At 37.1% G+C, this 60,948-nt stretch overlaps 6 protein-coding genes and 1 non-coding gene across 12 annotated transcripts; 5 read left to right on the top strand and 2 right to left on the bottom strand.

The window, feature by feature from the left end:
* Window positions 1-7,673: 7,673 nt before the first annotated feature.
* Window positions 7,674-12,381, top strand: aldh3b1 (aldehyde dehydrogenase 3 family, member B1). Of its 2 annotated transcripts, none has more exons than XM_065276278.2 (10): window positions 7,674-7,911; window positions 9,130-9,312; window positions 9,398-9,508; window positions 9,654-9,774; window positions 9,852-9,937; window positions 10,038-10,119; window positions 10,208-10,600; window positions 10,705-10,871; window positions 10,956-11,055; window positions 11,184-12,381. In XM_065276278.2, the coding sequence occupies exons 2-10, from the start codon at window positions 9,151-9,153 to the stop codon at window positions 11,381-11,383; spliced, it is 1,422 nt and encodes a 473-aa protein (XP_065132350.1). In that variant the 5' UTR covers window positions 7,674-7,911; window positions 9,130-9,150; the 3' UTR covers window positions 11,384-12,381. The 2 variants fall into 2 exon arrangements, with proteins under 2 accessions (XP_065132350.1, XP_065132341.1); XM_065276269.2 differs by having other exon boundaries at window positions 7,675-7,934.
* A 145-nt stretch (window positions 12,382-12,526) lies between these two features.
* clpp (caseinolytic mitochondrial matrix peptidase proteolytic subunit) lies at window positions 12,527-14,982 on the bottom strand. The gene is made up of 7 exons (XM_065255681.2): window positions 14,897-14,982; window positions 14,442-14,543; window positions 14,221-14,292; window positions 14,029-14,125; window positions 13,627-13,814; window positions 13,439-13,544; window positions 12,527-13,191 (listed from the first exon to the last, which is right to left on the bottom strand). Exons 1-7 carry the CDS (start codon window positions 14,906-14,908, stop codon window positions 12,965-12,967), a joined length of 804 nt encoding a protein of 267 aa, XP_065111753.1. The 5' UTR covers window positions 14,909-14,982; the 3' UTR covers window positions 12,527-12,964.
* A 5,950-nt stretch (window positions 14,983-20,932) lies between these two features.
* LOC135766799 (guanine nucleotide-binding protein G(I)/G(S)/G(O) subunit gamma-5) lies at window positions 20,933-24,263 on the top strand. The gene is made up of 3 exons (XM_065276256.2): window positions 20,933-21,114; window positions 22,850-22,976; window positions 23,054-24,263. The coding sequence occupies exons 1-2, from the start codon at window positions 21,025-21,027 to the stop codon at window positions 22,973-22,975; spliced, it is 216 nt and encodes a 71-aa protein (XP_065132328.2). The 5' UTR covers window positions 20,933-21,024; the 3' UTR covers window position 22,976; window positions 23,054-24,263.
* Window positions 24,264-24,709: 446 nt separating this feature from the next.
* On the top strand, window positions 24,710-40,760 carry carm1 (coactivator-associated arginine methyltransferase 1). Of its 4 annotated transcripts, none has more exons than XM_065276200.2 (16): window positions 24,710-24,953; window positions 27,046-27,171; window positions 27,334-27,440; window positions 27,712-27,816; window positions 28,097-28,207; window positions 29,702-29,879; window positions 29,966-30,056; window positions 31,556-31,637; window positions 32,759-32,844; window positions 32,956-33,045; window positions 35,434-35,571; window positions 35,658-35,747; window positions 36,608-36,720; window positions 36,938-37,036; window positions 38,082-38,150; window positions 38,848-40,760. In XM_065276200.2, exons 1-16 carry the CDS (start codon window positions 24,812-24,814, stop codon window positions 38,985-38,987), a joined length of 1,767 nt encoding a protein of 588 aa, XP_065132272.1. In that variant the 5' UTR covers window positions 24,710-24,811; the 3' UTR covers window positions 38,988-40,760. The 4 variants fall into 4 exon arrangements, with proteins under 4 accessions (XP_065132272.1, XP_065132289.1, XP_065132280.1 ...); XM_065276217.2 differs by having other exon boundaries at window positions 36,938-37,018; XM_065276208.2 differs by having other exon boundaries at window positions 36,608-36,705.
* Window positions 32,490-32,685, top strand: LOC135771190 (small nucleolar RNA SNORA74). Its single transcript, XR_010542857.1, has one exon. It is a non-coding gene; the product is annotated as a small nucleolar RNA SNORA74 (small nucleolar RNA).
* Window positions 40,761-41,098: 338 nt separating the features above from the next.
* On the bottom strand, window positions 41,099-44,638 carry yipf2 (Yip1 domain family, member 2). 2 transcript variants are annotated; one of them, XM_065276244.1, is made up of 9 exons: window positions 44,395-44,638; window positions 43,983-44,058; window positions 43,461-43,603; window positions 43,289-43,369; window positions 43,067-43,154; window positions 42,800-42,916; window positions 42,408-42,574; window positions 42,140-42,322; window positions 41,099-41,720 (listed from the first exon to the last, which is right to left on the bottom strand). In XM_065276244.1, exons 2-9 carry the CDS (start codon window positions 44,011-44,013, stop codon window positions 41,616-41,618), a joined length of 915 nt encoding a protein of 304 aa, XP_065132316.1. In that variant the 5' UTR covers window positions 44,014-44,058; window positions 44,395-44,638; the 3' UTR covers window positions 41,099-41,615. The 2 variants fall into 2 exon arrangements, with proteins under 2 accessions (XP_065132316.1, XP_065132308.1); XM_065276236.2 differs by having other exon boundaries at window positions 43,983-44,062; window positions 44,395-44,637.
* Window positions 44,639-45,152: 514 nt separating this feature from the next.
* On the top strand, window positions 45,153-47,804 carry timm29 (translocase of inner mitochondrial membrane 29). Its single transcript, XM_065276195.2, has 2 exons — window positions 45,153-45,280; window positions 45,777-47,804. Exons 1-2 carry the CDS (start codon window positions 45,184-45,186, stop codon window positions 46,433-46,435), a joined length of 756 nt encoding a protein of 251 aa, XP_065132267.1. The 5' UTR covers window positions 45,153-45,183; the 3' UTR covers window positions 46,436-47,804.
* Window positions 47,805-60,948: the final 13,144 nt, after the last annotated feature.

Consider the following 60,948-nt stretch of genomic DNA (forward strand, 5'->3'; position numbering starts at 1 on the left):
GTGTATTCAGTTGTGATACACTGAGACAGGAATAAAATAACAAATATTCAAGGTTAAATATGAACCAAACTTTTTTTAGAAACCAACAGCATGCATGAGTTGGTTTGCATGCATGAGTTTGCAGAATATGTCTTTAAAGTTATATGTAAGTTCCAGTTAAAGATTTAATAAAAGGGGAACTGACAAACCATATGAAAATGGGATGACAAACATGAATAAATTAAACTCTAATGTGCATGAAATTTTGGAAACTAATCATGGTTATTGGAAAAATAAGCAACTCTTTCCACAACACTTTTAGCAAAAGCATAAGCTGTTTAACTAGGGTCATATCAGAGATCTCTCATCCCATTCATTTTTCCCTGTTGGTTATTTGATTAAGCATGTGTTAGAATCAAACCCAGTTTAAAAACTACTTAATATGTAGTTATATGTAAAACAACAGGGTTTATTGTTGCAGTTAACCTAGCGGTTAGTGTCGGGCTTGTAACCCGAAAGTTTTCGATTCAAGACTCAGACTGGTGGGTTGTGACTGTAGCTCCTTAACCCTATGCTCCCTGGGCGCTGCAGGAATAGCTTCCCACTGCTCCGAGTGTTTGTGTGTTCACGACTTGCAGTTTGTGTGTTCACTATTCACTGGATGGGTTAAATGCAGAGGTCACAATCCAAGTATGGGTTCTATATATTGGCAAATATGTCACTTTCACTTATTGGAAGATACACATTACATCGATCTCCATTCAGACATTTTCTATACCATTTATACAGAGTTAATGGTGCACTGGAACTTATCCCATCTCTCAGGCTTACACTCTTCGGGCAATTGAGTATTTCTGATTTAACTTGATCGATCTTTGGATGGTGCTGGAAACAACAGAAGAAGAATTTCCAGACCCATGGCAACTAAGTGAGAACATGCACCACTGTCATCCATCTTGAGAGCCTGAAGAGCCATAATACTTGCGAATAAAAATGTATAAAGTGCCTAATCACTCTGGATTCTCATGAAATGACGCCCTGTCAATGCTGATCTATTTATCATCCTCTGCTGCCCCCTGTTGACTTCTAGTAGCATGGGATCAAATGCGTCAGTCTTTTTGTTCAGCCTTAAGTGATTTGTGTTGCTGTGCTTGTTTTGCACAATACTGTGTACACGTCTGTGTCCTCTTTTGTCAGACCTTACAGTTTCATGTACAACATGCTTTTTGAATCATCTCTAGATATTTCAAGTCTTCTTTTAATGGATTCTGGTGCAGTTATCACAAGAATGGTCAAACAAACAACAATGCAAATTGTTTTCTTCATTTACTGATACTAATATTGAATCTGTTAATGGGATACAAAACATAAGATCTTTTTAATTGTTGTTAGTGTATGTATTTTACATATTCCCATGCAGTTTATTGAGTCCGCTAGTAATTATAATAGAAAATGAATATTAAAGTATGCATGAATGCTGCTTCATTACTAAGTCAAAACTGAAACAGATGTGATCTCATATGTTAGAGCAGGTGCATCCTGTGTCTGTTTTGTAATAGTAACATTGTATTTCAGTTTGCCCTTGTAAAAATATATAGCATATATATGTAAATGTAAATATGGTACACTGCTGTAGGTTAATTTTAGTAAATTAACAATAAAACACAATACATTTGTGTAATCCTGTCAATTCGGTTTTACGTGTAATAATCAAATAAAATATTATTTTTATGGTGTTTTTGTATAGGGAGGCTGTTGGTTTCAGTCACTGTGTTGTCTGGCACAATAATACACAGCTTTTTCTTGAGCTTGCATATTATCTCCTTTTAATGTTATTGTATTACTGGATGTGTCTCTGCTGATGCTGAACTTGTTTTTTAGTGAATCCTTATAATATAAGCTTCCACCATAAGTGATCACCCCAATTCACTCCAGAGGTTTTCCTGCAGGCTGATGGATCCAGGCTGTAACATAGCTAGTAACTGAATAAGAGACTTTACAGTCGATATTAAGAGTGCCATCAGGCCGAACGGTCAGGAACTCAGGCTGGGAGTGTTCACACTGGGTTGTCCTGTACCACAGATGATAGTTTTAAAATTGTTAACCTATTACATTTACTTAATTATTTAAAATACTTTTTAATTAAGTTGAAATATACTCTAAGTAACTTTTTTTGTTTGCTCTTGTATGTAGAGACAAAACCACCATGTGTGGGTTTCCTGCCCATTTCGGCCCTATCTAGGACATGGCTAAAAAAAGCATTAAGTGTTTTGTGATATTTATAAGGTGTAAAACTTTTATACTGACTTTTCTGATGTCATTAAGTGTTACATTTCTAAACATACATTATTCATATGTTCCTAATTTAAATCCTGATGTTTACAATTTTACAGACTGTCTTTACTAGGTTTGATGGGTTGTGAAACATAAATTATACTTTTTCCACTAGAATGAATCTTGACAATTATGTAAAAATGCAATAAATGGGACAAGAAGTATATGTCTTTCAATAAGAAATATAAGATATTATATCAGACTGAGATGTTTTTGAACAGAAGTGCTTGTGGTTTACATCAGTGTGCTTTGTCGTGCACAGTAATACACAGCTGTGTCCTCAGTCCTCATATTCTGTCCTTGTAGAGTCAATGTGTTGCTGGAAGTGTCTCTTGTAACTTGAAATCTACTTTTCAGTTTATCACTGATTTTTGTGCTACCATCATAACAAATCCATCCAATCCATTCCAGTGGTTTTTCAGCAGTCTGTCGTATCCAGTGAGTGCAGTATGTGCTAGTTACTGAATATCCAGACACTTTACAGGACAGAGTCAAAGTCTGATCAGACCTCAGATCAATGTATGCAGGCTGTGTCAGTTCAACACAGTGAAGACCTGGGGAAAAAAGTGACTTGGAAAGTAAAGCAATAAAAACATTTCCAATATGATCATTTTCAAAGCTATAAAGACTTACATGGTATAGCTACTAGTAGCAGCACAAAGAGATATGAGCCAAACATGACTAGAGATGACCTGAGCTAGAGTGATCTGTTTATATTTCCTTCACCCTTTAACACAAAAGAAGGAAATGGAATATTTGCATAGAGCACTGCATTACGTCTAAAGATAAACTGCTTAATTTACCATATTGTAAAATAAATGTGTTTTAATGCCATTAGGCACTAATGGTTCTTAACTGTGTTAAAAGACATTTAATTATTAGAAAAATAGGTAAAAGAACACATCACAGGTTTCAGAGACCACAGAACTTGGGTTTCCTGCCAATGTGCCCTATAAATCAGGTATAAAAACAATAAGAACTTTCTGGGACGTATATTTTCACAGGGTTCAGTCTATCAGTCAGTAAATCTAAGATATAATTTTACGGACAATGGAAGGCTTTGAGATCGGAATTCCAGAAATTGAAATTCCAGAAATTGAAATTCCAGAAATTGAAATGACAGAATATGAAATTCCAGAAATTGAAATGACAGAATATGAAATGACAGAATATGAAATGCCAGAAATTGAAAGTCCAGAGACAAATCGGAAACGCCGAGCCGTGCAACAGAAAAGAGGTCATCGGGTAGTCCAGGTGAAGGTGAAGGACTACATATGCTTGTCTGTTATAACTGTCACCTTCTGCAACTTCATGTTTCTGGGTACAGCTGCATTGATATGCTCCTTAAAGGTAAAACATTAGTAACCTTAATTAATACAATAAAGACATTGGTTTATTTAATATAAAGACATTATTTTTTTATAGGCAAAAGGTGAAATATTTGTTGTATTTCTAGTCAGTTGCTATAGTTATAATATACAAAATTTCCAAGTGAAAATGTATCTGCTTCCACTATATATTCACTTACATTTTCCTTCATAATGTCTTTCAGCTGAATAGTAATTGTAAACATTTTAATTTGCATTTCTATATTCACAGGCAATAGGTAGAAAGATTAGGAGGGATGTTGCTGGTGCCAAGTGTTGTGCCTGCTGTGCTCTGACTGTCAATATTTTTGCCATCATTGGGACAATCGCTTGCATCATTCTTATTGTAGTTTTTAAATAAATCCTCGAAAAATATGTTATTCTGATTGTAGAGGTGGAAATATTTAGATTTATCCATCACAGAAAAGCACAACAGTAACCCCTGCAGCACCAGATAATTTTGATTTTGTTGTGAAAATGATTCAGCATATCATTCTTCTGCATTTGTATTTTTACTGGATATTAGTTAATATAGTCTGTTCTAAAAAAGCACCAAGATTTACTTTTTAACTAATAATTATTAGTTAAATTAGTTAAAGTAACTGATCTGAACAAAATATGAAGGCCCTTCAAGGCAAATCTTCCATGCATTGCAATGCAGCTGCAAGTATTTAAAATGTTAAGTGTTGTACATCACAGCTGGCATATAAATATTCAATAACTATATCCTTTTCTAAAGAGTAATGTTTGCAACGAGATACTACACTCTCAGAAAGAAAGGTAGCCTTAGAAATGTCACTGGGATAGTACGCAGTAGGCTACACATTTTTACCTAGAGTACATTTTGATACAGGTACTAATATGACTTTTTTGAAGGGTACTCTCCCAGTGACAGCTTTGGTACTTTTCTTTCTAGTATATATGGGTGTGTCTGACAGTTTTATCTACCATGTTTTTTGAATCTCTGGTGAGTTCTTAACAATTCTGCCTTATGGCGACTATTACTTTTAAGTCTGTATCATAGAACTGCAGGCACCAAAATTAAATTTAAAACAGAAGCTGTCATTTCTCAGTAAGTCATAGGAAGATTTGAAAGCAGCAGCTCCAAGTTATTTAAGTATAATAAAACATATAAAAAAACACAACACAATTAACAAAACCACAATAGTGTAGCATATTGTGATAATGAAGATAAAACGATATCCTACTGTGACATTAACAGAAAAGTAACATCATAGATGAAAGTTAGAATTGTAAGATAGGGTGAATGACATTGCATTTTTCTTTAAATAACAACTAAAAAAAAGATTAAATTGTTATGTGTATTTTTCCTATACGCATAACAGAATAAATCTAAATAAAAGATATACTGCACAATGTTAAATCATGAAACAGCTTGCTTCAGTTAAAATGCAATTCAACATTTCCTAAAAATACCATAAAAACACTAGATTATTTCCTGTTCCCACTATAATATGTAGAGACAAAACCATCTGCATAACCACATAAACCAATGAAATGTGGGTTTCTTGGTCATTATGCTCTATGTAGGACACACCTAAAAACAAAACAGGAAGAGTTTAATGAGACTAGAGTGATGTTTTCTGGTAAAGAATTGCAAACTCCATTTCTACATTAAACATTAGACACGTGTTCCTAATCATGATGTTTAAAATTTTACAGAATTTTCTTACAGAATTTGAAGAGAATGTTTATAGTCTTGGGTGGTTTTAACTGGTTTAAAAGATAACTAATTATTAGGTAAAGAGGTAAAAGAACATATTGCAGGTTTCAGAGACCACAGAGCTATAGGTTTCCTGCCAAGTAGTGCTTATAAGTCAGGTATAAAAACAAAAAGGACTTTCTGGGAGAAATACTTTCACAGGTTTAAGGCTATAAGTCAGTTAACCTAGTCCATACTGAAATCTAATAATCTAATTATGTGGAAAAATGGTGCTAAATAGCACAAAAAGCTCAAAATCCATTTTTTAGTGCTATATAGCACCTAAATGGCAAATAATAAGAACCATACGTGATGATGGGTATAGCACTAAAAATGGTTCCCATATGATTACAAGTGAACCCATTTTAGTGTTATAGAACCGTTTTTTGCAGGTGGGGGTTGGCCATGAATCCCTAAACATTGATTTTAGATTGACTTTGGCATGGGTAAATACTCAAGTCAAGATATCAAGGTTATATTTTCTTTACATTATGTAAGATGTTTTAAGTGAAAACTATAAATAAATAAATGACTTCAGCTGGGTTTTCACAGACTAGCCAAGTTACCTGCAAAATATCTGTAAAGGTTCAACAACCGCTGGCATTTAAAATCCCAAATGTTATAAACCACAGCTGGCGTACAAACATTCATCATATTGTAAGTCACTCCAAACAGTCTTGTGTTGAAACAACCGGCTCTATTGTACAAGAATAGTGAATTTCTTTTCTGTGATGCATGAATGTAAAAATAAAACTTATCTTGTAAGCGTCAATCTGGCATCATTCAGCATTGCTACACATAAAAATGATCTTGTGTAGAAGAATTTTGTGTTACATTCTACTGCAACAAACACTTACAAACCTGAGGAAACATTTTGTGTCTATTTTGTATTATTCCTATTACTAACTAACAATACACAGTTGATTCTTGATATATAGACAGTTTTTGTAGCCCATTCCATAACCTCTAGCAAAATTCTGCAAAAGAATGAATAACAACAGTCCTTCTAGAGAAGATTACTTCCCTCATCTATAAGAAACAGATTTTTTTCAACAAGGTATTTGTTCAAGAAGTCAGTTTAGCCATTAGCCAGACCTATAAACAAACACAGACCAGAAGTTAACCTTACAACACGTGTGCATCTGATGAAACCATCTATATACAACAGGCTGTTGCATCTAGTATTTTGCCACAGTGATGACCATTATTGCCAGACATAATGCATCCACATCAGTTGGATATCTTGGAGAAAATAGGATGACATATGCATTAAATTATTATGGAGGGAATGGTCATAGGACATTTGGAGGGTGGTGCATACAGATACAAAAAGCTGTTGCAAAGACTAACAGATTTTTAATTTGTACCTACTGTATTTCACAAGGCGTGTTTTTATATTTATTAATTATTATTATCTTTAGCATGCCTGATGAGAAATATCTGTGCACTTTAAGATCCGTAAATTGTTGCTAAGTTGAACTCCATTGTAGTCATTTTTTATGGTCAATTTATAAAGTTCAATAACAATTTATTAAAGGCAAAATGGAAAGAAAGAAACCAAAATATTTGGGCCTGTGAGTGAGAGATCAGGTGCATCCTGTGTCATTTAATAGAAACAATGAAGCAGCATTTCAAATATAAGTTGTTATGATAATGTTCAAACCGCACATCATTGAAATAAAGCACTCATACAAACAACACCAAAATATGCCTACTCGATGGAGAACACTTCAACCAGAAACTCCCTGGGGGAAATACCCGAAACTAAGAAATACAAATATAAGCCTAAAAGCCTATTACAGGCCAGTGAAAGGACCATATGAAACTACTGAACCTTTCAAGCATTAAACTGACTAGTTTTGTTAACCAAAACATTAACAGCTGCAACATGCACCTGTGCTTAACAGATGTACAGTATTACTGGAAAATATCTCAGTCATATCATGCGTAAGAATACAATAATCTTTCTAAATCTAATTTAAATATACAAGGTAACAAATGTAACATAGGCCTACTCCAGTTAGTTATTTTACACCACTAACCTATCCATCACTGTCATAAAAAATCGTTGTATTTTGTTATTATTGCACATAATATATTTTAATTTGATACCAGCTGTCTACACAATAAATTCATGTTTTAATAATAGCCAGCTGTCTGCATAGCCTGACGTAAGAAACGAGTTTTCTTTAGGTTTTAGATTTTTTCACGTTAACCCTTCTATTTTATTTTTTATAAATCCCTGCAAAGGTTGTGGTGAACTTTTGTTCTGAGAAGCTGCAGGCTCCTCACTTCATCTTGTATTCTGATGCTGTTCCTACATGCATTTTTATTTATTTATCGCGCTGCCTTTAAGTGTTTTGTTATTAAGTTAATGCAATATCAGGTTTTTCGAGCTGCAGCAGTCTGAGCTAATGACAAACCAGACAAACTTGAATTTGCTGAATAAAAAAGAAAAACCCGGAACTACTTTTTCTCTTCACGTGCTACAGTGAAATACACAGAGCTGTAAGTTGCTTTATTCTCTCAAGGTAAGTTAAAAGATTATTTTGGCTGTGTAAAATCTCTATTACTCGTATCAGTAGCACTTGGATAAACAGCCGATCTTTGGTAAACAAATGTTTTGAAAGCATGCACGTTGTGTTTGTTTCGCGAAGCTGTTCTTCGATTCCCGTTTCATAGTGCCCGGTTAAGAGATTTGCTTATAAGCGAAAAGTAAACAAAAACTCTGTAACTCTGTTAACTGATATGCGTAGTTGAGATATTTATTATGCGTCATACCAAGCTCCCCACTTCCTTGTGCTCGTGAAAATAAACTGTTTTATTCAAGGAAAAGCTGGACGTTTTTGATAGTCACGTTTAACTCTTCGAAAACATTCTGTGAATACGTGTTGATTTGTACTACGGTATATTATAAATGTCAATCACAGAGATGGGCGAGGCTTCGCACCCCGGAAGTTGTATCACCCCGAAATTTTTTTTCGTGTAAATAATATAATTTTGAAATGTTAACTATTTACTGGGTGTTTAAAATGTAAATCCTTTTAAAGTTTCAAGGTATAAGATAAATTTAAATAAAAATTATTTTCCAGAGCACAACTGCAAATGGACCGTAACAAAGATTACTTTAAAATACTGAACTGCCAATTCTGGACATTAACATGTTTAAACGATTACACTTTTTTTACAAATTTTTATTAAGGCAACAAAAATACTGATATTTAAATGTCCAATAGACATTTTGACAATATGATTTATGGGCTGCTCGCGCCCCCTTGAGGAATACTCAAATTTTATTGTCAGCCGAATCCCTTTGACCTAAATCATTACTTGAAGTACCCAAAGAGATTTTAAGTAAATATTTTAATAATTTAATAGCACATTTGAATGTTTAATTTCAAAAATATTTATTTTTAATGCGTTTTAATCAGTAGTATTTTACATAGTTATTGTTTTTTTAGTACTTTAAAAATAAATGTTTTGGGCCCTCATCTGGTTATTTTCTTTTTTCTTTATTGTAATATTTTTTTTATCACAAATTGGCAATTCCCCTGCGAACCACCGGTTTGGTAAACACTGGTCTAACAATCCCTATTTTATATGAAAGGACTAACTACATCCTGTAATATAAGCATAAATATATGTATCTCAATGATTTCTTAACATCTTAAAAGTGAATCTGTACAGAAATTATGAAATGTACTTGTTCTCAATGTACCCCCACAGGCAAACACAGGTGTTTTCACAATGGAGAGCCATAAAGAAGTGGTGGAGAGGCTGCGTGGTGCTTTCCGCTCCGGAGTGACTCTCCCAGTCCATTTCCGGTTAACTCAGCTAAAGGCCATGCTGTTGATGCTTGAAGACAATGAAGCACAGATCTTAGAAGCACTACATCAAGATCTTGCCAAGGTATTAACATGCACACAAATAACTTACTCTTCTTAAATCTGACACACAAGTTTAAAACAATGCAATATTATTATCTTTCTGACAGCCGAAGTTTGAGGCATTCTTGTCGGAGATTGAAATTGTTGTAAATGACCTTTGCCTCACAATCAATAACTTGCACACCTGGATGCAGCCTTCTTATGTGGACACAAACTTGGTAAGATTCACACAACAGATCATATTTATATATTCACTATATTTTTTGTCGCATCATTAACATATGCACCCATTAAGCAATGCCCCGTTACTTGCAAATCTATTATGACTGCAGATGAGCTATAAAGGATGTATTTGTATTTCAGGCAACAAAGCTAGATCACTGTTTTGTACGCAGGGAGCCATTTGGTGTTGTTTTGATTATTGGAGCGTGGAACTATCCACTACACCTTATTTTGTTACCTCTGATAGGTGCCATTGCTGCAGGTACCATAAACATTTCTATAGCCATTCAACCCTTGTGACAAATCTACTGTACGTTTAACCCAATGTCTTTTTGTCAGGTAACTGTGCGGTACTGAAACCGTCCGAAATAAGTAAATCAACGGAAAAACTTATTTCTGAACTCATTCCTAAGTATCTCTCCAAGGTAATCCTTTGGAAAATTCTAATGATCTCATGTTTTATTACTGTATATGGGCTGCATGGGAATTCTTATCTTGCGAATATGCTTGTGTTTTGTCTTGTAGGACTGTTATGCTGTCGTTTGTGGAGGACCAGAGGAGACCAAGTCATTGCTGGAGAATAGATATGATCATATCTTCTACACAGGTAGGAGGTTTTATTGTTATCAGTGACCAAAAATAAAAGTTGCCACGTTTCATTTTTTTATTATTATTACTCCTCCTCGCTTCTTCAGGCTCTCAGAATGTGGCCCGTTGCATACTCCAAGCAGCTGCAGTGCACCTCACTCCAGTAACTCTGGAGCTTGGTGGCAAGTGCCCTTGTTTGATACATGGGCGGATAGACATGAAAGCTGCTGCTAAAAGGCTGGTGTGGGCCAAGTTTTTCAACCTAGGGCAGAGCTGTGTGGCTCCAGACTATGTATTATGCACTGCTGAGACGAAGGAAGCATTGCTACCTTTTATCAAAGAGGCTCTGGAGGTCTTCTATGGATCTGACCCCCAAAAAAGCGAAGATCTGGGCCGTATTGTGACAGACAGACACTGGAACCGATTGGTTGAGATGCTAAATAAGTCTAAGGGAAAGGTGGCGATTGGAGGAGAGAGTGTTAGAGATAAGAAGTACATTGGTGAGTAAACCGGGTGTGATTCTGTGATTACTACACAGTGCCTTAGACTGATGGATAAAAGCAGCGATTACATTTTGTCAACCTCTCTTTGTTTTTGGCTTTAGCCCCCACTGTTGTCGTGGATGTGCAGGAGTCTGATGCTTTAATGCAAGAGGAGATTTTTGGCCCCATCCTTCCTATACTGACCATAAAGTCTCTCGATGAAGGGATCAATTTCATCAATGAAAGAGAAAAGCCGCTTGCACTTTATGTGTTCTCTGATGATTCTCAGGTATAAAGGGTAAAACAAAAGCTATTCAGAGTAACAGTGTAGTGTAAGTGAAAGTTTTATGGATTCGTATTTCTTCCTTTTAAGATTGTGAACACTGTTCTGGAGAGAACCAGCAGTGGAGGCTTCTGTTCCAATGATGGAATAGTTCACATGTCACTTCCTAGTTTACCATTTGGAGGAGTGGGTAAGTGTGCAAATGCATAAAAAATAGCATTTCTTTAATGTTTTAACTAACTACATCCTATAGACAAGTATAGGGCTACAATTGAATTAAATCCGGGAAACGTTTCTAACAAGTGCTTGTTGATGCAGGTGCCAGCGGGATGGGCAGCTACCACGGGCACTGGGGTTTTGAGACGTTCAGTCACAAGCGCGGCTGCATGCTGAGGGGCTGGGGACTGGAGCGCATCAACGTGCTGCGCTATCCCCCCTACAAAGATAACAATCTTAGCTGGTTGCGCTGGGCCACCACTACCAAGAAAAAGGGATGGACGGAGTGCACCATTATGTGAGGGGCTAGCCATTTCCTAGATTTGTCTAATGAACCAGTATAAAAAGCATGACAGTCACTTAGGGTCGGTACAACATTTGGTCAATAATGCTTAGTTTATATTGGGATTTCCAGTTACATATAGATAAATAAAGATTTACTCTGTTCATTTATTTCAAATTTTCACTAGAGGTCAGCATTGAGATGTGTACTGTCAGTGACTAGATGTACAAGTATATGTCATATTTCATTGTTATAATGATGTATAATTATCTGTTAAAATATATACATGGTTAGTCCAAAGAAACTTCTGTTCAGAAGGTCAGAAAATGGATCCTACAAGTTATCTAAACTAGAATAAATAGTGGGCTTTTTTGATACTTGAAAGTGTTAGGTATGGATATTTTACATATACTTTGTATATTTTGCAATGCTGATCATAAGAGCTTAGTGTTTTTTGTTGGTGGACATGTAAAGAAGCTTTGTATGTGTGTGCTACATAAACTTAACTGCAAAATCTACTTAAAAAAAAATTGTAAACTACTAAATTAGCATAAAACAAGACAGCCCCAAATTAAAACGAATGCTTGAGCTGAAAAGAATTTATTTTTCAGACTTATTCTAAAAATGTTTCCGTGTCATTGGTTTTGTTTCAAGATGCACACCAGTAATGTTTTTTTCTATTGCATTTTTCTATCAACCTAAATATCCTAATTTAAAGGGGCCATATCATGAAAATCTGACTTTTTCCATGTTTAAGTGGGTCCCCGGTGCTTGTATCAACCTAGAAAATGTGAAAAAGATCAACCCAGTAACTTAGTTCTGGTAGACCATTATCTGCAAGCATGTGAAAAAATGGTAATTGAAATCTGACTCCCCTTGTGATGTCAGAAGGGGATAATACCGCCTCTTAATCTGCACTATCAAACCACAGCACTGACATTTAGTGCGGAGATCAGGTCATTTGCATTTAAAGGGATACACCCAAAAACGGCACATTTTTGCTTAAACCTACAAAGTAGCAGTTTTAATAGTTATAATAAATTTACTATATGGTATTTTGAGATCAAACTTCACATATGTACTCTAGGGACACAAAGATTTATTTTACATCTTAAAAAAGTCTTGTGAAATGTCCCCTTTAATTAAGGCATAGAAAGAGAAATCAATTTTCATTTGATTTATTTGTACGATAGCTATAAAACGTCTTGCTTCAAATTATTTTGAATGGATCATATTATACTGGCAAGCACATATCAAAGCATATTTTGTGACAAACACATTCTAAATACCCAGACATCAAACCCTGCATAATCTTGCATTCCTATCCTGTTGGTGTACAAGTAACCTTATGTCTTGCTAAAAAATATATGTTTTTGTACAGTATACAAATATGAGGGCATCCATGCTCCTCACATTTTCATCTGTAAGGTGGTCCAGATTCAAGTACTGTTTCTCAGGCCTTTGCTAGTGACATTTCTTAATAAAATGTCAAATACAAAGGTTTCAGATGTGTGAGCTGGTGACAATCCTCTAAGGCATCTCCCAAAAGAGACGCTGAACCAGTAACATGGTGGTTGTTTGCTCCAGCATGGAGTCTATTTCAGGGTTCAGGTTTGTGGGAGGAGGTGGGATTGCTGCCAGGCTTTCCTGGCTCTGAGGCTTGTGGTTGAGGGGAGGTGGAGGTGCTCGCAGGGCTGGCAGGTTCTTTCTGAACAAGTTCTGGCTCATCTTGCCCGGCCTGTGGAGGATGAACCAGGACCTTGTCGATGATCCCGAAATCCTGAGCTTCCATCGGACTCATGTACCTGTCTCTCTCCATCACACCCTCTACATGAGGACAACATAAAAAAGTGACACTGAAAACTCAGCTAGTCATTTTGTGTGATATATAATGTAAAATTTAAAAATATAACCTTGATATCTTTAATACTGACCGAGTATGGTCATGTTAAAGTTTAATGAAATCAATGTGAAATCAAACTTGATACTCCTTATCTCATAATTAGATTGAGACTTTAGGCATAATCACAAATTTGATCAATAAAGAAAGCCCTGCATGCAATAGCACAATTACCTATAGTCTCCAAAAGCTGCCCTGTGTGCTTTGAATAGATGATGTTGATCTGTCTTTTCAGCTTGAGAATTTCCTCTGCCTGGATGGCAATATCTGTTGCCTGCCCCTGTATTTATAAATAAATTGGTGTTCAGATTTTTTCCAAAATTGCAATTCTCTTCCCAGTGGTTCTTTAAATTTATACTCACCCTTGCACCTCCAGAAGGCTGGTGCACCATTATTCTGGCATTGGGCAGTGAATGCCTCATGCCTGCAGTTCCTGATGCCAACAGGAGACTGCCCATACTGGCAGCCTGGCCCACACACCAGGTAGAGATGGGATTTAAAATATACTGCATGGTGTCGTAGATGGCAAGTCCAGCTGTAACTACACCCCCTGCAGTATGCAAGAAAGGAAATAGTATATATAGACAGAAAATTATGGACAACAAAGAAAATGCATACAAGGACAGCAACAGTTTGTTTTGAAACTCATTCTCTAAAGAATATGGATGAATAATATTGTACAGCTTTTGCTAAATAAAGACTTCTGGTTTTTACTTATGATATATACAAACTTGTATCTGTCAAATAACTTGTGTTACTCTCACCAGGGCTGTTGATGTACATGTGAATAGGTTTGTTATTGCTCTCTGACTGGAGAAAAAGTAGTTGAGCAATGACCAGAGAAGCCACAGTGTCATCGATCTAGATAAAAATAATTTTAACAGAATGAAGAGAAAACTAAGGAAACTTATTTTTAAAACAATACTTCTGTGTGTCTGTCTTAGCATTTCACTTACAGGACCCATAACACAGATGATTCTCTCTCTGAGTAGCCTTGAGTAGATGTCATACGCGCGCTCTCCTCGTCCCTGAAACAGACCATGTGTTGCAAAGCTGTCAGGTTTCATTTGAGTTCATTACTTTTACATGAATCACTTAAATACATAAACGTAACACTGATAAATATAAGAGATTTGTATCAAGGTCGAAATCAAGCAAAATATTTAGATAAACGTACCGTCTGCTCCACAACGATAGGTATGAGTGGACTTCTCAATAGTGAAGTCTGATGAATGGAGCGAATCCCTTTGAGTGTCGAAACACCGCATTGTAAAACTCTCTATAAAAAATACAATGACCAATGGTAAAAAAAAACAGTTCTCTGCCATTTTGTACAAGGTTGTTGAATATGGTAGTAGAAAGACCTTGCCATTACTGTTACACATAAAACAGCTTATTTCTTAAAAATAAACTTCAGCAAAAAAATAAGATCATGTAATATAACAGAAAAAAATACTGGGAAAAGAGCAGTTAACAGTTACACAGAACAGGTGTTTTAATCGGGAAATGTCATTACTAACTTACTACACAAACTAACGTTACTCGGGAGTTATTTCGACTTACATAATTAATACAGATAAGCACAATTTTTGCACATTTATATTTATTTTCAGAGCGCAGTTGTATACTCACTTGCAATAACATGTTTCTGATAAGCAACCCTCACACGACCCCTATTCACCCGGATGTGAAGTTACTTCAGTCATATGACGAAATCCCATGCGAGATTGCACATGAGCCCTAGATGGCGCTGTGGACAAGCAAAATGTTTCAAAAGTAGTGTCATTTTAGCATTATAACAAAAACTGATTTTCTTTTATTCTGTTCTGATCTTAGTCTCCTACTTGTCAACGTAGCTTCGTAAACTATGCTTATTGTAGCTCTTGTAGAAATTGAATGATCCTTATGTGTTGCTTTAGATAAAACCATATTCTAAATTTATTATTTATTTAATAATTTAATTTAATTTAATTTTAAACTAATGCTATAGTTAACATAAACACTAATTTAATTACATTTAATGTTATGTAGGCTACATTTAGGCAAGGCAAGGCAAGTTTATTGAGATTAAGATTACTGAAATAAAGTAAAAAAAACAGTATGAGTGTTATTGAGCAAAAGTTATTCTCATAAATATTGTCCTGCCATATGTTTTATTTCATTATATTATTTCGTTACATTTCATATACTATTAATTGTATACAAGTAGTGTTGCTTTCGTCAACGAAAAGTATGACGAAATATAGTCGTCAACGAACCTTTTTCACGTGACGAAAACGAGACGAGACGTAACGAAAATGCTGGTCATGTGACGATGACTATAATAAAATGTATAATGCAATATTGTTGACGAATAAAAACGAGACTAAAAGTGGTTTACAAAATAAAAACTAAGCTAAAATGTCTCTTCATTTTCGTTGACCAAAACGAGACGAGACGAAATGTTATAACGTTATTTCGTCTTTTACCCATCTCAGCATCTCCGCGCCCCCACCACCTGACTGCAGGTGATCACGTGTGTTGTTGGCGCTGCGTAGATCAATCAAAACATGAAAGTACCGCGAGAGTGAGTAGAAAGCATGCGGAGCTGTCTGCTCTCGCGATGCTTTGATATCATACGCCTCCATTTGCACGTTAATGGGCATTTCAAACAGTGTACGCGACAACTGTGAGACATGCGGAAAGCGGAGAAACGGGGGCGGTTACAGAGGTGAAGCAGAGTTGGTCCACAAGCCTTGCTCGTGCACCTGATCCTCTCCCTTTTACGGACACGACTCTTCATGGCAGTCGCTGTTGAAGATAAACACATTTCCACTAAATGCTGCACAAAACGCTTCCACTGCATGAGAAACGCTGTAGCCGCGCGGCGATTCCGACCGGGAAGATGCAGCATTCTGGCTCCAAATGTAAAAGAAAAGTCCAAAATAAATCCCGTGCATCACTTTCAGGTCAGTTCAACAAGCCTGTTAAAATGTATAGCTTTGATTGCTGACACCACCAGTATAACAATGTACAAATTTATATCATGTAACAGTTGTTTAAATGACATTGTGCTGCGTTGCGTTTTGAAACATTGTAAATATATCTATGCTAAAGACATTCGTTGTTTTGTATATGCTTAATAACTACACTTATTTATTATTTAAATAAACAAAGCATACTTCGCTGAATACTTGAGTATTAAATCAATCAAACACCTGTACTGTTGAGAACATAACCATACATATCAACTTTGCTTTTCTTAATAGACATCTGATGTTTTCTTAAAGCTGACTTTTAATTTACTTACAAGAAAAACATTTAGTAATTCTCCAAAATTGCTTGGATTTATACTGACATTTAAGATCAGCTTTGTCACATTAGATTAAGCCAAAGTCCATTAGGTACACTGGTGGTAACGTACAGATGCAGAAATATAAACTATAATAATATATAATTACATATGTATGATTGTAGTTTGTGCTGCTGTCAAAATACAATTATAAATGTTAACAATAGCATATTTCTATTCTCACACATACTATAGTTGTGTGTGACCCATTTGACCTTGTGTGTGTGTGTGTGTGTGTGTGTGTGTGTGTGTGTGTGTGTGTTTGCTTAGACTACTTTTGTTTTGATTATGTAGACTTTTATGTAGACTCTTACGAACTTTCAAGTCACTCACTCAGAGGATAGTAAAATAAATATCTATTCAAATCAGAGCATCTTTCATGTCTGGAATGGATGTATTCTTGAGTCTATAAGGTAACAATAATATAACTTTTGTTTGAAATGGGTTTGGCTAAAAGAAAATATTGTTTTGTCTATAATACTATTAGGTTATTATACTATATGGGTTAAATAGAATTGCATTACTAAAAAGAGACTAAATACAATTTCACTGACTAAAACTAGACTAAAATGTCATCAGTTTTCGTCGACTAAAACTAGACTAAAATAGTAATGGATAAGTCTGACTAAAATAAGACTAAAATGGCAAGAATTTTAGTCGACTAAAACTTGACTAGACTAAAAAGAGTATGACATGACTAAAACTAATAAAAACTAAAATGACAGCTTGACACAAAGACTAGACTAAAACTAAAATGAAAACAGGCTGCCAAAAACAACACTATATACAAGGACAAGGCACTGGAGCTTATTTAACATCATGATAAATGATATTTTTTCAAAAATGGATGGATGCATCAAATCAGCATTATATGCGGATGATGGGGCCATTTGGATGAGAGGAAGGAATGTATCATATGTATTAAGTAACATAAGGAAAGCAATTAGGGAAGTAGAAATGTGGTCATATAAGTGGGGATTCAAGATGTCGACAAGCAAATCTTGTTATATGATGATAACTAAGAAGTGTAAGTGCCATGATGAAAGTTTAACATTATATGAGCAGACAATGGTGAAAGTAAATTAATTTATGGTTTGATAGTAGGTGTACATGGAAAACACATATTAAGCATTTGGAAATTAAATGTAAAAAAGTTATAAACCTTCTGAAAGCTATGGCTGGATGCAGGGGCGCTGCTAAGGATTTTGGGCCCCATGAAAAGAATCTTGACAGGGCCCCCAACACAGCTGAGACTTTTTTCATATTAATTTACATAAAATCATGCGCTTTTATGGTATTTTGACTACCAATGGGGTGAGAAAATTCTACTTGAATTAAGTGTTAAAGAAAAAAGAAATATTATTTCACCATTTTTTTTCTCACCCCATTGGCAGATAAATTTGCTTGTTTTAAGGACAATTTCACTTAAATTGTATATTAATTTGTCTTAAAACTAGACTCATTTACTTACGTCATTTTGCTCATCAAGAAAAAGAATCTTAATGTAAAAAAAATTTGATATTTCTACTGAAAACAAGACAAAAATACTAAGTAAGAAAGTCATTTTTTGCAGTGTTGAACGTTTAACTAAAACTGTGTATTGTTATTTTTTTCCAGCGTTTTCTTGACCTAACATGTGGAGAAATTGAGTTCCCTAATCATGCACTTTTAACACTAGAACGGCCACCAGCAGTCGTTTTAACCGCAACATTTAAACTTATGCTTATTATCTTTAACACTACGAACAAAGCGTCATTTTGACCGTTTTGAAATTTGCATAGTCAATAACTTTGTCTAACTAAATCATAAAGCCTTGCTGCTCCCTGACTTTTCCTAAAACTACATGAATTTTCATTAAAACTAGTTTAAATATTTATTGTGTGAATAAAAACAGAAATATAATCATTTCTATCTATAACGTCCACAGGCAGTCATTTTGTGCTGTTTAAATTGAGTTTTGCCGAATCGGTCTGAATCAGATAATGTGAAAGTATTACAACTCCACATCATCTTCAAGAGATGCACTGAAACCTCACAAACAGCTGATAGTAGTTTGTACAGTAGCTGGCAGAGGATTTTTATCAGAGTTCATGAAGTTAGACTGCTTGCAAGACAGGTGCAACAGCGTGGACCGCAGCAGGGTGCTGAAAGTGGGCGGACCGGCGGAGCCTCATACAAATATGACGACAAATGCTGGCTGTGAGGCAAAGCCATGCACCCGCTGCACCCTGCTCTATCGAAACATACTTACTTGTCGAAAAATGCTACCGTAGAGACCTGGGGCCTCATGTACAAAGCGTGCGCGTAAGCACAGAAAAGTGCCGTAGGCTACGATCATTGTCACAGGCAGGTGGTCCACTAACAATTAGGCCTACTTACAAACCCACCTTTTCTTGTGGTAACAAGAAACAATTGGGTAACATACTGTGGACCCTTTGCCTGTTTAACTTTATTTTTTTCTCTTTCCGTTTTTGACTTTCAGATTTTTGAGGCATTTTCAATTCCTTGTCAGTCAAGTTGATATTCTGCCGGAGCTATAAGTGAAGTCAAGCTGTGTTGCCTGGATTATACAATTTGGGCGGACTGAACCATTTTATGATAATTGAGAGGGGGAAAGGGGCCCACGGACGTTTGTGTTTCCTAAACAAATTATTTTTTTTGATACCAGGAAACAGCAAATAGAATAATTTAAAGTTAATAATTTAAAGTTAATAATTTACACTATTAAATATTTTTTAGCAACACAATTTTGGGGGCTTCTCTGGGCCCCCTTTTACTCGTGGGCCCCGAGAATCGTTATTGTTAACCCCCCCTTTACAGCGCCCCTGGCTGGATGTGACTGGGGTGCAGACAGGCAGTCGTTAATGAACATCTATAGGGCTTGCGTAAGGTCAGCAATAGACTATGGTTGTGTAATTTATGGAGCAGCGGCAAAAACAATATTAGGAAAAATTAACAGATAACAGTATAGAGCATTACGTGTATGCATCGGAGCTATTAAGACAACCCCCATTAATGCTATACTTATAGAAGCAGGAAAGACACCTTTGGAATTAAGAAGAGAAAAACTGGCAATGGCATATTGAATTAGACTGAAAGGAAGTGGGAAAGAAAATCCAGCAAAAGATACAATACAGGAATGTTGGGATTATTCCAAGTTTCAGGGGTTTGGGTTTGGATAGACTAGAGAAATTAAAGTGAGGGAATATGAAATGGAAGCTTTAAATTTCACCATGACCAGTCCAGTTAGTAGAACACCACCATGGTTTTTTCCAGAAGTAAAGGTAGATATTAATATATTAGAAAAGAGAATGGAGGAGTTAAAACAAGCATGTATATAAGAAATAGTCATTTTAATTATTTAAGGATTTATATAGATGGATCTAAGAATAAACAAGAATGTGTGGGAGTTGGAATATATATCCCAGAATTTAAAATCCATGTTTCCAAAAGACTATCTGACCGGTTATCAGTATATACAGCAGAAATAGTAGCAGCCATTATTGCACTACAGTGGGTTGAAGAGGTCAGACCTGATAGATTGGTACTGTGCACAGATGCTTTGGCCATAATTAAAAGTATTCAGTCAATAACATCAAGATGAGAGGACTTACTATTAGAACTTTTTAACAGTTTATATAGATTACAACGGGGTGGCATAGATGTTCAGTTTTGTTGGGTGCCAGCGCATGAAGGGGTTAAAGGGAACGAGATGGCAGAAAAACTGGCTAAAGAGGCACTACTAGAGGTGATTACAGTTACAATTCCATTAGGAAAAGGCGAAGGTAAAGCTGTGGTTAAGATGAAAGGCCTTGAAATATGGCAGAAATGGTGAGAGGAAGACAGGAAAGGTAGATATGATAAAATACAAAAAAGTGTCAGCGTAAAGAATCACATGGAAATGACTAGGCGTGAGGAAATAGTAATAACAAGATTAAGAGTGGATCACACAGGATTGAATGGTACATTTTTTTTAATGGGGAAAAGGAATAGTGAGAACTGTGAAAATTGTGGGGTTAAAGAAAATGTGGAACATGTATTACTGTATTGTACAATGAATGAGGTGGAAAGACAGATATTTAAAGATAAGGTTCAGGAGGTAGAGCAGGAATGGAATCTGGTAGGGATACTGGGATCAGAAGGAGAAGGAATAAGAATTATTAGGAAGGCACTATTTACCTTTTTAAAAAACTCAGGGTTGGGGAGTAGGATCTAAAATGACATGATATACATACTCCAGTACAGTAGGTGGCGGCATGCACCTAAACGTTGTTTGCAGTCCGCCATTAAATAAGAGAAGAAAAAGAAGGCGCTGGAGCTTTATGACGCTTCGCACATGTTTGCCGATAGGGGCGCCGTTGAGACAGTTACTGCCAAAGTCACTCTCGTTTTGACATTTGTTGAAACTTTCGTCTTTCTGTCAGTAGACATGTCAAATAACAGCGCAAACAGCAGCTTGGTGGCTTTACAGAAAACCGTCAAGCAGCTGCGACTCGAAGCAAGCATCCGTAGGATTAAGGTGAGTTTTTAGGGAAACAGATTGGAAATGTTTGTGAAGAGCGAACTGGGTGTGACTTGACAGACTTGTTTCTTGTTCACCGCTTGAACTCTGCAAAGTTTGATTCTTGGGGTTACCCGTGTATTCTTTTAACCATATTTTAAACATGTAATCTTTAAAAAACATACTTGATACAAATGTTGTGTCATGTATTACAGCTGTTTGCTTTCAATGACAGCTTACATCGTGGCCTGCCTGACGTGAAAACTTCAATCACCGTCGATTTTCTCAGCTGTTTCAAGGCTACGCCTTCCCTAGTGACAGCTTGTGTTTAAACTGATCAAACGTCGTCAACCAGCAGTTTTTGCTATGTTTGTGTATTACAGTCATTCCATCGTAAAAAAAGCTCAAAACTGTTGCTCGTGCTGCAGTCTAACTAGATCTGAAAACTATGTGAAGGCAACAGTAAAGCTCTTTGTTGATCGGGAAACACAGTGGCGCAATTGTTGGTCGAAAAATCTAAATCCGTATTAGTAGGCACATTACCACTGCCCCCAAACAGATATCTTTAAAAACATAAGGCTTTATTTGTTCTGAAATCAATCATGCATTAAATAAAGACCGCGTGATGTTTTCTAAAATATACAACAGAGCGCTCCACAAGCCTTTTTTATGTGTACGTGTATAAATGCAAGTACTTTAGTGTCATGGGGAGAGCGAGGCAAGTTGTCGCATTTTAAAGGACTAGTCACCAAAACAAGTACATTCTTTTATTTACTCGTTCTCCTGCCATACCAGATTGTGGAGGTTGTTCGACGTCAAGGTACCGCGAGAGCGATTCGAGAAATCATACAGAGAAGCCGCTCTGAATCGCTCTCGCGGTACTTTGACGTCATCTGCTTGTCGGTTCATGCGAGCCATATAAAGTAGAACAAGCCTAATGATTTAATTTCTTCAGTTGAACACAAACTATAACATGCTTTCATTAAGCTTCAAAAAGCACATACATTTATTATTAAAGTAATCCAAATGACACTTTTGGTATAAATTATGCCTTTTTGAGAGAGAAAAAGGTTTGTGAGAGAAAAGTATCAATATTTAAGCTTATTATGCCAAAGTTAAAATATGGCAGCACGTCATAACATTAAATCTCATTGGTCCTCCTTGCGTCTTGTGACGAATCATACATATTACAACTAGTCTTCACTTTCACTAGTCATGAGATATGAGAGAACCATAGAGATTTGATAATGTGTGTTTTTGTGTTTATATTTCAGTTTTGCTTAAACTTATAAGCTTAAAATATTAAACAATTCTCTTAAATTCCACTTTAGAGATATTTTGACCCACTAGAGTAATTTGGTTTACTTTAATGATGGATGTATGTGCTTTTTATACTTTGCCATTTTAAGCCCATTAGGAAGATAATATCGCAGCATTTTAATAGAAAATGATTTGTTTGTGTGCAACTGGATAAAAGAAGTAATCTGGGATGACACAAGTATGAATAAAAATCAGCAAATTTGCAGGATTTTGGGGAAGGTTTCCAGTGAATAGTTTTGAGGGATATCTCACAATGGAAACAAATGTCAAGCATATGTCAGCTATTATGTAATTCTAAACATCAAAACAGCAGGAAGTGTGTTCACTTGTTCACACAAAAGCTATAAGCCCAATGTTTAGTTTAAAGGATAGATTTCACAAACATTGGAATTTTGAAATTTTCTTAAAATATGTTATTTCTCCTTCAATCTAGGTTTCTCAAGCTGCAGCGGACCTTAAAGCATTCTGTATTCAAAATGCCAATAGGGATCCTTTACTTATGGGAGTGCCATCCAGTGACAACCCATTCCGCCCCCCCAAATCTTGTGCACTATTCTGAGGTACTAACAATCATTTCAGTGATACAATTTGTTTATCATGAACAGAAATATAAAAATCTATCTCTCTCTTTCCCAAGGTGGCAAGATGTAGGGAGATCAGGAGAATCTTCTGAACATTCCTTTTTTACATGACTTTTTTCACTAGAAGGCAGAATTTTTTCCCAAGTCCCATTTTCTTGGCTGAATCACTACTTTAACACTACACGCGCAAGTGACATTAAAATGTTTAATTTAAAGGCACTCATAAAAATATGATTAATGAAGAAAACCATTTAAATGTATATAACCTTAATATAGGTAATGTCCAAACAATAATAAGCATGGTAGTCCAACTTTAAGAGACACAGGGAGAAGTTAGAGTGCTCAGTTCTGTTCTTATTTGGGGTCTTATTTTTTATGAAGTGACCACAAATATGCAACAGGTTTTCCATGTCAATTTGAATATCTTTCTTACACTGAAATATATGGTTTTGTTTGTGAAGAAACACTGAAACACCTTGTTTTTGTACTGATGCAGTTAGGCTTATACATGAACTGTTGTTACCATGAGTCTTATGTAATTAAGATATTTAACTGTATAAACCAGTTAGCTGTATTGAAGGAAAAAGATATCTCAGGTTCTTTTTGATAAAATTTATGCTGTCTTTCTGATGTATCTAAACACTGCTCAGCTGAGGTACTTACATTCAAATGTATTTTCTTGATTTCCTAGGTAAATGTTTTTGCATCATTTTGGAGATTCTTAAATGTTAGTGTTAACATAAGAAATATAATTATACATTTTTGTTTGTATGTGTTGGTGAAAGGGTCCTGTTTCCGTGTTGTGTCTTTACTATTTGTACAAGAAATCCAAATGATTAAAAGCATACCAGCTGGTCTGTTTTTGCATATACTCTAACTGTACATGTGTGTATTGCTCATTTTATAGGAGTCAACCACTGGACATTCATGCAAATGTCCCTTCTGTGTAAGGGTTTGATTACTGTCAGCTGTATGTTGCATTACTGCCTGGGTAACTTTTTACCCTGTTTACCTCATGCAGGTTTTGAGTTTTACATTTTACAGAAGTGCTTACAAGAGCAACATCTACCTTTTTGCAGTAAGCTAAGATATTATGATGGCAAATTCTACATTTCTTTACAATGTACCACAGTAACTAAATGTTATTAGAAAGCATTGTTAATTAATTACTACTATTTTAATGTTGTATTAGAACAACCTTTTTGGCCCCCACTACCCAATAAAATATTGTAGAGTTTTAAGATGCAACACTACGTAATATCTTGATTCGTAGTTGGTTTTTACTTATTTAAATATTATGCTTGTTTTGTCTTATTTTAAATCATTTTACGTCTTAAGGCACCCACCAGTTGAGAAACACTGCTTTAGAATGATAATAATAAACATAATTATATTTGACCGTTTTTTGTATATTTTACTTTTTATAATTGCATAAATTGTATTAGTAATTGTACTAAAGATGACTCACATAAAATATTGTGGTTTATTTTTGCTTTTACTATAGTAAAATCAAAATACTGTAGTGTTTCTAAACTTCACCATTGTAAAAAAAAGTATGCTATTTAATGTATCAATTCACTTTAGTACTACATACTGCAATAGTATACATTAACAGGCTGTAGTAATTATTACTATAATAATATACTACAGTATATTATAAGTATGCACTATTTTCTTAGTTGGAATCGGATCAAGCTGGAAAGTAAAGCTGTGGCCATGTGGAGGCAGTAGTAAGTCAGGCCTATCTTGCCCACCGACTCCAGTGGAGATCTGAGCCGCTGCGAGCTGCCTGTTTGCCTCTCCTCAGATCGAAGATGGCGGTGTCCGTGTTCTCAGGCGTGCGCCTCCTCTCCATCGGAGACGCCAATGGAGACATACAGCGACATTCAGAGCAGCAGCCTTTGCGGCTGGAGATCAAAACCACCCAGGACGCGGCTCTGATAAGCCTATCAAACAGTAAGTAGATACGGGCTTTTAAATGCTTCGTACCCCGGCCTCAGCGGAGCTGTATACGCTAGCTTAGCCAAATGTGAGTGATGCGCGTGCGGCATGTGTACATGTTGAGCTGCCCTTGCGTGCATGAATACAGGATCAACACATTTTAAGTCAGTTTCTTAAATGTTGCTTTTATTCAGGGCCGTGAAGGCTGTTTGAAACACGTGAAATTGTTTGATGGCAGGGGTTTGGTTTGATCATGCACCGCACAAACCACGTTGATCGTAGCCTGTTAGCATCCGTAAACATTTCGTATTGTGTTGAGCTGTTTATGGATAGCTGCCATCCAGCTAACTATCATGAACAGGAATGATTGTTCAACACTGAATGAGCGTGTTTTCAGTCTTATCTATAGGTAAAGATCCTGTGCGTGGGATTTTTTTACTTTATGGATAGACTTTTATAACAGGACAGTGAAAACGGTGTGGATCATGTGGATTGGCGCCTATAAAGTTAGCCGCAGTCTGAACCTCAAGTCTTACTTTCATGTCTTCGGAAAACCTCAAAAAGTGAGCTAGAAGTAGCCTCTGCACGTTTTCTTTGTGTAAGCTTTGAATTGTACGTTGAATTAAACCTTTTTAATGTCCATCGGTTGGTGGGCTGAATGGATGCTGAGTTGACTTGATGAATTGCGCACAGCCTCACTGTTCTGCGCCACATCTCCACTTTACTACATCATACTATGAAATACTATATTATGAGAAGAGGGTAAAATGAAATTACGCGGTGCTTTTTGTATGCCAGAACCGTTTGGCCATTCATCTTTGTTCTGCGGGGAACAATACCGGGTCCCCCGCCTCCATCTCCCCAGTGTCCCGCATGTTCATTCAGACTCACGGGCTTTTGTCTCGACCTCATGCTGCTCATGCCCCGCGGATGAGATGAATGTCTTTACTGAAACAGATGCGTGACAAACATTCACACCCAACTGCATTGCTTGGGCTTTTGTTTTCTTTTTTGAAAAGTTTTATTGCTCAATCCAAGTTCAAGCCCTTAGTTTTTCTTACCAATGCTGGAGGTTTTAATTGAAAAACATACTGGTTAAACATTAGTACACTTGGTCATTGTGCATGATTTTAGGCACATGTAAAAGAGAGCTCATAAACACTTGTTGTTTATCAAGCATTTATGATCTTCATTAAGGAAGTAATTCAGCTTCTTCCAGACATGTTTTGCCAGTGGCATGTTAGTTCCCTTTAATGTTGTAACACTTTTATTCTTTCACTTTTATTGCTGTAAAATGTTATTCTGGTTCAGGGCAAACTTTTGTTTGTTTGGCTTGGTTATAAGCCAGGGTTTGCAAACTTTTCCTTTCAGGATGCACAAACACGGGTATAATCTTTCTCAAGACCCACTTTATATTTCAAATGAAAATATGAGTGCAAAATAATGCCAACCATTGCCTAGTGGTCGGTTGATATGATGAGACTGTTTTGTATCATTCACCACAATAGCGAAGTGACTTTACATGACCCATTTAATCCCACTGTGCGACCTACAAGTGGGTCCCGACCCACAGTTTGAAAGCCCCTGGTGTAAACAGTTTAGTTTTTGGGCTTTTCAGTAGCTCAAAGAGCAAAGCATCCTATTCAATCATCCTATTTCAGATCTCAGCCTCTCAATTCTTCAGTCCTGCCCTCTGTGTCGCATTTTGAGCTTTATTGGGGATTGTACTGTTTTTCAACCCAATTATATAAATGAATACCAGCATAATCTGTGGAAAGCTGGGAAATGAAATTACAAAATCCATAATCTCTTGGCATGACCATTAATTGTTGCTGTGTTTAGTATGGGAGGTGGCACCATGTAATACAGAAATCACTGTACTCTAATTTGCATAATGTGTTAACCAAGTACCTTAAAGATATCATGTAACTTCTACTGAAGATTTAAGGCCAATTTACATTCCGAATTAGCTTTTAGTTGACTGAATTCAGATGAAAACATGATCAGGAGACATGACCATTGGCATTATTCATATGCAGATTAATAAATACATTTGATTAATGTTAAATGCATATATAAACATCTGTCTGTGTGTTTTCCTCAACAGATGAGGATACGTGCGTGTTTAAGTGTTCAGTTTCGCAAGAGACAGAATGCAGTCGTGTTGGGAAGCAATCCTTCATCATTACTCTGGGCTGTAACAGTGTCCTCCTGCAGTTTGCATCTCCAGCAGGTGAAAACTCATCTTATGCTATTTGTTCACGCAAATTAATTGAGATAAGCACAACTTTAGCCTGCTGCATGTCGCTCGTGGCAGGAAAATAAGAATGAAGTTATGGTGCTATGAAGCGAGGAGTCTTGTCTCCTGATCTGGCATTGATTTTATGTTGGACAGATTTCTTGTCGTTTTATAATCTTCTGAAGAATTGCCGTGGACACAGGGGCGAACACTCTGTCTTTAGTGAGAGGACCGAGGAGTCCTCAGCTGTACAGTATTTCCAGGTGTGTTTGGCTTCTTGTTCACATTTATATCCAAAGTATGCAACAAATCACTTGACAAGTCAGTTCCCTCCTAAGGAGGAATGTATACTCGAGGCTGTCAATTTAACAGTTTAGTACATTACTAATAGTATGAAAAAGTAATTAATGCTATTACTTGATTCATTAGTTATTTGATGCATCATGTAATTCTTATAGGAATATTTGTCTTGACTGTCAACAAAAGTGGCATGTTATCATGTGGCACTCATACAGTATTTCTTTTTTGTTTCAGTTTTATGGCTACCTCTCTCAGCAACAAAACATGATGCAGGATTACGTCCGAACTGGAACATATCAACGGGCCATCCTCCAAAACCATACCGACTTCAAGGACAAAGTACTGCTGCTGTTCTTCTGAATAGTTTTTCACATACAGATAAAGATGCATTTTTGAGCAGCTTTTTTATTATTTTAGAAAGTTTCATTAATTTAGTCTATGACCTTTACTTTTACTTTAAGCTTTAATTATTCTAAAAATATCTGGTTTTACTTGAAACAATCTGGCACAAAAGCATCCTTGACATTTTTAAGTTTAGGGAAGTCTGTTCTCACTGTATCACTATTGAAGTCATTTTTTATTGCAGATTAAACAACTTTTGTTCTCATTTTTTTTTTAGGTGGTGTTGGATGTAGGTTGTGGCTCTGGGATTCTGTCATTTTTCGCAGCTCAGGCTGGTGCCCGTAAAGTCTATGCTGTGGAGGCCAGCACAATGGCTCAACATGCAGAGGTATGATCTAATAAACAAATACACTGGATCCGAAAATACCCACTTCCATACTGTATAGTAGGCAAAAATCAGTATGCAAGGCGAGTCCTTTCGATAGACACTTGACTTTACTAAACTGTAAGGCCAGTCAAACTGAGAAGCTGCCAAAAGTGAATATAATGTAAATACCAGAAAACAGTGAATGGGATGGCTCTTTAAGTGATTTATGTACAAAGAAATGTTTTCCTTGTGAAGGTATTTGTTAAAATATTAATAAATGAATTATGGTTGCGGTTGTTGTGATTGCATCATAGGTCGAAGGACTGATCATATGACAATAAAAAACATGTTGGGTGCAGTATGTTCGAATGTATTTGTATTGCACAAACTATATTCAGTATGTACTGTCACGGTACACAATTTGGGCACGGCACTAGAATCTGAGGGATGTGTTGAACTTCAGTCTTTTAGAAAACTTTACAGTCTTGTGTATTGCTCCACCATTAACAGAAATTTGACACATATGGGGGCGGTTTCCCAGACAGGCATTAGACTAGTCCTAGACTAAAATAAATGTAAGAGCTGTCCAAACTTATATCTTAAAATACAACAGTGCCCTCTTTTTTTGCCTCAAAATGCACACGAGTATTGTTTTTAGTAAGGCATGTTTGTTAAAACTAGTTAAATTTCCTAATTAAACTGAGGCCTAGTCCTGGCTTAAAGGATTAGCCCATTTTCTTAAAAAAAATCCAGATAATTTACTCACCACCATGTCATCCAAAATGTTGATGTCTATCTTTGTTCGGTCGAGAAGAAATCATGTTTTTTGAGGAAAACATTCCAGATTTTTTCTCATTTTAGTAGACTTTAATGAACCCCAAAACTTAACGGTTTTAATGCAGTCTAAAATTGCAGTTTCAAAGAACTCTAAATGACCTCAAACGAGTATAAGGGTCTTATCTAGCAAAATGATTGTAATTTTTGGCAAGAAAAATAAAAAATATGCACTGTTAAACCACAACGTCTTCCCTCGGTCCTGTGACGTCATCACGTCAAGAGGTCACGGATGACGTATGCGAAACTTGTGAAATTTGGTATTCTTTCCAAAAATAACAATCGTTTCACTAGATAAGACCCTTATGCCTCGTTTGAGATGGTTTAGAGTCCTTTGAAACTGCAATTTGAAACTGCATTAAAACTAATAAGTTTCGGGGTCCATTAGAGTCCATTAAAATTAGAAAAATCCTGGAATGTTTTCCTCAATAAACTTAATTTTTTCTTTATTGAATAAAGAAAGACATCAATATTTTGGATGACACGGTGGTGAGTAAATTATCTGGATTTTTTTAAGAAAATTGACTATTCCTTTAAGCTAATCCCTATCCGGGAAACCACCTCAAGATGTATTCACGTAAGATGACGATGAGCCTTAAAACAAATTTGCAGGATTTAGGATGACACTTGGCCTCAGTTAAGTCAAACCAGTACTAAAATTGATGAATCGTGCATCCACAGGTTCTTGTGAATAGTAACCGGCTTTCAGAGCGTGTTGTGGTCATTCCTGGAAAAGTGGAGGAGGTTTCTTTACCTGAGCAGGTGGACATTATCATCTCTGAACCCATGGGCTACATGCTGTTTAATGAAAGAATGCTGGAAAGTTACCTACATGCCAAAAAATTCCTCAAGCCCAACGGTAAGCGAAAATGAGCATTTATTCAATAAAAAGCACCGATCGTACATGTTTTCTGCGACTTATCACAACCTCTGCTGTGTTTGCAGGCAAAATGTTCCCCACCATTGGAGACGTTCACCTCGCCCCTTTCACAGATGAGCAGCTTTACATGGAGCAGTTCACTAAGGCCAATTTCTGGTGAGCACTTGGGCTAAGCACAGTGTGAAGTTCAGGGAATGGCAAATATATAAAACAATGCGAGTAAATAAGCAGGCCGACATTTTACTAGATGTCAAATAGTAGTATCTCAGGGTAGATAACTAAAAGTTATTTAGACAGTGGGGGCAGTTTCCCAGATGGACATGGTTTAGAATGGGTTTACGACATTTAAGTAGTTTTCCAAGCAAACATTACAAAAATCTAGAGATGCACAGATCAACCGGTTAGAGATCTTAATTGGCAGATTTTACACATGATCGGCAGGTCAGTCAAATGTCAAGAGATACCACAGAGGCATACGAACATTACATCTTGTCTAAGAAAAGGTGAGAGCATTACACAGCTAAATGCTAAAATAATAGCAAAAGATGTTATGAATCCTTATGCTTTAACTGAATGTGCTGTTATGATGGTGCACATCCACAACGGGAGTTAAACTTTGTCCAGTACATAACTTAGTTTTAGTCTAGCATGTTTTGCAAATAGATGCACGTTGTATAATATATTCATGTTCTATAAAGATGTGAGGTTTGGAGCGTGGCAGGGAACGGGCAGGGGTGCTATCGTGGGTGTGCTTTGTAGGCATGGGCTAGTTACCGGTTTTAAGGTATACCAAGGTTTTAAATGGTCAATATTTCAAAACCACTAAAATGTTTTATGATATCATTTACAAAATTTATTAAATCATTAAGTCACTTAATTAATTTGATGTTAACATTTAATATACATTACGAAAATATAATTTTTTTTGAAAGCATATTATGATTTTAAAGGCTTCATTTTATTTCACCTTGCATTTAAAAGTAACACATTTTAGGTTGGAATGCCGATAACGTATAACCGTGGTATTTTTGCTTAAGGTTATCATACCACCAGAATCTTATACCGGCCCATGCCTAGTGCTTTGGAGGGGACTTCTTTGTTTGCTTTTGAATCATGGTACTGACATCATATGCTGTTCGGTCTGCGCAACACAACGTCAAACACGCCCCCAGTCTTTACCGTGGATCACAGGCACTTGTAACGCTAAACAGTCAGATCTCCAAATGGCGCCATAACCACAAAAATTAATAGATAAATAAACCCTCCCTGCCCATACCTACTTATCACACCTGCAGCCAGTTACAAGCCGATCTCGAAGCAGCAATTCTTTTCAAAACTGATATTTGGATGTCTAACATAATGTCAGTAAAGTTGGTTTCGGTAGGTCACACATACAGAAAAATCGAAATCGGTCAAGAAAATTGGCATCGGTGCATCACTACAAAAAACATTTCAGGTTTACATCTTGAGACAAATCAACAGTGCTGCCATATGTTAGGATTTGTCAATGCACAGCGTTATTAAATTAAGGCAGCTCAAACATCCATTTTAGTTTAGGACTAGGATAAGCCCTGTCCGGGAAACCGCCCATAGAAGTAATTAATCTGATTTATTTTAATAAGATACTGACAGAACATCATTTTCCTGTTTTTCAGGTATCAGCCATCTTTTCATGGTGTGGATCTGTCTGCGCTGAGAGGAGCTGCAGTCGATGAATACTTCAGACAGCCTATTGTGGTATGAAAAAGGAGGGAATTAAATAACTGCTTGACTGGGTGTGCGGGATAGTGGCTTTTTTGCATTAATAGCTAAGGTTCGAAAAGTTCCTGAGCTAGAGAGGTAAATACATAGGTTTAGCAACAAAAGGTCATTGGTTCGCTCCCCAGGGGATACACACTGATAAAATGTATACTTTGTAATGCACTGTAAGCCACTATAGATAAAATAGATAGATAGAGATATATAGATCTAGATTCACATTTACATATATTTCAATGCAATGTTTTAGTCCGTTACCAAGAAAAAGCTTTCAGTCCATGTTAACTGGGTGTCTGTATCTGTGTTAGCTGAGGGTGTGGGTGTGATTGTGGTCTCTGGATCTGTAAGGTTGTAAACCTCTGCTTTAGAGTAATGAATAAGGGAAGAGAAGTAGGTAACTGGAGATTTGTTTACGTATGTAGGAAGGACAAGTGCTCAGGGGTAAATACGTACGGGATTGCGTTACATAGTTAAGTTGCACATTGGTACACGAGACACGTGAACCCCAAATGAGAACAGTGCAGCATGGTCCTTGAATTAGTTTTAGTTGAAGTGTAACACAGGAGGCTGTATGTAAGGTATGTATGCTTGCCTGTATGCCAGTGCTTAAAGGTTATATTTTGCGGTCTGGCTTTCTGAGCGTACTGTTTGTGTGCGGTAAGAGAGGAACATTATGAATGTTCATCCGTGAGGGAACGTTTTTTTAACACATTAAACAGACTCTACAAATGGTAGTGCTAAATGTACTTTTTCCTGGGCTTGATAGGCTAATTTACTATATATTTATATAGAGAGTGAGTTTCAGGTTTACACCCTGTGAGTTACTATTTATCCAGCAGTAGTCAGCTGTGCAGGCATTTGTCGTGCCTGTAATAGTGTTACACTGCTGGGACAGTGACCTGCAGTTACACTGGTTTGACTCTAGAGGGTGCTGATGTAGCATCCTTCAGATGTTCAAGCCATGGCAGGAAAGCCTCTGAGCTAGGACTGAGTTTGTTACTCACTCCTTGACAAGAAGCTTTACATCTTACCATTTCTTTTGACTGCTTTATCATCAACATGCAGAACTTAAGCATTCTGCCATTTCTCATTTCTCTCAGGACACTTTCGATATCAGGATCCTGATGGCCAAATCAGTGAAATATACAGTCAACTTTTTAGAAGCTAAAGAAGAGGATCTTTACAAGTATGATTTAACTAAATTCAGTATTTTTTTGTAATGAACAATGAGAGTTAAAAGAAAAGGAAGTCTAAATCTTAATCATATTTATTTGTTTCTTTTTTTTTGTCTTCCCAGGATAGAAATTCCCTTCAAATTCCACATGATGCATTCAGGACTTGTGCATGGACTGGCTTTCTGGTTTGATGTGGCATTTATAGGATCAGTGTAAGTGGAAAAAAATCCCTTGTTTTCATACTTGAGTTGCTTTAAAAAGAGCTTATATCCCTTTATTCAGTGCATTTGCTCCTTTAAAAAATTTGTCTCAGAAGTTTGTCCGAACCCTGAACCAGTGTTTTTATATAAATGTTTAAAAGGGACTTTTAAATGAAACATTTTAATCGTATTTTTTCTTGGGTCATGAATTTACCATGAACATCTACAAGTTTTTGTGTGTAGCTGGCAACGGTTAATGCACCCTTTTGTTCTGTCATCTCAGTAAAACTAGAAGTGGCTCATCTCTACCTAGGGCTGGCACGATGATTAAATAATCGTTTCATCGCTATTGTCTGACCTCATCGCGATGATTTCAGTTCACCGCAATGATTGCACATCTCTTTAAAAAAACACAAGGGGGAGCTGCAGCGCCTGTATAAACGAGACCGTATCAGATGACGCTCTGTAATTGACAGTGTAACGCAATAAATTGCAAAGCCATTCAATACAGTGGAAAAACAGCATTTAAAGAAATGATACAAAACTTTAAGCCGTGGTAAAACATACATTTCCAAAACAGCAATTCCAAATTTAGGGAAGTAAAGGATGCTATTCTTAAGGATCTGTAAGAAATTGAATATTTTGCAGCCACTACAGACATGTGGTCCGTACTAATATGACCTTAGTAGAATTGGCTGCTATTTAAAGGAATAGTTTGGTCAAAAATGATAATAAAACCATGATTTACTCACCCTGAAGCTGTCCGAGATGCATATGTCCATCATTTTTCAGATGAACACATTTTCAGTTATTTTAGAAAATGTTTTAGATCTTTCAGTTAATCAAATGTGAAGTTACGGGGTCCACGTCCTTCAAGTCCAAAAAATTTGCATCTATCCTTCACAAAATAAATCCAAGCGGCTCCAGGATGATAAACAAAGGCCTTCTGAGGGTAATCCGTGCCATTTTGTTGTAGAAATATCTACATTTAAAACTTTATAAATGGAAATAACTAGCTTTCGGTAATGCCGCCATCGTAACACAGTTTACGGAGGTTTCCCTGCTCTGTGCCCCCACCCTCCGAATTTGCATTACGTCACTAAGAAAAAGTGCGTACACTACGCTAATACTCTCTTTTGAATACAGAGGAGTCTAAGATGGCGGCGCTACCGGAAGGTAGTTATTTTCGTTAATAAAGTTTTAAATGTGGATATTTCTACAACAACACCACGCGGGTTACCCTCAGAAGACCTTTGTTTATCATCCTGGAGTTGTTTGGATTTCCTTGGAGAAGGATATATGCACATTTTTGGACTTGAAGGACGTGGACCCGTAACTTTACTGTTTAGCAGCTGAAAGATATAAGATATTTTCTTAAATAACTGAAAATGTGTTTGTCTGAAAATTATGGACATATGCATCTCGGACGGCTTCGGGGTGAGTAAATCATGGGTTTAATATCATTTTTGGCCGAACTATCCCTTAAAGGCTTTTTCTGGTATAGTCAGTTTATTTTGATGGCATTTTTATTTTCAGAAACTTTATTGTGTTTATTTCTAATGAAAAATTTTCAGTTTTGAAAGTAGGGATGCTAAACAATTAATCGTGATTAATCGTTAGCAGAATAAAAGTTTTTGTTTACATCACATATGTGTGTAAACTGTGTACAATAAATATGTATATATATAAATATGAACACATTCATGTATAATTTTAAGAATTTTTTTTTTATACATTAAGTATTTATATATAATATAAATTATACATTAATATACAAATGTATATACACATGTAAACATTTCTAAAACATATACATGCATGTGTGTACATTTATTTATACAAAGTTATTATACACAGTTCACACACATATATGATGTAAACAAAAACTTTTATTCTGCTAACGATTAATCACGATTAATCGTTAAGCATCCCTATTTGAAAGATATATTCATTACTTTTAAATGTGTGTTATGTGTATTAATATTTACTGCCAGGTAATCCTGGCAAAATATTTAATTTAAATAATCACAGCAATGGGTGAAAATTATTTTATTAACAAACAAAAAATTATGAGAATTAATTGTCAAAGCAATAAAACAGACAATCATCAAAGCCCTAAACAGGCTAACCGTCATACTAGTCACAATCTACTAGACAATTAACCGTCAGCCAATTTTCATAATCGTGTCAGCCCTATCTCCACCTGTCATTGTGTGTCGTGTTTACATAATAACTTTTAACGGCCAACAATATTTGCAATTATGTGAGTGGGCGTTTATATATATAATTCAACATTTTTATATAATGCCTTCTGATTGGAGCAAACTCGTTGGTTCATATAAATTGGAGCAAATAGAATATTGTATAAAGTATGTTGTTTGTCTGTCTCCGGCCGTACAGGATGACTGTGTGGCTCTCTACAGCTCCCACAGAACCCCTCACTCACTGGTATCAGGTTCGTTGTCTGCTTCAGTCGCCTCTTTTCGCTAAGGCTGGAGACACAATGTCAGGCACCGCTGTATTAATCGCCAACAAAAGGTGAAAAATTACAACTGTTTCTGTACATTTTTTTCTGTTAACTTGCCTTTTCCAAAATGTAATTGTTTTTATCTTTTCTCTCATAGACAAAGCTATGACATTAGTGTTGTTGCTCAAGTGGACCAGACAGGTTCCAAGTCCAGTAATCTACTTGATCTGAAGAACCCCTTTTTCCGGTGAGTGGATGAATTGTTTTGCACATTGGAAACTGTTAGGAAGATGTAGTCATAGAGTGCTTATTAGTGAGCACCTTAATTAAATATCTCGGCCGTTACTGAAAATTCTGGATGCACTTGGCCGAAAACCGAAATGACTTTAAAATATATATTTTTACAAAAAAGTTTTTGTATAATTGTGTTAATAGCAGACTTTTTATTTGCATTAATTTAATGAATCTGAGTTGGACTACAAACCAATAAAATAATAACTTTTTAAAAATATTCCTCATGCAAAAAGTCAACTTGAACAGCTTTTTATTTTAATGATGTTAAGTTCCTTAAATCTATTATATGCAACACAGTAGTAAAGTAAGTAAAGCAGCCTTGTTAATACTACGTTTAATGAAGATACACAATCATTTTAATTAAAACAACAGTAGCCTTTTAAGCCTGTTGACATAACCAGGACAGTGACATCAGCACCTGCCACATAACAGTCCAGCATGAGATACTGAAAACTCTGCACTTCATCATCAGTTACTGACAAACCCGATGAACATTAACAGCTACATTTGATAACCTGCTGCGTTTCAGAACTTGACGTGTGTGTGTTATTGCGCGTGATCGCCGACGCTAGAGACACATTAAAGGGTGATCACAGGCAATGAAGCATCACACAGAATTTGTGTGTCATTTTAATTATTTGCACACAGCTGTCACAACTGTGCTTTGCTGTGTAGCGCTGTGATAAAATCTGAGAAACGAAGCGCCATATTTTTTCGGTCGTGTTTTTTCCGACAATGCCATTTTCGTCTGAAATTTTCGGCGGCCGAAATTCCGGTGCATCCCCAGTGCTTATGCCGTCTTGTATTTTGTAGGTACACGGGCACCACACCCACCCCACCTCCTGGGTCACACTATACCTCTCCTTCTGAGAACATGTGGAATACTGGGGGAACCTACAGCATGAGCCAAGGCATGGCTGTGTCTGGTACACGTGTACACCACTTGGAAACATATTGCCAAATTTTGCCTGACACCCTTTAAAATGCTGCATGAACTTACATTTGAATCAGTTGTGTCTCTAACACAATTGAATGATTAATCACACATTCTGTATGTTTGGGATGGATAAATGAGCTGCTTGAAGTACCCGAGTACTGTCTACTCATTCTCTTTGTCTGTCTCTCTATCTTTCTCTCTCTCAGGGATGCCTACAGCCTATGACCTCAGTACTGTCATTGGGGGCAGTGGCTCAACAGTCTCCCACAACAATCTCATCCCCCTTGGTACAGATACGCATCCACGTATGGATATTTATACTCACACATACACACATATATTACTGTGAAATCAAGTGCTGTGTTCAAAATATCGATACGGCGATACATTGTCATTGTGATGATGTCCGCTTTGATACAGCACCTTCTGTACCGATTCTAACATTCATTTCAAGGTAGCTAATTATTATGCAAAACAAATGGTATTATGTTCCTTTTAAAAGGTAATAAATAAATAGCAAAAACACAAAAGTTACGACACTAGTTTTTCAATGAACAATATACATTACATTTAGTCCATTTAGCAGACGCTTTTGTCCAAAGCGACTTACAAATGAGGTAAACAATAGGAGCAATTATAGCAACACAAGAACAGCAATACATAAGTGCACTGGAAATAGTCTCATCAAGTCTACATAGCCATGGGTTAATAAATGAATAACAATGTTACTAAAATCTGATTTAAAAAACTGACCAATGATGTGATGTGCATCATATTGTGGCCTTGTTATTGTAATACTGAATTTTTGCCGATGCACAGCCCAAGTGACATCCGTGGCTGGTTACATTAACTGCTTAGGACTAGTCTTTTTTAAGTTTATCATTAAATTCTGTTACATTAAAAAGGTAGATTGGTCTAAATTTAATCTGAAAAGTAAGACTCACAAGATCCACTTATTGCTTGTTTGTCTGACTAGTTTATAAGACACAGTTTTGACTTATGAGTTAAATAGAGATGGAAAATACTGAATGATTTTTAATGGGTCCTTTTGAGTTTAAGATAAAAAGAAATATGGATACATAGTTTAATTTACAGAATTGAAAACCGTAAAAACACAATTTTACCTTAAAACACCATAAAGTAAAAACTAAGCAACTTCCACATTAAGCCTTTAGATGAATGCATCAAATAAATATCACCTGACCCATTTAATAAATGCATTATAGTTGAGTCTAAATTAATAAAATGTTTTTAAAATTTTGTATAGTTTTATCACAAACTCATTTTTTTGTTTTTTGCATATGTTTACTTGTAAATTAAAGGGGGTTTCTTTGCCTTTTCTTCCATCAGTGAACACAGGGATTGTAAACCACACTCACTCCAGGATGGGATCCATCATGAGCACAGGAATCGTCCAGGGTAAGTTAAAGGGGACATGCTGTGAAAATGTGACTTTTTTCCATGTTTAAGTGCTATAATTGGGTCCCCAGTGCTTTTATCAACCTAGAAAATGTGAAAAAGTTCAACCCAGTAACTTAGTTTTGGTAAACCATTCTCCACAAGCATGTGAAAAAATAGGTTATAGACATTTGGCTCCCCTGGTGATGTCAGAAGGGGATAATACCGCCCCTTAATCTGCACTATCCAACCACTGCACTTTCATTTAGATGCATAGATCAACTCATTTCCATGTTTGCATTCTTGCACACACCTACAAAGTGACAATTATAAGATGCTATAATAAATTATCTATATGATATTTTAAGCTAAAACTTCACATATGTACTCTGGGGACACCACAGGTTTATTTGACATCTTTAAAAAAGTGTTGTGAAATATCCCCTTCAAACTGCTTTCAAAAAAACAATTCACATCAGCTTTTATAGTGTAATCTCTCATGTATTCACAAACTCCAATCTAAAATGCTGTTTTTGGAAATGCAATTTTTCCACTAAACAAACTTAAAACAATAAATTTTGTTTTACAAGTTTTTTTCTGTCATACCTTATTTCATGGTGCCAAAAATCTGAAGCAGCATACTAAAAGTGTGTCCTTAGATCTGTTCTGAATAGTTATGTACATTACTAGCATGTAATATCCTCTTTTCTCTCCACAGGGGCCACAACTGCTCAGCAGGGTCCCAGCAGCAGCAGCCCTCATTACCCTGTCACCAACCAGTTCACCATGGGCGGCCCAGCTATCTCCATGGCATCTCCTATGGCCATCCCCAGCAACACCATGCACTACGGGAGCTAAGGCCAACTGACGGCCTCTGCATGTCCAGAACCCTCCCACCCCCCCTCCTTTACGAACCGACCGCAGCCAAATTTAAAATACCAAAACCAGTGCACCAGTCTCTGACCATCACTTTATCCTCTCTCTCTCTTTATATATATAGATATACATGTACACGTATATATATATTCGAAACTCTCTTACTCTCACTGGGGTTTTATTTGTACATATCCGTCCCGCAGCCCTGTAACGTCAGCGCGCACCGGCATTTGGCCAGTCAAGAAGTCTGAGGTGTGTAATTGTTACTTATCTATGCCCTCTCCACCGCCAGCAACACGCAACGTCTGCTCCACAACCAGCCACCAGGAGGCAGCACTTGTTTGCAAGCATGCTGTAAAGCACAATACAGACTCAAGACCGAGTGGATAAGGAATTGGTCAAAGCGCTGACAACGGGACAAGACTTTTTTTATAAATGCTTTACAGACGTGCACACGTTCCCCGTTAATTCACAAACTCCCACATTTTATTCGCACAAACGCTATCAATGACTGGATGTGGAATTCAAGATCCATCGAGACACTTTACTGTCGGCTTTCACGTCTCTCATGACATCAACTGGCCATCGCATCTCCGTTCATTCAGCATGGGCTTTCGACGGCCACTTCGCCACACCTAGATGTCATCAAGAGAGATGGACTCGTGCTGGAAAGTTTGTTTTTCGGCTAGTAGCTCAATACTGGTGGAACCTGCCTGTAGACGACCATAGCATAGATAGAGATTGTCTTACTTTTCATTCCATTTCTGACTGTGTTCATTTAGTGTGTTTTAATGTAGTGTAGTCCCCGATTGTACGCGTGTCGCTTGTTGTTATCCGAAGTGACTCAGGCATGGTTTATCAAGACCTCTTCTGTCAGTACCCTGTCCTAAAATCTCCTTTTAAAGATTGACTGCATATGAATTTAGTCAGCCAATTAATAAGGACACACAGATTTCAGGGGAAGGACATTTGGCTCTGGGGAAGGAATACAGAAGGATGAATGATACTAACAGTAAGATCTTTGGACACGCACCGACCGCTTCAGCAGGAAACTGTTTGGAATTGCTGTATCTTAGTTTACATCACCCCAAATCCTTTTTCGTCAACCTCTGTGTGTTGTGAGACTTGTCAAGGGAAGGAAGAGATGAGTGACTGTTGACTAGCTCTAACTCTCCTCTTCTTTTCCTTCCCGCTTTTAATCCTTCCCCTCCCACCGGGTGTATGATAGGCCCAAAGACTTGCGAGTTTTATGCATAGGCATTGCTTCCAGTCACACATTTTCAGTTTTTGGTTTGATTTAGCAGCAATCATGAGAAACAACCATGTCTGCTAGTTTGTAGAATTAACTTTTTCTTTCACAAAAAGCAACCGACATGAAAAGGAGCAAATTAAATGTTGGAGAAGTCCCAGAAGTGTGTCAACTTACAGTGGCATTTTGTTTTTTTTATTTTAGTGTCATGTGTTCCTGCTTTGTAAACTGAGCACATAGATGGGTAATACTTACACATGTCTATTACTAAACATTTATTGTCTGCTTTCCAAGAAGTAAAGACATTGTATAGGGGTGGTTTACTCAGAAATGACATTTTTTTTATCATTTACTTACCTCCTGTTGTTTAACACCTGTATGTCTTTTTATCTTCAGTTGATCACTAGAAATTTTACCAAACATCAAAAATGTTATTTTTCTATACTGCGAAAGTAGACAAGTGACCTCAAACAATAAATGTACCATAATAAAGCTTGTGAACTATACTCAAGTCTTCTGAAGCCATGCAATATCTTCATTGCTGAAAAATCAATATTATTAATGAGCGCAACAAATAATAAATCAGTTTAGCATGTTTTTCACAAAAAGCTTAAAGGACATTTTTATTGGCAGCCATTCAGTGCTGTTCACTGTCATACGAAAAAGAGCAACTTGGTCAATTTCAATACAAAAGAACTCATACAGGTGTGAAACAACACAATAATGGCAGCATTTTGGGGGAGCTGACAAAATTGTGATTTTTATCTACAGAATGCGTTTTGTGAGGCATAGTTTTTCAAAATGTGTACTACATAATGAATGATCAGTCAAAAAAAATAACCTGTTTACCCTGACAAGTATCATTTTATTCCACAGTGTCATCAAACACAAAACGGACCAGGAAAATAATACAAAAACCTCTCTGAATTTACAGAACTATGAAAGTCAGAGGTTATAAGGCAAATCTTACATCCCTTCACAGTAATGTCAGATCATTTAAATTTTTTGAAAATAACATGTTTCAAAACAAATTGCTTTCAAATTGCTTTTTAAGATAACAAACGGATGTAATGTAAGTAAATAACACTTCAGGAATATAATAGTAGGTAACACTACTTAAAAGAAAAGCCTTACATATTTAAATTATATACATTTAAATTATTATTATATTACTTGATCTGACAGAAGTTATTTCATCTAAATGGTTAGTTACCAACCGGTAACGCTTTACGTCTGTTTGCTGGGAATGCATTTGTTAGCACACCAATCAGAGGAACTCCTTCATTGCTTAGTCAACATAAATGCAACACATTCATCATGCTTTCTCATCTCCTTTGAGTCTAAAAACTCAGTACCGTAGGTCAGTTAGACATTCCCACAGTATGTGTCGTTTGATTCGCGGCTGGAGTAATGTGTTGCTCGGGATGTAATGTTCCTGTGTACGTTGCCGTTTGGAAGAAGTACATCTAAAATGAAAGAAGAAACATATGGTATAGTGTTTCTTTAAAAATAACCAAATGGTATGTTAAGTTGTAAGGTTGAAGTGTTTATACTTGTTCATAAAGGAACTTACTGGGTTAAATGGTACATGTTTATTGTATTGACCGCATATGTGCAATGTTGTCAATTACCACAAAACACAACTGAGCCAAGAAAGAATGCATCTTAATAACCATAGCATGAGACTGTAATAGACTCACTTACCCAACATTGCTTGTGGATGATTAAAAAAGCATTTGCTCTGGAGGATAATAGTCATGTAAACTAACAAAACACTGCTATGGGTGAGGTGCTGTAATAGATATAGGAGCTAGCTAGGTCGTGACTATTCCATATCATGAATATTAATGAATCCAAAATAACAACTGAGAAATGTTTCTCTTACCTTAAAGCCGACAGCCAGAAGTGCATGAAGGAACACTATAACTGCCATAGTAGCAAAAGCTGTTAGTTTAGTGTCATCACGAACAGCCGGCCAAAAAGTGATGACCAACACCGAGCCTGAGATCACCAATGCAACCAAAATCAAAAGCCACTGGAGCCAATTGAAGGGAATTGTCCATAATATCTTAAAACAGAGAGAGTATGACTTGTTGATCTGACATGAAAATAAAGTTTGATATGTGTTTTTGAAGTATTAATTCAAAACTTACCGAGGTAGGAATATATATGAAGAGAGAATATCCATAGACACACACAGTCTCTAAAAATGTATATCCACTGATTTGCCTCTCAACACTTTGTCGCCATGTTAAGAAGCCCCAAACTCCGAGAGGTACCAGCCATGCGTATAGGAACACGGTTACTGCTGCAATTGACACTAAAATAGAAAAAATAAATTATTACATAAACATGAAAAGTGATTGGAAGAATAAGTGCTGCTACATATGAAAATGTGAATTACTGGTATACATGAATTTAACTTCTAGGGGCGGTTTCCTGGACAGGGCTTAAGTTTAGTCCCAGCCTAAAATGCTTCTTAACATTTTGAGATTAAAACCTCAAAGTTAAAGTATAAAATCTATCTGTCTGACTGCCCTCTTACCTCTGTGGAACTGAGGTCTGTAGTGATACTCTGGGTTCCCCTTCTCGCTCAGAAAGGTGGAGAGGTTCCCCATGATCGCCACTGAGAACACTAGAGTCACACAGATCCAGAATGGACCTGACAAAAGAGAGGAAACATGACCCGTAACACACATGATCTCTCTGAGAGTCATTATTATATACCAAAGGAAAATTAAAGTTTTAAAATATGTTTTGATGAGGTAGTGTATGAGATAATTTACTGTAAATAGTAAGGCAGGGACATTACCATATAAGTCAGGGTTACTTCGAATGTGGTGTCTGATAAAGTTTCTTCCTGGCAAAGGTATAACTGAGCCTTTTATCCTATCCAGCACCTAAAATAAATACATAAATGACATCATTTGGGCCACCACAGAAGTAGCAATTCTAACTAAATAACCAAACAAATATGATCTTTCTTTCAAATATTTATAGATTAGTTAAAATAAGAAACCAAATGTTTGTGTACCTGCACTGTATCTATATTGAAGAACGACTGATAGTATTCAAAAGTCCAAAAACCACCAGTTTGTTTTTCTCCTCCAAGCAACTGTGTGGATAATGAACAAACTGTATAAATGTCCAGCATTAAACAGACTTAAAAATGACTAAGGTTCATTTGTTGTCCTTTTGCAGCTCACCTCTGAGCTCTCTTCCTGATTAACTTCATCATCTGACAGGTCGAGTTTGACATCTCCAGAGGAGGATGCAACACCAGGGCTGGAGATACTGAGGGTTGAAGCGCCGGGATTTGTTAACAGTAGATCTGTGGCCACCTCGAACTCTGTAAAGACACAGAATGCTACTTAAAGGGATAGTTCACCCAAAAATTATAATCTTTGATCATTTTCTCATGCTCGTGTTGTTACAAACTTGTATGCATCTGTTTCTGATAAACATGAAAGAAGTTATTTTGAGTAATGTTTATAACCAAACTGTTTATGAGCCCTATTCACTCCCATGGTAGGAAAAATAATACTATGGAAGTGAAAGGGGCCCATGAACAGTTTGGTTACAAACATTCCTCAAAATATCTTTCTCTGTGTTAATAAAAAAAAATTATACAGGTTTGCAACAACATGAGGGTGAGTAAATGATGACACAATTTTTGGGTGAACTAACCATTTAAAGCAGAAACAAACACGTTTTACAGGCATACATACCCTGAAACTTTAAATCATCTGGACTAGCCATGACTGAAGATCACAGGAGAGCTCTCAAAAAGATCTCATATGAATACTGTCTGTGGGAAAAGCAAAATAAACATGAGGTAATCGTATGACAGACATCAAAAAAATCATCAGATCATCATTAACAGTCTATTTTGGTTTTATTATAGTTGAAGTGCCTGCTAAATTATTATGTATTATATTAGCTTGACTAGAAATATAATGTTTAAACTGTGAGACAATGGTACATCTGTGGTCACTTTGGTTCTACTACAAATACCATGACTACACTATGGTTACTGTAGTAACATGTTTTATTCTTAGTCCTCTGCGTGGATCTCATTAAATCTCGAAATAAACCAAATTTCATTATTCCCACAGACAGACTAACAGTTAATTCACTTACCTGGCGGTACAATACGATGCAATACGTCAATGTTGACTCTCTGAAAACTCTCTGACAGTCTTCTTTCGGTAGCACGGATTATATTTTAACTCGTTCCTTTTGACAAACTGAGATTCAAAACGTTTTAACGGACCCAATAACAGATAGGAAAGCTTTGATACAGTCTTAATACACACGGATTTATCGTTATCTTCTCCATACTCCACGTCACCTGCACGGTTCCGGCGCGTCAAAACACGAACACGTGACCGGACCAAAGCCGGAACTAAAATTTTATAATTGTTACATGATTAATCCCTTATAAATATCAGTAAGTACTATCCACATTAATGAAATATAACATTTCATGTTTGCTGTTAATGTTACATATTTTTGATATTCATATCAACTTAAGTAAACAAAATGTTTACCAAATAAAATGTTGAACTTCACTATAGGTAACCACGAAAACCGTTGAGAACCGAGCGCTATATTACATCAAAGTACCGCGAGAGCGACGCGAAAGCAGAGCTTTTAAAACGCTCTCGCGGTACTTTACTACCATATGTCTAACAATATGCGCAGCGCCGCATGAAGTCATACTGGAACGAAAAGCCAACATTGTGTTTCCCTACCGGAATGATAATACTTTAGGTACCGGGCTTCCCACCATCTTGGCTCTTCAGTTTCATCAGCTGACATTATTTCAACAACCCAGTTATGGAAACTGGCAGCTTGCTTAAAGTTCTTCCTGCGATGATTTCCTCGTGAACTATGAACTCTAATTTTTTCACGAGTTCATGTGCTAACATGGCCGCCTCGTGTTTGTTGAAGAGATGGTGCTCCACAGCAGCTACAGTGACAACCAAGGGCACGAGGTGGCAAAGACTAATAAATAGTCGTGCAGGTAAGGTTTTGCTTTTAACGTTACTGGAGCGCAATATTTTTTTATTTACGTTTTTCTGACCACTTGCCTTAATAACTTAGTTTATGAAATAAAGCTGTCATGTGCGTTAATGTGGTCTTATTCATATTTATATGCTTTTACTTAGCCTGCTATTTATGTATAATTTTTTTTCATTTTTATTGTAATTTTACTCATATTTTTTTTAATGTCAAGCATCTTTTATATGCACATAACTTTACACATTGGTCCAAAATACAAGCAGACATACTATGTAGTAAATGTCTACAAGTCCCTCTATTTTTTTATTTATCGTTTTGCTTTGGGGCCCTTAAAGTGGATGTGGAGTAGCAGTGTAAATAAAAACCTTTGGGAGACACAGGACTTATTTGGTGGTGGGGGGGTGAACAACGTAAATGTGATGTCATTGATAAGGTAATGTGATCAATGTATAATTTTAGTTGCTTACCATTCATCAAGATGTTGTCACTATCTTCAGGTGCGTGGTGCCGTGGTCTTTTAAGTGATTATAAGGAGGCTTGCCGTGAGGTGGTGGTGGGGGCACGGGAGCGACCCCTCAAAGCATCTGTCTACATAGGTCTGCTTGGAGGATTCTATGCCTGTTATTGTACCAACCCCGATGATGCTTCTTTCGAGACCAGCATCCTAGAAACATCCAACCGTCTGGCTCTCCTGTCACCATGGATACGCAATGGCACCTCAGATGGGCACGTCCAGAGCCTGATGAAGCTGCGAAACGAGGGCAGACTGCGCTACGCCAGAGTGGGCTTTGCCTCTTTGACTTATTACACAGACAACGACCCTGTATCCAGTCTGTACGAAGCACAGTGTTCTGTAATGTCTGTGCCATGGGCGGAGTTGCCCAAACGGGTACTGGATGTGGGTTTCGTGGGACGCTGGTGGGTGCTTCATCATAAAATGAAGGATTATGATATTAATGAGGAGGAGTTTAGACATCTGCCTCCAGCTCTGGTGGCTACAGTTCCACCATCACCCCAGATAACTGAGAAAAATGAAAAACTGCATCAAGATTCATTGAAGGCAGTGGTGATGGACGATGAGAGCGGCGTGTCAGATAGTATACAGAAGCAGGAGGACACGTCTGTTGAAGGAAAGCAGATGAGCAATACAACATAGAGGACACTGAAAATGTGAACGTAGTACTGCACCCCTCATATGAACCCCAAAATCCCAAAAAATATTGTGTTTTGACAAAATAAATTAAAGTAAATTAAATGTCAGGAAAGCACCATGTAGAATGTTATGTTTTACTTTTTCTGCTAAATGTGTGAAACTAACTGTTTAGATTATCAAGAACTAAACAATTGCAGTGAACTTCAATGGTATATTGTTAATAGCAGAACACTGTTTAAACTGACATTATATGTTCTCAATTGTGTGTCTTTTATGTTACATTTTTATATAATAATTTTCACCTTTGAGTAAGAATTTCACATATGAATTTTTATGTTAGTGTGAGTCAAAATGTGTAATGTGTGAATGAAGAAAAACGTTAATCCTTAAAGTGTTGTGTCTGGTACATCAACCAATCATTGGTTTAAAAAAAAAAAAAAGAGTAAATTACGCACAAACCTACCCATTGGGAAAAATGAACCCTGAAATTGTTCATAATTGACTTAACAATTGGCTAAAACAACCCAGCATATGTTAATTTATAACCCAGTTATCCCTTTTTTTTATTGAAAGTAACCCAATTTCTTTTTTTTTTTCTTTTTTTGACTTAGGTGCCACATTTAAAGAAACTAAATGTGCAATCTCAATGGTGCAGGTGTGCTAAACTGATAATTTTTCTTCTCTGAATAGAAGGGTATTGGCTTTTTTAAGTAAGCATTGATGCCATTGCTGCCTCTTATAAAGGCTTCCAGAGCTAATTATTTCCATTAATCGCATTACCTCTGACTGACCTACTATGTCCGTGGATAACTTTGATTAATTTTCAAGGGAAATCCTCCTTCAGATTAATCTCTTTACTCTTCCTCTCTCTGGATTGTCTTCCTCTATTAGTCCCTCACTTTCTCCCGGTGCAGTCCTTCTTAAGATGGTTGGTATTGATTTGCTGGCTCGTGGAGCTGCATTCGGCTGTTTTTTCTGATTGGTGTCTTCGCTCCTGGAGAGGATTGTTCATTCTGACCGTGCAGGTTTCTTGCAATAAGAATGTGAACGCTGTGAGGTTGCAGCTGTGTTATGCTGTAGTAAATGCGACTTAACCTGTTCATGTCTAGTTAGACCAGATCGTATTTTTCAGTAAAAGGAAAAATAATGAAAGTAAAGCATTGTGTGCACTTAATGATGCAAAGCACTTAAGATGTGCTAATGAATGTGTGCAGGCTAAAGGGTCTTAGCTTTGTAACTTAACCTCACTACATAAATGGCAGGGTCAATGTAGAAATAATAACGTCATTAGAGTGCATTTACAAACTCTCTCTCTTTGAAAGAAATACTGCATGTTACTTGAAATGAGTATTAATGACTGGCTTGCCTCAGACGAAGGCTGAACCATCTAAAATCATATAAATACCCCTGCAACTTTTGTTTCTGCAGTCCTGAGTCTGTTGTATATTGAAATGGTCAATTAGCATTATCACGCCGCTGTTATCCAATCACTAAAGATTTTCAGCTGGTCAGAGGATGTTGCTTTAGCCTAGAGCAGTGGTATCTGATGTGCCTCGATCCTCATAATGTACTGAAGCACTCTGACCATCAGAAGGTCCACAGGGACCCAAGCGTTGCTTGATTGCTAAAATGGAGGAGCTTTGCTAACATTGTACTTCTGCCTACAAGATCCATTCACAAACACGCCACTGAGTCCCAATGCTTTTAAAGCACTGTCCCTAGCCTGTCTTATTGCCTTCAAGCTCACTGATCTGAGATAACTAGACAGATGTAAGCAATGGAGCGGAAGCCCACCATGGTTTTGTGTAGTGTTGCCATTTTTCCAAAGGTAAAATGATTAGGGAGATGCTAAAACCAGTACTTTTTGATATAAAGGTTTTTTATTTATAAACAAGAGATTTAATTCACCTCAAAGCAAATATGTATCACTTATTGTTTATTCACCATCATGTGTTATTAATCTATAAGCCTTTCAGAAGAGCAGATGTTACATTGAATTCAACAGAATTCAGAACTGTCAGGCTCATTCATTTTCATCATACAGAAAACAATGCAAGAATTAACCAAATCATATTTTGAAAGATACAATGATCAGTAGATGGTGACTAGCATGTACTATTTTAGCTTCTTCCACATTCGTTCTTCGATCCAGCCTTTCGTCAACGCAAAGCCACCCCCACCTTCCTCAACCTGTCCTCTATTGACTATTGACTGTCACTCTATCCATCCTCTGCTGCCAATGTCAGATGGATACGGTGGCTGAGACTGATCAGTGGTCATCCTGTGGAGAAGAAAGGGGGGCTTGGGGTCGGTGAGGACAAGATGGGAGAGCGGTGGGGGTCGTTCGTAGGGGTTAGGGAGTCTAGCCACAGAGCTGACCCCTGTGACCATAACTCCACCACCCCCTCCCATTATGTCTGATCAATATGTAACTATGGATGGAGAAAATGAGGGGGAGGAAGAGGTTAAAGGCCCATCAGCAAAACCAGACACTGGATCCGTTAATGCAACTACTAAAAGTGGTCTGAGTTTAGTGGTCTATCTGCAGGGAAAATACTATATGTGATTTGTTTTTCACTGGTAGCAAGTGTACGTCGCCCCAAGATGGCTATTTAATGATTGTTTTCCTTTGAAAGTTTTCATTTTTAGATTGTTTGCTCATCTGAAATGTGTTTTTTTATAAGGGCATTTGGCAGATGTCTTTCTGGAATTAGAATCTGCCCTTTTTAAGATGTTTGTACACAATAATTAAAATGTGATGCTTTCCAGATGATGCACACTTCGGCAGACATCTTGGAGACACGTGTGTGCTTACTGGGTTACGAGTTACCTTTTAATCTAAACTTAGTCTACAGATGAACTTAAAGTTAGACTTTATAATTACTAGTATGAAATGGTACCCAAAGTCGTCTTTTCTGCCACATAAGATTTTATAAATATGCCCCTTTTCGTAATACTCTCATTGTGCTTTTCTATTGAAAAAAAACAACAATACATTCTTTAAAATGTCTTTTTTTATTCCAACACTCATATACATTTACAACAATGTGGTGAGTTATAATAATGACAAACTATTTGACTTTGCCATATCTTTAAAAATAAGCTTGCATAAATAGTTACACCTCTGTTAAGTTACCATGAACACTAAATAAGTGCCACATAAAGTATGAGCAACGTGAGAAGAATCAAAGCTAAGTTACTTTACACTGGGGTGTAAAGAACAAAGCTGCACAAACTATTTTTAGGGTAGTGGCTCACAGAAAGCAAAGGGTTAAATGTCTGGCACACAGCAAGGAAAGCATGAATGTGTGTTTAAATGTGTGAGAGAGAAAGATGAGAGAGACACAGAGAGGAAAGAGTCAAAGTATAAAAATATAAATGTCTGTCTGGAGTGTGAAAATGTTTGAAGATGAGAAAAAATACCCCAAAGAGGGTGAGAAAAAAAAGAGTGCACAAGAGAGTCGGGTGGAGATGAAGGGGGAGGGAAGGAAGCAAAAAGTGAGTGAGAGAGAGAGAAAGAGAGAGAGAGAAGGAAGCAGAGAGCATTCACAATTTTCATTCAAACTGACACAAGCTGTGTGTCCCGGTTTGCACTCCACACACACACTCTCTCTCTCTCTCTCTCTCTCTCTCTCTCTCTCTCTCTCTCTCTCTCTCTCTCTCTCTCTCTCTCTCTCTCTCTCTCTCTCTCTCTCTCTCTCTCTCTCTCTCTCTCTCTCTCTCTCTCTCACACACACAGACACACACACACACACACACAGAGAGAGAGAAACACCAGACCGTCTGCAGTTAAGTTAACAGCAGCTAGAGGACAGAGACACAGCGAGAGTAAGACACCGGGACGTGAAAAATGAGGAGCCCGGCGGAAGAAGAGGAGGCGCACAATTCACAAAGAGATGTTACTGTTGAAGGTGAGTAGAGGGAGCAAGAGGAGTTTTAAAATAGAAGAGAGAAAAGCACGGAGGGGGAAGCGAGGGATAGATTGTGGTGAAGGAATGCTGGGGTGGAACAACCGAGCCCGATGTATGGAGAAGAGCAAAGAGAGAGAGAGAGAGTGAATCCAGACTGGGTGTATGCATCTAAGCTTTCTTTGAGAGTCACTATGGTAAGTGTGTTTTTCTTTTCAAAACCACTGCCACCTCCCTAAATGAATACCCTGTGATTTACTCTGACTGTTTGAGTGCACGCAAGAGGACTTTTAGTGCTCGGAGGAGATTTGATTTTCCATTAGGATGCATTGTCATGCAAGAGACAGCTATTAGAACGTGATACAAATGTGATTTGACAAATGTGACAAGTGTTGCTTATACGGTCAGACATCACTGCAGGAGATTTTAATGTGATGTTATCTACGAAGACATGCACGTTAGATTTGCATGCTTGTTTTAGACATGGGGACATGCTTTTTTATTTTTGTGGTCGTAAATATAAATACCTAATTTAATTTGCAACTGCTAACTTGTTAGAAGGGCTAGAGAGTGTGCAAGTATGTATTTCACATGATAGTCTCCTAATGGTTTGTGTGTGTATGTATGTGTGTGTTTGAGGTGATATCAATCCCTATGGAAGTGAACGGCAATTGGATTAAACTATTGATTTAGTCTGGAGCAGGTAGACATACACCCAGTCACCCAGACGAGGGGGAAGGGCCGTCCACATTACTGCAGACATCTTCATCAATAATCCTCTCGCACCCAAAACCAAACCTACAGCAGTGACCAGCACGATAATGACAGGCCAAGTATTTCACTTCCTTGAAATGATCAACCAGAGATGTAAACTTCACACACATATACCAAGTTACCGAAGACAAACTTTATTTCTTCAAAAGAACCGTGAGGTCAGTGCCTGTTAGTATCTTGTGTAGTGGTTTATAAGTTTGTTATGCTAGGTTTTCGAATAAACACCAAGAAGATCCATTTCTGGGTGCTCTTTTAAAAGTTTCTCCGAAAACTTACAAGGTCTACAAAACTGTCTGTGCCTCCTATGAACTCATTCACCAGAGGGTCATGAGTTCAAGTCCCAAGTGGGGGAAGGGATCTGTCATGGCAGCCTTATTTTTTCTTCCAGACCCTTCCCCCTTTTTTCCACATCTCGCAAACCGATCATTGCGATGGCTGGACAAACACTTTTCGTACTAATATGGTCAAACCTTCAAAAGCAGATGAACCGAAAATGCACAATTTGTGCATGTGGGAATGTTGCGCAATAGTTGTTAAAGGCCAACCGAGCTTCTTCTCGTCCCTCTCACATTAGTTTTCAAAGCGGCATAGTTATGTCACACCTCCTAAAGTTTGCATGCTAAACTTGTTTGCACCCTCTCAGGTCTCCTAGTCGTCTGTTTGCACATGCGTACGTGAGAATGTTTAGAACGCATCGAACCAACAAACGGACGAGGCGCGTTTCAGACAGCCCCTCTTTCATAGGAAATGAGACCCTTTGACCTTTGCCATTCAGTCTGTCTGGAAATGCTGAGCCTGGAATCGATCAACACCCCCTTGCCCAGACATGCACTCACCACCTCCACTCCTCTGCCCTCTCCTTCCATTCCTCCTTCCCCCTTTCATTTTTCTCTTTCTCTCCGGTCGGCGACCCCCCGTTCCCGCTCGCTCTTTGCTTCCATTCCCTTCCCCCACAATCAGATAATAGACCCCACAGAGCTCATGCTATACTTTACGCAGATCCCAGTGTGCGTATGACCGGATCTTCAGTCCATGTGCTCACGTGAAAACTTCAGACCACAGCAAGAATGAGGATGTCACAGGAATAAGTTGTTAACTAGTTATTTGAAAATGCATATAGGTAGTAATGTCTAAGTGTTTTTCTTAACAGTGTTCAAAACCTGCGCCTTAACCGGAGCGAGTTACAGTGAACATTCAACGCTGTCGGTGAGTTTGCAAGTCAGAGAAACCATCGAGTGTTGAGTGTACCCTGCCGCTCGAACACACTCCAACCACAAGGCCTTGTGACTGCCAGCGAGTCCATTTTGTTCCTGAGCTGGGCCAAGATGGCTGCTGTGGTGACTGAAGCTTTCCCAGCTGGTCACTGGAGCGAGAGACTCCATCCTGCATCTACTGTCATAGATCTGGGTCCTGATTCACATTCATTGCTGTCGGTGGGTTTTGTCTTTTCGACTCGCCGGACGATGAATGAGAACTACTGGCCCTACTTCCATCACCCAGTGAAATGTAAGGCCTGCTTATGTTTTTTCATAATTAGATGTGTGACGTAATACATGTACATCACTAATGGTCAATAAACATGATGTGAAATGAGAAATGGGAATTGATTGTTGTTGTTTTTTACCACATACAACGTGATTTCAACACTTTTATATAATACGGAGCAGTTACTTTCATACTTTCATAGTTTCATAATGTATCCTTCTATGGGGGGCATTATAAGATTTTTTTCTTTGTTAAAAGTTATGTGAATTCTAAGATGGGTCATTATTGAGAAAATTTCTCTACACTGTCAGAAAAAAAGTCAAAAAATTGTCCCTAGCTGTCACCGGGTGGTTTCAAAAAGTACACCATTGTACAAGTTTATATTATACCTCAGAGGTACATTTCGGTAGCAAAGGTACACATTAGTACCTGAAAGAGAAATAATGGTACAAAATATATACACATTTGTACCTAAATGGTACATAGGGCCTTTTTAAACATCTTGGGACAAGTTTTTGATTCTTTTTATGTCTCCCAGAACTTGTGATGGACAAACAAGTGCAGGTGCCTCATTAAATTGAAAGGAAGCTATATTTTTGGTGAGCAGTGGCGGCTGGTGACTGCTCTTCTGAGGGGTGCAAATTCAAAATATGTGTTCTGAGTGTCATGTGTGTTGCTCGTGTTTTCAAAAATGTGTTTGTTGAGTCATGTGAACCATGTGCATCACGTGTTTTGTAAGGGATAATGTAGAGGCAGCCGGTAGTTATCGGGAAATAAGCCCCGACAGTGTGATCAGGACCCGACGCGAAGCGGAGGGTCTTGTATCACACTGAAGGGGCTTATTTCCCGATAACTACCGGCTGACTCTACATTATCCCGCTTATTACACGGCTACTTGTCACATAAGAAAAAAACTGGACATGAATATGAATTTGAAACATTTTATTGGCATATTTGTTTTAAATTAACATTTTTATCCTTCCGCGAAACTTTGCACAGATGCATAAAATGATCGTAATACCTTATTAAGATCCTCTGCTTCATACTTGTCTGTCTCCATTTTTTTCTCTTTTAGCCAGTCTTTGAGAAGTTTTAATGCCCATTCTGTATTTTTTTGTGTGTTGGCTTCGTAGCTGTCATGCTCTATTTTGTCAAGTTCAGTCTCAGTAAGCTCTCTGTGTCTTGTCGTGGTTGTCCAGTGTTTGTCACAAGATGGCGCCAAACAAACAGTAATCTTTATTGGCGCGGAGCGATCTTACTCGTAAAAGTAGTCCGGCTATGCGTTATTATTTTGGAGCGGTTATTATTCGAAAAGAACGAACCTGCAAATGTCTCAACTGACCAATCAGAATCAAGCATTCCAGAGAGCCGTGTAATAAATTTAAATAAGTGCCTGCTACACATGCGTCAAAACTGTTTATGATAAAAGAGACGCTCACGTTCACAAAATACGCGCAAGACATTCCCTTAACACTAAATTCTGATTACGCATGAGATTATGCGAGTATCTTTTATCATAAACCCTTTAACACGTCTGCAGCACGCATTTATTTTGACAAGACACGTGATGCACATAGGTTCACTCGACGTGCCGAACACATATTTTGAAATTATGAACCACACACATGACCGGCTACATACACGTTTGTGACAAACTTTGCATTGTGCACCCTCGATAAAAGAAGTTACTGGCCACCACTGTTGGTGAGTATTTACTGTTTTACTTAAAAAAACTGCAATAAAGGTTCATTTATATGTAATAATAATCGCTAAATATATCCAAATATATATGTGAAAAGGAACACAATTCTTACTTGATGTCAGTATGGTGGTTTTTTAGCCTTACTGATTGGACTTGGTTATATAACATGCCTTCGAGTAAAAGATGTCTTGTATGTCACAGTGTCAAAGGAAGACCCTTGAGCCAACAAACCAGACCTGTCATGCAGCTTATTGACTAGTGTGACCTGCGCAGACAAAAATATTGTCTACATTCCTCACAGCACCTCAGGGCAGGCAGTGTGTGTATGTAGCTTAAAATGGTGAAGTCTCCGAAGTGGATCACCAGGGAAACTGTCATGACTTTGATTATACAAAGCATTTTCATATCATTCATATCATAGCTACTAAAAAAAGGAAACCTGCACCTGAGGAACTTTATCAAGTAGCCTACCATGTCAATTTCCGTTGTTATAAAGGTTGGGTACATGTAGAGAAGACTTTAATAAATTAAGCAATGTGCCTTTTGGATTTCAGTGCAGACATTGTGAACAAGAACTTTGTTTTGTGTAAGTTAGGTAGCTGTAAAGTATTAGTGAACTAAATCTATGAGAAAGAGGGAAACACTTCAATCACGGTGATCCTGGGGGAAAATATGTTTACTCCAGGCACTTTTATATGAGAACATAGCGCCTGTACAGATTGAGACAGGTTCCAATTTATGACCCAGTTTATTGTGTTGGCCACTGAGACTGTTAGCCAATTACAGTGTAAGGTCAATATCTGGATTGACCTGATTGGTCCAAATAAAGCAGGGTAAAAGAGACTGATTGGTGAAGTCAGCTGTCAGATCTGATTGATGACTGTGCTGTGATGACTGATTTTTTTGCCTACCGCTGCTATCAACATCATACCTCTTCACCGTCCTCAAAAACAATATCTGCATAACCCGCCAGACAGAAAAATCGTAAACTTACACATTCATTCCATCAAATACATAACTTGGTTTTCTTTAAATCTTCTTTATAATCCCTAGTATGTGACATTGGACCACAAAACCCTTTAAAAAATTTAAATTGAGATGAGAAAGCAGAAAAAAATATCCATATGGTTTGTTAGGATAGGACAATATTTGGCCAAGATGCAACTATACTAGTCAACATTTGAAGTGGATCAAAAAAGTTTATCAAAGTTGTCCTAAGACAAGAATGGGTATTAGGGATTGATTTTATGTAAACTTTTTGAATGGTTTTGATCCACTTCGAATGTTGACTAGTGTATTTGAAAATCTAAAATCTGATGGTGACGGTTATCAAATGCTAATAAAAATAAAGTTTTGATATATTTATGGTAGCAGATTTACCAGATATCTTCATGGAACATGATCTAATATCCTAATGATATTTGACATCGATAGATCTATCCATCATTTTGACCCATACTATGTATTGTAAATATACCTGTGATACTTAAGACTGGTTTTGGTCACAGACTTATTGTACCATTTCTGTTCACTGCTATTGCCATGTCCTACTCTGAATAAACAGATGAAAATAGTTTAGTCCAAATAAGACCAGCAAACCAGCTTGTGCTAAATCATATCATGCAAAGTTCAACCGTACCATGAAAACAGGGTTTTAACCCAGGTTTAACCATACTGATAGCTCAGATGTTAATATTTTGTGATTTAAATACCCATGCAAGGTGTTTGTTAAAGATTTTAGAGCATTCTTTACATTATTTTCGCAAACTGATCTCACGGAAAGTCGTGTTATAGTCACAAAAAAATTTGATACATTTATTTGTGTCCATGGCACAAAATTCTGCTTTTTTGTGCCTTGAGCACGAATGTCTATTTCGTCGCACAAATTTCTATAAATTGTTTTCCGTGTAAGTGTCTTTTTCATGGCATTTTATGTATTTTTTCTAATAGTTTTTTCCTATTTTCTTATTGTGGCTTGGGGTTGGGGAAAAAGACATTGGTGCTCAAGGCACGAAAAAAGCTGAATTGACACAAATAAATTAATAAAAATTTCTGTGACTATTACACAACTTGCCGTGAGATCATGTTTCTTTCATAAGGTTAAGTGCAACTTTCAAAACTGGCACGTCTATAATTGGAAAAACATACCATCCAACCTTTTTTCTTCTTTATAAATGCACACACAAAAATGAAAATAAAATAAATGTTTATGTTCGTTAAAGAGCCATCCCTTATCCATTTGTTTGGTATTATTGCTACTAGTTTGTGCGTTTAAATTCACAAAAATTGCTACACCAAAAAACACTTTTCTGGTGTCTGGACTTTATCATGAATGGTTTAGAAAAATTTAAACAGATGGTTCGATGTATTGGTAATAAATGCATCATCTAATAGTTTATATTATTATTATATAAGTTCTGCCTGCAAATGTCACATCCATACCATTGGAATTTCTTTGGGCTTTTTAGCAGGGTTCATTATTCATAAAATTATGATTTTTGTCCTTTCTGATGTTGTTGCTATCTTTGTGTGAGCATTAGCCACTTTAAAGGGAGGTGAGGGAAGGTCAGTAGCACTTTGTCTTGTCATCACACACATCTATATCTCAGACAGGGCTGAAAAGCATAGCACTCCTGTCATAAGATACTTTTCTGGTGAGCCACTTGTTGGTAGCAGCTGAACACAGACCAGCACTTAACATTACACACAACAGAAGACCATTAGAATAAAAACACACTCATAAATAAATGACGAAACTACAGAGGTAAAAACTGAATTTGTGATCTTTTAAAACTGTATTTAGTTTCAACACAATGAATGCATTCAGATGAACTGGCGAGCTGACCTGGAGTAAACCAGTGAGAGGGGCGATAAGGGTACAGGACTCATGAAATTTAAGCATCCTGTGAATTCTGGACACTAATCCTGTCGACCACCGCATGTAGAAACATATGTCTGCGACAAGGGACTGTCTAAAATTAGAGCCATCATGTCAACTGTGAATAGACAGTAAAGCAGGAAACAATAAACATTCATAAGATGGTTTCATAGTGACTAAGCACCACATGAAAGTTTTGGAGTATGAGGAAGAGAGAGTACAGAAAGCAGGTCACTCTTCAAATTGTGCAAACACACAAAGCAGTTTTTTGAAAGGGAGACTGGAAACCATTTAAGTGCCTTTTCTGCTCTGACATGAAGCTTCTGCTATTCTGAGCGACACACTGGAGCACAACTGCACACAATCAGATGATAGATTTGTATTCATTATCATGGCAACAGAGCCCTGGCTTTACCGAGGGTGACAGTGGCAGAGAGATAGAGAGGGAGGGAGAGAGAGAGAAATGTAGACAGTGATCTGGGCAGGCCTGCAGGGTTGTAACTTCTGTCTACGCTGATGATGAACAGTCATTTGGTCATCCCCAGTCTACACACGCACAAGAGACCTGCATCACAGCACAGCGCAGACCATCCATCCAAGGAACGCTGTCATAATTCATACCACTGTCAGCATGTGGGGTCATCTCAACACACAGAGCTGTGCATACAAGTACAGCACAAAGGAAACATTCATAGCAATTCCCAAATGAACACTTTATTGCTCAGATGTTGCTCTTTTTATCTTTGGAGACATAATGAAGGTTTGTGTTTCAATTAAATATCAAATCCCTTTGTAGAATTAAAAATAAGCCCAAATACAATGTATAGTATAAAGCTTTACAGACAGCATGATCTCCACTGAATTTCTCTCTAGGAGATACAAATGAAAAAGTCTCATTTGTGATTTTTCTTTGCAATGGATTTGGGATTAGACAAAAACTGCATTAGTAACAAGTGAAATAAAGTGAAGTGACTGTCAAGCATTGTGTTAAAATTTAGTCTAGCCCCATTCATTCCTTATAGGATCCAAACAGGGATACATTTAGAAGCCACCAAACACTTCCATATTTCATATTTAAAGACTGTTACATGAGTAGTCACACAAGTAAGTATGGTGACACAGAATAAAAAGTGGTGATTTTTTAAGCGGATTAAAAAATTAGAACTATTTTGTAAGGCGGAAGAGCACTTAGTTTGCAGCACTTCAACATCAGGTGCAGGAAATTTGAGCAAGAGGGTGAGTAGTTGCTTAAAAAAATCGCCATGTTTTATTTTGTGCCTCCATACTTACTCGTGTAACTGCTCATGTAACAGTCTTTAAAAAATTTAAACATGGAAGTGTTTGGTGGCTTGTAAATTCATCCATGTTTGGATCCTAAGGAATGAATGGCGCTAGGCTAAATGCTAACACATTCACGACACGCTGTACAAAGATTAAGTGCACGCACTGAAAAAAGATAGGTCCGTATTAATTCTTCTATAGAACATAGTAAAATATTGAAAAATGGTAGTGTTTTCCTTTAAAAGGAACAAATTTGGGGAGAAATGCCACCTCAAGTATGGTGGCCTAAAGGTGAGTTTGTTAAAAATAAACTTGTTTAAGTAACATTTCCTTTTGCATCAAATAAAAAATTTAAAGATGTAGTGTAACATTTGCATCACAAATCATTTTTACATCAACTTTACATGTTATGCGACTCTGCTCCTTTCAAATCTCAGTTTCAGTAATGCTTAGTATAATGAACCAGTCTCGAACAACACCTGCAGGTGTTTACCTATAGACGATTAGTCTTACACCGAGTGTCTTCTTTCAGTAGCTTCACTGTTTGCATGTCACCTTTCCCTATCATTACTGGGGAAATTAAAGCCTCTGTGGCATGCAGTGGGGGAGAGGGGCCTGCATGCTGAAAAGCAACTACTCATCATCTCCTTGAGAGAAAATTACATGTTTGCCGGTTTCTGTCTTGTTAAAAAAGCATGTGAGTATTTAGGGTTTAGATCTAAATACATTTTTATCTGCAGGCTTTATTGTGCATATATATGAACATCACAATAATGCGCTGGATCTTTAAGAAAAGAAGGTCAAAGGGGAGAAAGAGAAGGAAAAACTTAAGCTAAATACTGATTTCATAAAATATATTTTACACTTCTCATACTATTTGAGATTTATATCATAAATGTTTCTAAGCCTTGCAGTCTAATAATGTATTTATGTTGCCAGACAGGATTCAATAAGCAGAATGAGTTCATGCTCTCAACAAGCTTGCTGTTTCAGCCTTACCATCTACCTAAATCTTATAGAGCTACACTTTGACTGATTTATACACAAACTTTCATTAGGCTTAATTATTTTGTGCACTATTTTGGGTCTGAATCCAACTCCAAGAAACATCGCTACACTATAAAAACAAACGGTGCTAAATAGCACTAAAAGTGGTTCACTGGTTTGTAATCATAGAGGAACCATTTTAAAGGTCACGTTCTTCCTGATACCATTTTTTAAACCCTAGTTAGTTTGTAATGTTGCTATAATAGCATAAATAATATCTATAAAATGATAAAGCTCAAAGTTCACTGTCAGGCGATATATTTTCTTTAATAGAATTCCTCTTTCAAAGCTATACAGTGAACGGCTGGTTTGGACTACAGTCCTCTACTTCCTGCTTTAATGACGTCAGTAAAACAGTTTTTTTTACTAAACCCCACCCACAGGAATACGTCAGTCACCGGCTTTGGCTCAAACGGCTCTGCTAAGCTGCTATCGAATCACAACACACTACTAAACAAACTACACAATCAGAACTCGTTACGTATTTCTGAAGGAGGGACATCTGTTTTGCCTGTCTGTTCAGCCTGTTTTGAGGTCAGTGAAAACAGCGCTATACAGATCAATTGTGTGAAAAATACCACGTTTTTTTACACGTGAAACATGAACACATGTTATATTGCCCACTATAAACACAATCAAAGCTTCAAAAACATAGAAAGAACGGTAGCTTTAAGTGCCATATAGCAGTAGTATCTGTGTATCACCTGTGTAGAAACATATTGTGTATAGAACCATATCTGGTGCTATAGTGATGCTATTTCACCCCTGGATGGTTCTTCATAGGTGCTATATAGCACTAAAAATGGTTCCCCTATGATTAAGAGCTTTAAGTACTATTTAACATAATTTTTTTAGTGTACCCTGAAAAACAAGTTTTAAATTTTTCTTGTTACGTACACTGTAGAAATTGCTAAAAAATTATAAAATAAAGTAGATTTATCTTAAATGATGCCAACTTTATTTTTATAATTTATTGCAAATCCTCACTAAAGAAAGTTGAAATTAATTGTAAATTCAAGTTGATTAAATGTAAAAATATTTTTTTACAGTGAAACAAGGCAACTCACTTTACTTGGCATATGAAAATCCCCAGGGATTAAAGAGGAAACACCGTTGTTTCTTGTATTCTAAATCATGGTTCATATCAAGACCTTCTCTCTCATTTCTGAAGAGGAAAATAATCAATCAATGAAGAGGACATTCATTTCCCTGTCACTGAATGGACTACACTGACGTATCCACCCGTCATAAAAACGAAGAGGCCGTTCTTATCATAAATCGGCAGAGAACTTAGCCAACACCCACCAACCACAGTCTATTTACACTGATTAAGTGCAGTCATTGTGGTCTTTAAGACTCTATGAAATGTCACAAACATCAGTGTAGGGTTTAAAAGACAGAATAAAGGTCACCAGTCAATAACAGTCTTTGTTATATAGCT

This window comes from Paramisgurnus dabryanus, chromosome 3 (genome assembly GCF_030506205.2).
Source record: "Paramisgurnus dabryanus chromosome 3, PD_genome_1.1, whole genome shotgun sequence".
Lineage (NCBI taxonomy): Eukaryota > Metazoa > Chordata > Actinopteri > Cypriniformes > Cobitidae > Paramisgurnus > Paramisgurnus dabryanus.

Bases quoted from the DNA above. Each gene is read 5' to 3' on its own strand.
- carm1 (XM_065276200.2), top strand. From the start codon at position 24,812: ATGGCGGTGTCCGTGTTCTCAGGCGTGCGCCTCCTCTCCATCGGAGAC. The intron at 28,208-29,701 runs GTATGATCTAAT...GTGCATCCACAG, and splicing joins CAATGGCTCAACATGCAGAG to GTTCTTGTGAATAGTAACCG. The intron at 32,845-32,955 runs GTATGATTTAAC...TTGTCTTCCCAG, and splicing joins AAAGAAGAGGATCTTTACAA to GATAGAAATTCCCTTCAAAT.
- aldh3b1 (XM_065276278.2), top strand. From the start codon at position 9,151: ATGGAGAGCCATAAAGAAGTGGTGGAGAGGCTGCGTGGTGCTTTCCGC. The intron at 9,509-9,653 runs GTAAGATTCACA...TTTGTATTTCAG, and splicing joins CTTATGTGGACACAAACTTG to GCAACAAAGCTAGATCACTG. The intron at 11,056-11,183 runs GTAAGTGTGCAA...TTGTTGATGCAG, and splicing joins TTTACCATTTGGAGGAGTGG to GTGCCAGCGGGATGGGCAGC.
- timm29 (XM_065276195.2), top strand. From the start codon at position 45,184: ATGGCCGCCTCGTGTTTGTTGAAGAGATGGTGCTCCACAGCAGCTACA. The intron at 45,281-45,776 runs GTAAGGTTTTGC...CACTATCTTCAG, and splicing joins ACTAATAAATAGTCGTGCAG to GTGCGTGGTGCCGTGGTCTT.
- LOC135766799 (XM_065276256.2), top strand. From the start codon at position 21,025: ATGTCAAATAACAGCGCAAACAGCAGCTTGGTGGCTTTACAGAAAACC. The intron at 21,115-22,849 runs GTGAGTTTTTAG...CCTTCAATCTAG, and splicing joins CAAGCATCCGTAGGATTAAG to GTTTCTCAAGCTGCAGCGGA.
- yipf2 (XM_065276244.1), bottom strand. From the start codon at position 44,013: ATGGCTAGTCCAGATGATTTAAAGTTTCAGG. The intron at 42,575-42,799 runs GTAAGAGGGCAG...TTTCTATTTTAG, and splicing joins CAGACCTCAGTTCCACAGAG to TGTCAATTGCAGCAGTAACC. The intron at 42,323-42,407 runs GTAAGTTTTGAA...CTCTGTTTTAAG, and splicing joins TCATATATATTCCTACCTCG to ATATTATGGACAATTCCCTT.
- clpp (XM_065255681.2), bottom strand. The intron at 13,545-13,626 runs GTGAGTATAAAT...TTATAAATACAG, and splicing joins AGCCTTCTGGAGGTGCAAGG to GGGCAGGCAACAGATATTGC. The intron at 13,192-13,438 runs GTAATTGTGCTA...GTCCTCATGTAG, and splicing joins GCAGCTTTTGGAGACTATAG to AGGGTGTGATGGAGAGAGAC.